The sequence below is a fragment of the Setaria italica genome, chromosome V (assembly GCF_000263155.2).
Source record: "Setaria italica strain Yugu1 chromosome V, Setaria_italica_v2.0, whole genome shotgun sequence".
NCBI lineage: Eukaryota > Viridiplantae > Streptophyta > Magnoliopsida > Poales > Poaceae > Setaria > Setaria italica.
Genome location: NC_028454.1, coordinates 40459896 through 40527699, shown reverse-complemented (window position 1 = coordinate 40527699; position 67804 = coordinate 40459896). Strand labels below are relative to the sequence as shown.

Sequence of the window (67804 nt, the reverse complement as noted above, 5' to 3'; positions counted from 1 at the left end):
ATGATCGCACTGTGATCCAACAAGCTATGCCAAAGAAGCCGTTTTCAACCATCAGGCCACTGCGCCTGATAGGGGAGCCTTCTCTCAAGCTGAGGAGGTCTTCGAAGTAAGTCTCGCTACTCTTTTGAGTACTGGTTGTAATTTGCAATGGACTGACAACTTGTCTTATGTAGAAAATCCTCTAACCTGTAACTTGGAGGCCGAGCTTGAAGCCCGTGACCGATGGCAGTAGCCACTCGGTCAAGGACATTGCCCCGGTGCCAATAAGTCTGCTGCCAGAAGAACAACCCACGTCGATAAGCAGCCCAGGGTGCCATATCTCTCGTAGTCATAGCAGCGTTAATGCAGGATGTAATATCTTTGTTGACTGATACTGTAGTGCCAGCCCCCGAGGAACCAGTACTCGAAGCTCCAGTGGCGACTACCTCTAGCACCGTGGCTACTCTCAAAGCCGCGGAAATACTGGAAGTCATGGCAGTCGTCCCATCTTCCGAGCCGGGTCTGTCGATAAGCCGTGCCATGGTTCCATTTAGCACGATAGATGTTGTTGCACGTGGGGAGCCTGTGGTTGCTGGAGAGATTAATCTTGAAGACATTCAGTTAATCGACAACCCGCTGCTTGACATGGAGATGGTGGTCGGAATGATGATGTATCGCCCCGTTGGGGTATATGCAAAGGTAAGTTTCATCCTGCTTCTTCTGTAGCTTGAAATCAGTACTCATACCCTGTCACGAGTACATATTTTTTGTGGTGCAAGATGTCATCAGGCACTCTCGACGGAAATCGCAAATGCTGCAAGGCTATGGGGACGCAGTACTCAGTGCTAAGGTTTTTGCTAAGGAGCTTGCCAAGGAGAGGGAGTACTCCTCCAGGCTGCTGATGAAGTACGACGGACAAGCTGTCGAGTTCCGGAATTGTGTTCAGCAGTTTGAGGCGGAAAATGACCGTGTCAGGGGGCGCAACAAGTCTTTGAAACAGCAAATGAGAGGTAAGTGATCTTCTCCCTTGGTCTTCGAGTAGTGATTTTACTTTGCAACCTTGAACTTCTTTTGTATTATTCCTGCAATGCTCGAGAAAATAAAAGAAGATCTCCAGGGTCAAGTTGTTCATTGGAAGAACTCCTACTACCTGGTGACGAACTAGCAATATAAGCTGACTGCGCTATATGAAAATCTGGACCATCACCAGAAGAAGGAGAAGAAGATGCGCGAGGATGGTTTAGTCGACCTGGTCAATGCCATGAAGACTCTCCAGGAGCGCGAGGCCGAGTTGGAAGCCGCTAGACTTGCTCTGAAGGAACTATCCAAAGCAGCTTAGCCAATTGCGGACATGGTGGAGCCCCGAGCTGAGGGTGTAGAGCCTCGCCCTCTGTCCGAGATACTCAAGGATGTACCAGCAAAGTTCACCGACTACGTCCAGAAGATTGCAAAGTCCGTCTCCAAGCAGCTACTAGGCTTCGTGAAATCCTTCTACTCGCAGGCTGATCTGGCTCCTGTTGCAGAGGGGATAGCGGAGGACTGCTCGGACAAATTCTTCCAGGAATACCTGCAAGAGATGGACCCTATCACAGAAGAAGTAGCAAATCATTTAGACCTTGAGTAGTCTTGTAAGGAAGCAAACATTAGTTCTTGTAAGATAGACATGACATGAATACTCTGAAATGTAAACAATTCTAAGTGTTGTTGCAAATTTTTGCTGCTTTCGACTTGTGTTTTTAGTGCCTCTTATGATCTCCCCTGATAGTTACTCGTGCGGTAGATGTAAGTGCTGCGCACAAGGCTACTTTTGATGAGCCTCTTTAGATACATGACGTAGAGTATTTTAGAATGCAACTCCTTTGTGCGAAGTACGAGTACTCAAGGCATCTAGATAGTTAGACCTCTTGGGCGAGTAGTCTCTTTATGGTATCTTCGACTAGAGCCTATCTTTACAACCTGTCTGGGTTGTATTGATGTTGTGTCCTTGAAAACCTGGAACTGCAAACTTGTTATTACAAGCTGCGACTAGACAGACTTGTCTAGTAGAAAATATCTCGAGTAGTTTAGGTAACCCCGGAGTAGCAAGCTGCTAAGGGACAGATTTGTCCAATGAGTTAACTAACTCATGAATTTAACTGCGAACTTGTCTTTGCAGGCCACTTGTAGGCAATTTTACCCCAAGAGCTGAATAGCTTTGTGCAGACTTGTTATTACAAACTGCGAGTTGGGAGATATTGCTCAAGGAGCTGAATAGCTCTGCAAACTTAGTTCTGCAAGTCATAATCAGGCAGAGATAAGTAGTCGTATTACGACAAAAAATAAGTCTGCTTTATTGAAATAAAATTATACAACTAAGGCTGGTGGCTGGTGTACGTGAATATGTAAACTAGGGGTAAAATAAACGAAGTTGCTTGTGTTCCACGAGTTATCGACGTCTTCACTAGAGAGATGTTGGATCCTGTACGACTCAGGTCCGATGACCTTGGAGACAATGAACAGTCCCTCCCATGTGAATTTAGCTTCTGCAGCCCCTTGGTGTCTTGGATATGCTTGAGGACCATATCACCTATATTGAACGAATGTTCTTTGACGTTGCGATCATGATAGCGGCGAATTCCCTCAAGGTACCTTGCTGAATGGACAAGTGCTGCACAACGAGCTTCTTCGAGGCTGTCTAAGTCTAGACGCCTTGTTTCTTCTGTTGTGCCTTCCTCATACTGCTCGACTACTGGAGATTGCCACATTATGTCGGTAGGGAATAGGACGATTGCCCTGTAGGCTTGCATGGCTGGATGCGAAGCCCCCAGAGGACATTGGGTAGTTCTTTAAACCACTTGCCCCCTTTCGTGTTTCCAATATCATGCATCTTTTCTTGAGAGCTTCCAGTACCATCCTGTTGGCACGCTCAACCTGACCGTTGGTTCGCGGATGAGCGACAGAGACATATCGTACGTCTAGACATACCGGCTTTTCAGAACTCAGGGTTCTTGAAGTTGGAGCCCAGATCTGTGATAATGTGAATGGGGAAACCGTAGCAGTGGATAATTTCGTCGAGGAAGTCAAGTACTCTGTCTGCCTTAGGGCAGGTTACTGGTTTCACCTCGATCCACTTGGTAAACTTGTCAATCGCCACCAGTACTCAGTTGAATCCTCCAGGTGCCGTAGGCAGTGGGCCAATCATGTCTAGCCACCAACATGCGAAGGGCCAAGAGGGTGGTATGGTGATCAGCTCGTAGGTAGGGACGTGTTGTTGTTTGGTAAAGAATTGACATTCTTGGCATCGGCGGAATAAATCCTCAAAATTAGTGAGAGTTGTAGGCTAATAGAACCCTGTTCTAAAGGCTTTACCCACGATCGTTCGTGAGGATGCGTGGTTGCCGCAAATACCTTTGTGAATTTCCTCCAGTATGTCCTTGCCATTTTGCCACGAGACACACATCATGAGTACTCCTGATGATGCGCCTCTTCTATAAACCTTGTCTCCAACTAGAACATAGTCCTTGTTGTGTTGTGCGACTTGTTCTGCTTCTGTTTTGTCGATGAAGGGAGTTATCTAGCTTGCGTACTTTCAGGCAGTACGCATCCATGTTCTCTTTGTGGCGGTCCTACTCGTCGTTGACTTGATTGATTACTACCAATGAGTCTCCGTAGACCAACAACCACTTAATTCCCAGCAAAACTGCCACGCTGAGCCCGTGCAGGAACGCTTCGTATTCATCTTCGTTGTTGAATACCTCCTACAAGATTTGCAAGACATAGTTGTTCGCCTTTGGGAGATATTAAGAGTACTCCTGCGCCGATGCCCTTGCGCTTGAGTAATCCATCAAAATACATAATCCAATGCTCTACTGACGTGGGTAGTTGATTTTCCTGCCATTCTACCATGAAATCAGCTAGTGCTTGGGACTTGATTGCAGTCCTCGACTTGAATTCTAGTGACAATGCTCCGAGGTCTACCACCCACTTGGATATTTTTCCTGTTGCATCTCGATTGTGGAGGATTTTTCTTGAGGGAAGTATTTGAGGACAGAGATGCTGCGCTCCTGGAAGTAGTGTCATAGTTTTCGCGAGGTGAGTAGTATTGCGTAAAGCAATTTCTATACTGACGGGTATCTGACTTTGGAATCTGACAACATCTCGCTGACGAAGTAGACTAACCTTTGTACTTTGTATAGATGGCCTGGTTCTGGTCTTTCAACCACGATCGTCGTATTGGCGACATTGGTAGTCGCGGCGATGTAAAGGAGCAAGTCTTTGTTGGGATCTGGCGCCGTGAGGACCGGAGGCTTTGATAAGAAGTCCTTTAGCTATTGCAGGGCTTGATCTGTCTCCTTGGTCCACTAAAATTTGTCCGGCTTTCGCTTGCGGTTGTGACCTCCTGAGTAGTTATTTCGGTTGTCATTGTTAGTACAATCGTTGCGGTTCTTGTCGTTGCGTTGGCCATTTTTCTGATTACTGTTGTTCTGGTCCTTGTTGCAATTAGACTCGAACCTCTCGATGTTCCTGTCTTCTTCATCTGCCCATGCCTGCACCATAATCTTGAGAGATTTCACATCACCGGGTTGTCTTCTGCCGAAGTCCTGGAATATCCGACGGTCGTAGAGGTCGTTCTAGAAGCAGTCTATGACGTCGCGCTCCGTGATGTCCACAATTGTGGATTTCTTGTTGAAGAAGCAATATAAGTAACTCCGTAGGGTCTCGCGTTTTTGTTGTTTAACTTGAGAAGGGTCAATCATGTTGCCAGGATGCTGCATTGCCCTTGCGTAGTTGTTGGTGAACGCTAACTATAGGTTCTTCCACATGTCGAGCCATGTGAGTGGCGCCACATCCATGCAGATGGGGAAGTAGATGACCTTGGTGTCGTCGTTTCCTCCAACTGCTTGCACTGATAGTGAGTAGCACCGGAGCCTTTGTACTAGGTCCTGCTTGCCATCGTAATTAGCGATACCCGGAGGTTTGAATTTCTCAGGTAGAATTATCCTCCTCACATGTCTGGAGAAGGTGGGGAATCCATTGGAAACATCTCCTGGGTGTTCGACTTCTTGCTCGCGCTCGCGGTGCCATTCGTTAATGATGGTACGGGCATCTCGACCAGCGTTGATCTTGTTTCAAAGATCTTCTGCTGGTCGTTCACGCTCTGGGTTAGACCTACGGTGACCACGATCTTCTGAGGGTCCCGCTCGACTACCCTCTGCTCCAGCTTGGCTTGATCTGGTGCCTCCAATTTAACTTGGTCTGGATGTAGGGCACCTATAGCTACTGCCATGTTGACTACGTTGGGATGGGGTGCATTGAACTGAATGTAATGATTTCTGCTGATGAAGTTGTTCGTACGCGCGCTCTACCAATTCAGCAAATTGTCTAGTGTACTGTGGTATTGCGCGGGTAATGAGATCAATGGACGTGATGGTGGCAAGAGGAGTACGATGCTGACGCGATTGAACTGCTTCAAACATGTTATCCAGGTTCATGATTGGTAAGTTTTCTTCCAAGGCGGCGGCAGCGCTATACTCTTGCGGCGTTTCTTGCTCGCCGTCCAGTTCTTTGAGCTTCGATCTCCTCTCCGACAACGTTGGCAGTGAGTTCATCTTGAGATACATCATCTGCGTGGCGTTCATGCTACGGATTTCTGTCCGGTTGCTATTCTTCTTCACCCTCTTGTGCGGCGACGAGAGCGAAGAGTTATCGTTTTGTGAGAGTAGCTTCCCGAGCTTGAAGTGATGACCTCCGTGGAGCCGCCTTCTTCGTAGATGGGTTACAAAGGAGCTCCCTCCTGGTACAGGAGATTATCGAGGTAAGCGATAAGACGTGAATCATCGTCCTTGGCGAGAGCAGGTGGCTTCATATTGGGCCAGTAGACGTATCTAACTTGGGGAGTTGATGTGATTACCAGGCCCTGTTGCGGACTTGATAAAGGGGTCTCCTCATCCGGGTTCGAGTAGTAGTCGAGGTCGTCGATCATATCCATGTCGGATTATGATTTGGACAGGGTAGCTTGGTAACAGCAGCCACATTGCAGAGTACGAACGGGAATCAACTCGAGTATTAGTCCAACTCGCATGATGGCTTATGCGCCAGCTCGTGCAGGTCAATCCGACTTGCGAGAGAAGTCGAGTTGCACTCGGACTCGTCCCCCCAGCCTCTCACTAAGCAAAAATTGAAAATTCACAAAAATTCTCAATGAGATCCTCCAGAGCTTTGCGTTGAAGCTTCATCGTTTGCTTCTTTTTCTTCAAGGTTGACGCAATGTGGCGGTGGAAGTTTCCAGGACTGTATGCAACGCAAACCCAGGAGCCGAAGATGAATGTCACGCCTGCTTTGAACGTGACGATTGGCTTGATGATGAGTTGGGCCATTGAGTTTGCTAGCGGATTCTCAGTGAAGTCCCCTACCAAGCGCGTCAGCTGTCGGTGTTTAGACCCGACAACCTATCGAGGAGGGTGCTTGAAGTAGTGTTTGGTTGGTAGGGCTCGTTGAGATTGGGAACTCGAAGGTGAACATAGACACACGATTTAGACAGGTTTAGGCTACTAGATTGCGTAATACCCTACACACGATCGGGAACATGTTGGTTGGATTGAATTGCTTTGGAGGGGGTCCCTACCTCTCCTTATATTGCCGAGGACAGGGTTACAGGTCGGTTGATTTACAAGAATACTAGTCGAATTCTGACTAGGCGAGTCCTATTCTAGTTGCTACGAGTAGTTTTTCTAATCCTCGACTAGTTCCTATCTTGCCATGTAGACTACGTCATCTTGCACCATAACCTCCATGTCAAATACGTCTCGATGTACAACCCTATATTTAGGACTGTCCAAACCTTCTGGTGGGTCCATAGATGTATATATGACATCAGCCCTGGTAAATACCCAGCTAGGCTTTCGCTAAAGGCCTCCAAAACCAACTCTGCATAGTACATCGTCGAGGCCTGCATGATAGCCAAAGCGATGGGATGACAGCGAGTAATCCACGACGACGATGATGAGGAACATCCGCAAGCACAGTAGCAAGTGGGCGCCATCACGACGACCAAAAAAACGACCATGAAGCAATCAAGGAGCGACCGAATGGGAAGCAGGCGGGCTCGCCAGAGGAGCATACGTCGGTGGGGAAAAAGCGAATTTGGATGGATCAGAGCGCGACCTATGTGTGGTGGGGCATGCGGCTGGGGTGACAGAAGGGGGAGGAGCACAACCTAGGGAGGAGAAGGCGAGGTGAAGGAACGGGAGGGGAAGAGGCCTGTAGGGGAGCGGTGGCGGATTGCACGAGTCGCCGCTGGGGATAACAAGATGCGACCAACGCCCAAGGCCCGCAGGCCTCGACGACCAGCGGTAGCGACCAACCCGACGAAAGTTGGGGACGAGCGGAGAGCAGGAAAGAGGAGGGCCGGTCCCGTCCGAGGAGCCCGCCGCCGCTCCCACGGGCGGCAGCTCGCCCGGTAGCCCGACCTGTTCGGCCTGCCGGGGAGCCCGCCACGAAGGCCACGCCGCCCGCAGGGGGCCGCCCATCGGGGAGCACCAGGCAGGCCGACTAGCGCCGCCGCAACAACGACCATCGGGTACAGCGGCCGCCCGCCGGGGAGCCCGAGACCGACCGTAGTGCCATCGCCCCTGGAGGCTAGCGTTGCGGTGGCAAACGAGGTGGGCGACGCCGCGGCAGAGGCCCCCATGGAGTACAATGGGCGCAGCAAGCGCAGGGCAGGCCGAGCGAGAGTAGCGCACCGGCTCGGAGTAGCTCGTCCGCGAAGGCCGCCGCTGACATGTCGCCGGTGCTCGAAGCGCCGCCACGCCGCGGCCCCTGGCCGCTGCCATGGCGAACTCGAACCCGCCGTTGTCGTGGACCGGCGGCACCAGCCCATGCCACTTGGGGAAGAAGGCAGGGGCTGATGGTTGGAGTGCCCAGACACCCGCGCCAGCCACCCTTCACTAGATTCGGGAGAGCTCGGCTACCAACAAGCAGATCCTGCGGCCTACCAGCCGGATCCGGCCGCCGACCATGCCCAGCCGTTGTCGGGGCACGCGAAGGGGCCAACCGCCGCCGAAGCACGTGAGGGGAGGAAGGGATGGAGAAGAGAACAGAGAAGGAGGAAGAGGGGGGAAGGGAACGCGGCAGCCACCGCTTGGAGCTGCAGTTGTTACCGCTGCTGGCCGGGATGGCGGTGGCAGCCGCTCTAGGCTCGGTGGACTAGGCGGCGGCGGCGGCGTGGTGCCCCGAGTCACCTCAGAGGAGACGACGCGAGGGAGGGTGTAGCAAAAATTACCGCTGCCGGCCTAGCTGCGGCCCATCATTCATCGCACAGATTTTTTTTTTTTACTTTTTGCTGTACACGAAATAAAATAGGTAAAAGATATAGAAAATCTATCCGGGGTATCAGAAGTCGAGAGCACAACGGGATCACACAATCAGATTCCATCTGTGTATGGCACAGTAAAATCTTGCTACGCGGCGTTAATTTGCCCTCTTCAGTTGGAGAAACGAAACAAGTAGCGTCTTTCCATGGCCGTTTCAGGATCGAGATCACGGCCAGCACCGATCCGAGATTACCAAGCGATTATGGTTCTGCTGTGGGCATGTACTTAGACCACGGACGCGTTAGTTTGGAAATTTCCGGTGCGGCTAAATTTCTACAAAGAAGTTTGCTATCAAAGTGAAAGTGGCACAGGTCTCGGACTAGTCGTTGGGATCTCGCTCTACTCCAGCCTACAGTACAAGTATACAGCACGGGATTTCCTTTTGAAAAAAGGGGGAAAAGCAGCCAAAAGAGGAAACAAAGATTGGGTTCAGGCTCCCAGGGTACAGGATTCTATTCTATTATTATAGAGTAGAGAATCAGAAATTTCCGGCCATGGAAAGCTAGTTCCAGACTTGCACAGGAGCAGAACGAGAAAACAGATCCTGCCCCTGCTGCAAGTTTGGCCGGCTCAATGTGGGCAACCGCAAAAAGAAGGATACCAATTCACATATCTCTGGCCCCTCTCGATAAAGTTGCCGTGAAAAACAGTAGCGAAGGCACGAACCACGGGAAAAAGCAAATTTACAGCAGAAACGGAACACCACCCCGACCGCAAGAACTCAGTTTCAGGAACCGCAATCGCCTACAGCTAGTTCGAAGAAACGGACAGACGGCACCTGAGAAACAACCAGTTCGAACTCGTCGCAGCAATGCAGCATGGAGATGAACTTGAAGGAGAGACTCGTTTACAGCTAGATTTGGGGGTTTTTATTAGCAAATCAGGGCCTTTATAGAGCGGCGGGCGGCGGCGGCGTAGGGAAGCCGTGATGCGGCGCGTGCGCTAGGTTAACTGATTCACGAATCGTGACGCCAATGCGGGTCGGGCGGGCTTACCACCATTGAGCCGCAGAGCTATTCTCAGCCCAGCCCATGCATACTGTGTTTTCTGTTTGTTATTAAGCGACTGGTTTTACGGTAATGATAAAGCCCATGTGGTGTGATCCGCTGGCGGGCGGCGGCTTTCGGGAAATCGTATACATCTTTCGGAAAGAAAGAAACTTATTTACCTTCCAATGTTCAAGATTCGTGCGTGCCCTCACAACCATTCGATCTGCTTCTTCTTTCTTCCCCTCCCTCCCAACCCTAGCGCGCTCCCTCTCCCGCGCCGCCACCGCACGACGCTCGTGCCACCGCCTGCCGCTGCTGGTTAGGATTTAAAAGTTGGGGGTCGAGCCATTCTGGTGATTACCGGTCTAGAGAAGAAGCTCGGGGCAGCCGGTTTTTCTGGCGGTGGTGGCGGGCGAGACGGCGGCGAGGGTCGGCGGGAGACAACCGGATGGACGGGGTTGGCGGCGGGGGCAGTGAGTTGCCTCGGTTAGTGGTGGGCCGAGTCGGAGCGGTGGCGGCGGTGGGTGGGTAGGGTGGTAAGGCGGCGAGAGCCGCAGGCCGCGGGTGGAGGAAGAGGAGGGGAGGGTGCGGTGGGGCAGCCGCGGCACCGGCCGAGGCGCCAGCGGCTGCGAGGGCAGGCGGCGCGATGGGGTGGTGCGGGGGCGGCGGTGGAGGGCCATGTCGGCCGCTGGAGGTGGAAGAGAAGAGAAGAGAAGCTGGGCCTTTGGTGGGCTGGAAGCTAACTTCCTCATCTGTCTTCCGTTCTATAGATAGGAGCCCCCGCGGCTTTCCTCCCTTCGCCTAATGTTTGTTACGGCCCACCATAAACTAATTACTGGGCTTCTTTGAACTGTTGTGAAACTTGACCTATCAACATATAAATATATTTACACTAGGATCGAGCCCGTGTATTGCTATAGGCAACAAAATATTTATATTACAATATACATTAGATTCAACTAGATTCAACGGGAGAATAATCATATGAAAATGAGTACAAATATGGAATGTGATGCGCTTAAGATAATGTTTTATTATGTCAGGAAGGCTTGTTCTCCAGGCATTCGCTTCGTGCGGACCTATGAAATTTTGAGTATCCTAGGATCATGGTGGTGCGTTTCTACGGGCAATTCACATTCTATCTTACCGGAAAGAAACAAATTCAGTATATAATTTTAATTACACTTCATTATGTTACTGATATATGGGTCCAAAACATATATATCACACACCAATCCATCTATCCTATTCTTTGCCTGTGATGCGCCAAAGAAAATGTTTTACAATGCCGAGTAGTCTTGTCCTCCAGGCGTTCGCTTCGTGCGCCAGAAGATCAATGAAGAAGTTGCGCCGCATTGTAATAGCATATTGTACATAAGATGAGTGTGTACTTCAAGTTAAGCTCTCGTGTGATGGGATTTATCGTATATTGTAAAATCATAAAGGAACATACAACAAAAGTATATTTACTCACTTTTTCGATGTGCACATTTCAAGGACTATCCCATCGTGCCATGTACTGTAGAATAAGCCATCCATCTTAAAATCTTAATACGATGAATCGTCAGCTATATAAATATACAAACTTATATATTAAGAAATAAATGATATTGACACTTCAAAATACCGATGTGTCAGAGTTGGTCTTACCATTCAGTGTCTTCCACAATCCCTTTTGCGCGTTCAAATTCCCATTTGTGAACATCCTCCCATGAATCAGATTTAAGCTACCATAAATTTTAGGTGAAACTCACGATCTGTATCGCAGAATGTACATGTTTTATGACTATATACTTCTAATCTGACTTACAATACGACTGAATCTACTGCTCCTCCAATTAAAAAGATGCTAGCTGCTACTGCCTACTCCTAGACGCTCCTCTCTCTTACCCTTATCCCATCGAAGCATAGGTGCTAATTGCAAGGAATTGATACTAACAATGGCTAATTATGGAACTAACAGTGGATAATTTTCACTGCCTAAAAAATAGTGGGTAATTTCAACTTAATTAGGATAGGATGATTAACCCGAAGCTATTAGGGCCCAACCTAGACTAATCTTGATTAATTAACATAACAGAAGCCATATCCGAGAACCTTCTTGGATATAATCATGTCTAATTAGGCCTATATGATCTAATCATAATGAACATGATTAATAGATTAATTAACATAACGGATGTCATATCCGATAAGTCGATAACCTCTTTGTATAATCATGTCTAATTAGACCTAATCATGATCTAATCTACGTGAACATGATAAACAGAGGGTAACGAGAACTCACGCTTGAGCTGCAACGTCGCCGCTCGCACGGCACCCTCCAACCTTCTGGTGCAGTTTGCGTTCAGCTTCACAACAGATCAGTGTCGGTCTAGTAGCGAGGTCAGGGAGTAGGCGATGAGAACGTTTCGGGAGAAGGATATAATAGATTGCATGCGTCCTTACCGATGGTCAAAAATTACCTAGCGAGGAGGTCAGCGGAGGTGTGGGGCAAGCGACAGGTTTGTCTCGGGCGTGTGCAACGGCGGCATCTAGAAAAAGGAAAGGAAGAAAATGGCCTTGTGCGACAGCGTCGGTGTTTGTTACGGGGAGTGTGCGACTCTGTCTCTTTACGTGCCAAATCAACGGGACAACGGATTGTATAATGCTCAGGCCTGTGGAGGACGGCCCAGCCCGGTAGTTGAGTTGCCTCCTGCAGTGCCTTCGGTGCTTCCTCGGCTCGATTGCTTGGGGGCCATGGAACAACTGGGGTGTGCTCTGCCATTCTCGACCCTATCCTGGGCTGATTGGTGCAATGCCACTCAGAATTGGCTCCATGTCTTTTACTCTATTTCAGCTACGGAGGATTTTTACTTACTTTCTATCCAATGCAGTGTGAACAATAATAGTGGACTCACTGTGGTCGTTTTAGCCTTTATGATAAAAGATGCATTTTAGGGCTGGAAGCATTCTTATTCAGATTTTAAAGACAACTTAATAATATTCCGCATCAGGCGTTGTGCCATTATGTGAAACAGTGAAATTGTGTTGCGTGTATTGTACATATTAGAGTTTATCTGTGTCTATTTTGCGTTGTTCGAATGACAATGAAGGACAGGATTGAATTGCGTTCAAAATGCCTGTATGTCATTTGGTTCATCAGATATTCACAACGTCATGTGTCATGCATGACTATGCATTTTCACAGAAGATTTAAAGTCTAATCCTCACATCGTTTGCTGCTGACAATTTTCAACATAGATTGCCAAATCATTGCTCATTTATATTAGATACAAATATACAAAGTGCATAAGTATCATCTGCTGCTGACATGAAGCTCTATATTGCCAAAAGATCAATCATTTATCGGATACAAATATGCAAAGGGCAAGAGGAGCCCTTTCCTCCATTTTCCTTGTACCTACTAAATACAGTTCCGCTACAGTCATTACAGCCTCCTATGATTTCTAATAAATTTTGTTGTTATCAAAGAAAGCATCGCATCACACGCATAAGACGCCGCGGCTAGCACGGCCGACACTGCCAGCAAGATAGCCTTCCACTGCCTGGTCGCCACCAGGATGGACGCGGCCACCGCCGCCGCAGCGAGGACGGCAAAGGCGTTCTTGAGCAAGGTGTACTTCTTGACGCTGGCCCTGCAGCCCTTGCAGTGCACAACGTGGCGTAAGTATCCTTAATTAACAGGTTGATAGAAGAATGGGGGTTTATAGCTCCACATCTAATTAGCTTTCCATTCATATGCAACTTTGAAGGGTTTATTTTCACCAATGCAGCAAGAGTTTCCAAAGCTGCTACAACTATCTCTGGGTCTGACGATGCCAGGAGAACAATTTATGTGTAATGCATCTTTTTTTAATTTGCAACGGTGGGTACAATTTGATATTTTAAACTGTACATAGGTACACCAAATGGTGCCATTTATGTGTATTGTTTTAAACAGAACATGTGAATGATTATTAGAAGGTAACACCCCTTGTGAAAATAAGCACCTAGATAGTGGTTAACCATTACTGGAACTGTACTTCTACATCTGCAAAATTGCTAACCGAGGGGGGATGTGCTCAATGCATCATTTTATTTTTGTAGATGGCTGTATAGCACTATGTTTTGTCAAACATGGCAGCAGCAAAAATTATGAGGCAAGAACAGCACAGATCAAGCAGCTAATAGGAAGCTAATATCCTGAGCCAGATCAATCATGGCAGCAGCAAAAATTATGTGGCAAGAAGAAAAATTGTGTGGAAAGATGAAGAAAAATTATGTGGGACAGATTAGCAAAAATTGGAGAGTAGGCTCCAGCAAAAATATGTGAACTGGATGTAATTACTACATGTTACCTTTCGCAAAACACTGCTTGCTGGAGCAGTAGGCTCAACCCGATGAACAAAAACACCCTTCAAGAGAAAAGCAAAATGGAATGTCAAAGGAAAGCACTGGATTAAGCTTAGAGCTTAGAATTTGAGGGTTGATTTTAGTAGCATAAGCTTGTTCGAGTGATTAATCTCAATACTGAAATTATGGTTCGGAGTTTAACCTACTCTATTCATCTTAACTTTAGCATCTGAATTCTAATTATCTATACGCTGCATTTGCTAAGCTATAGTGAGGGAGAGTACCAATCACGAGTTCACTCTGCCTACTGCTGAGGATCATTGTTCATGTTGAAAATTCCTCTGGAACTATACTGATTACTGATAGAAACCCAACCTCTTTTCATTAAAAAAAATTCAATATTTACCTTCAGATGAATGAGATTATTTTGGTTTGGCTAATCCTGCAACCTACACTGACTTATGGAGTCTAGACAGCAGTATTCAGAGAATGAATAACCGTGACACTCAAAATTCAGTTAGCAGACCTATGACTTACCAGCCACAGGGTACTATGGTCACACTTTATTTGAGGGGCTGAGATACTTGTGATTCTTAAATCGACACAATAAAGGAGCTACAACAGCTTGGTTGGATAGCACAACTGGGAGGTCAGATACACACGCAGTGGCGAAGGAATGGAATGACCTATGGAAGGTCAAGGTGCCATCAAAGATTCGCATGTTCTTGTGGAGGCTTACTCGCCATTCTATCCCAACAGGTGACGTGCGCCACCACAGGAACAGGGCTCCGAACAACTGTTGTGGTTTTTGTGGAGCCTTGGACTCATGGAGACATTCATTGCTAGAGTGCAACATGTCCAGGTGTGTCTAGGCACTGGAACACGATGACATTACAGAAGTTTTGGGTCAGGCTCAGAATCAAGACGCCCGAGGTTGGCTGAAGGAGGTGATGGAGGTACTGCCACATGATAAACTTATACGGGTGGTCGTGAGATTGTGGGCAGCGTGGCATGCACGGCGCAAGGCAATTCATGAGAATGTATTCCAAAGTCCGCTGTCGACACATTGTTTTGTGGAATGATTTATAACAGAATTGGAGATGTTGAAATCAAGTCCAAAGTCGCAACAACAACTAGGACAAATTTAGATTCCGAAGTGGATACCCCCTCCGCATGGTTTTGCTAAAATCAATGTTGATGCGACCATGTCCAAAACTCGAACACGGCAGCAGTGGCGCCAGTGGCGCGAAGTGCTGTTGGTGCTTTTGTTGGAGCATCAGCTACGGTACTAAGGGGGTCACAGACGCCGAGACAGCAGAAGCGTTGGCATGTAGGGAAGGCCTAGCACTAGCAAGAGACCTACTCATTCAAAAATTTAGGCTGGCGAGTGATTGTGCTAGTGTCGTCAAGAATCTCCAAGGGGCTGGCATGGGCAGCTATGGATAGATCATCCGGGAGATCAATGTAGGGAGAGGAAGATTCGAAGCTGTTGAGATTGTGCACGAAAGCAGAAGATCCAACATCGATGTAAATGCGCTCAGTTTATAGTCAGGTCGGTAGACATGTGTGGTTTCTAACACCACCGGATGGTGTTTGTAATTCGTACTCCCGTAACTTTGAATAAATAAAAGGGGGAGAGATTAAAAAACATATAAATATACTTGTCATTTAAAAAATAAATTAATTAAGTAGAATCTCATGTGCAAAGGAGTTGTTCAGTTAATTCCATCCAATTTGTTTTAATCCCCATTCTGACCGAGTTGCACTTCATTAAGGCCTTGATCACCGCGGATTAGCACCATGCTTCCTGTCCGCGGATCTGCTGAGGTACGAGCATTCACCATTCTCCATTCAGTAGTCAGTACTTTCTAGGGCGGTTGGCCGCCCCTGAAAGTACACTCTACGTTCCCTGATAGCCAGCTTCAGCAGCACATCTCGAGCTAAAAGTTTCAGCATCACGTACCGGTACCACAAACTGCTTTTATATCTCCATGCTTTTATATCTCCAAGAAAGATCATGCTGCTGCACTTCTCTCACACCTCAGTCTGCCACAGGTCCATCCGTGCAGCCGTGCAGGACAAATGGAGATACGGAAGCCTTGAAGCCCCAACGAACGCCAAAAGGCAGCACAGATCTTGTCCGAATCAACCTCATCAATGACTCGCGCTCTCGCGATGACATCATGACCACCTCCCTCAAGCTCAAGCTGGTGCCTGTTCATCGTTCTCTCGTCGTCCGCTAGCCTTTTTCAGGTGGAACATGGCGCTGTACATACAACGAGACGGCGACCTAAAAGATCCTCTCCAACTCCATCAATTTTCGATCTGCCCCCATGTAAAGAAGACAAGACAGACCACACAAACCCGCGCGCCGAGAGGCGCCCCCACGAGGGCGCGACTCTGCCGCCGGTGGACGCATGCGAGTGTCCGTTTCCGTGTAAACCATTCCTGTTCATCTCTTTCACTTCATCTTTTTTTTTTTGCCCCTGGAAATTTACAGCTCGATCGATCTGGGGTGATTAATCTCACAGCCCATTCTTCACAGTCTCTTTTCACTTAACCTAACATCCCTAAACAAATAAAGCCATCTTTCGACAGGTGAAAAAGGCCAGAGAGAATCCGAAGAAAAGGAGAAAAATTCTTTTCAGAACCGATGATTGCGTATAACCAGCCATTGCTTGCAGCCCAACCAGCCTATGAAGTATGAATCGAATTGGTGATCTGAAGGTTTGTCTTCACTCTCCTATCAGTTTTACCCGAACTGGATTGCTGGCCTGGAGAGTATCCGTGTGTAGAGCACGAGGTTCCAGATGTCGGGCACGCCGGGGAGGCACCAGTGGATGCAGTCGGCGTAGGTGCCGGGGTCGGCCTGCTCCTCCGGCCCCAGCACCTTCCCCTGCCGGATGGTGTGCACGGAGGTGTGCCCGTCCTTGCGCCGCTCCGACATGGTGGTGATGTCCACGAACGTGATGGGCACCCGGGGCGACGCCGCCCGGGAGACGTTTTTCGCCTCGTGGAACATGTCCCAGTCCATGCCCAGCCACAGCGGGCCGTGCCACTCCAGCAGCGGCATCGTCTCCTTGGCGCAACGGATCCCGTCCGGGTTGCCCCACACCTGCGGGCTGTTCCAAACACAAAACCAAAAGACATACAGTCAATTTGAGCTCGCCAAATTTGACTCCTTAGATAAACACGAATTTCTACTTATAGTATGTATAATGAGTAGCCAAATTTGTGTATTCTGCAGAATAGTACGTCAATTGTCATTTTCGCCGGAATTGCTAGTTGTTCTCTGGTTCGCCAAGCCTCAACTGTGTCTTTCGACGTGACATCCCTCCAACTACTCCAGGCTAGGAAAGAGGTCCGTCCATGGACGCAATCGCGATGGAAAACTGCCTACAATTTCGATGCAGCTCGGCAGGCCATATGGCTTGTGCTTGTTACTGAGCTTTCCACTTCGAGGACAAGCGGCTTTAGCTGCTAATCCCGGTAGCCGGCTAGTGACAACACGCGGTGACTTGTTTCATTCATCCACCAGATCTGAACCTTTTCTACAGTCCTCCTGGCTATCTACTCATTCTACTTTCTTGTATAAACAAATCACAAAAGGTAATGTAATTGCAATCATGGTGCAAAGGCTGTCGGGTGGCAGAGCTAATTCTTAGCTACATATTGCGGGTTCACAATCTAGGAGCCTTTGTATCTTAAAATTCTCTTTTTCTTCTTAATTGAAAGGCAGAGCTCCTGCCAATTAAAAAAAGTGACAGAGTCTCTTACTTAAAAAAAAGGTTACCCGTTTTCTTCCACTGACTTATTTTTAGCACCCGTCACATCGAATGTTTAGATACTAATTAGGAGTATTAAACGTAGACTATTTACAAAACCCATTACATAAGACGAATCTAAACGGCGAGACGAATCTTTTAAGCCTAATTAGTCCATGATTTGATAATGTGTTGCTACAGTAAACATTTGCTAATGATGGATTAATTAGGCGTAATTAGGCTTAATAGATTCGTCTTATATAATGGGTTTTGTAAATAGTCTACGTTTAATACTCCTAATTAGTATCTAAACATTCGATGTGACACGTGCTAAAAATAAGTTAGTGGAAGAAAACGCCCCCTAAGATTGTCGGCCAATTCAAAGTGGTTTGCTTCACGGAACCTAAACAATCAGTTTCCTGATAGGTCAGCCTCCATTTTTAACTCTTCCAGGAAGCTTTAGGTGAGCTTTCGTAAGGCGTCATCCCTGGGGCAGCTAAGCCAGATCATTGTCAATGCATTGTCAGTGGAGATAGGTAACCAACGCAACCTTCCGTTTGATCCTACTAGTAGCAGAGCCACGTTTGGTCATTCGGTTGTCAGTGTGATGTAGGCAATAATTTAGCGCGGAAAGTTCGTATGCATGCATACTCTAATATTAGTATAAACCAACTTAATAGTATTCAGAGATGCCCATCCGATATAATACTGGATATGAGTAATCAAGAACTTTAGAGCTGACTCTCGAGAGAAGATTGAGCTTTGAGCCTGAACTACGCAATTAGAAAAGGCAAAGCGTCAGATGCAAGTAGGATTTTCTCCAGATGAGGAGACTTCTTTTGAGACTGGAGATGAGGAGACTTTCATCCACCTCCCGTCTTCAGGCTCCAACTTGATCGCGGATTCGCAGACAGGCTAACTGGCCCAGCTTTAAAATTGTTCTCCGTAAAGATCCTAAAATTCCGGCAACGGGATAAACAAGAAAGCCACTTCTCAGGAAATTAAGAGCGATGCACCAACCGACGCCACTCGCCGTCGGAGTTTTCCCACCCCCATCACGCCCGAACTACGCTACGATACACATCGCTCGCCATCGCCGATCATTGGCGCGCGATTCATCAGGGATCGCAACTGCCGCCGGCGGCCAAGCGAGAGTCGCTTGACGATTGGAAGCTTCGGCGCCTTAGATTCGTGCGAATAATTCGATCGCCCATGTGATCAGACAGTGCATCCTCTCGCTCTCCTGCGACAGTGCTCGCACTAGTATAATTTTCTTCGGATTGCAACATGCCCGGACGGCGAGCTGAATACAATACCTTTTCCTGTAGTATTCGCTCGATAGGGAACACCCATTTGATTGGACTTTAGCGGACCAGCAGGTCAAGTTGTGTGACGCAAGTTTCTTGACCCCGCAAAGTGCATGGAGAGCTGCGAGGAGAGGAAGGTGCTAATCCAAGTAAAGCAGAGCAACTCCAAAAACTCCCTTATATTATCCTTATTTAGGGAGAAAAACACAAGAAATCAGGTTCCAACAGGTTCCCTATTCTTCCCGAAAAAATACAATGACGTTAAAAACTCCCCTGTCACCCTGCATATTTCCGTGTGGACGCTCCTCCCCCAATCGCATTTTTTCTCGCTATTCCCATTCCCGCATCGAGAGCGACGTAGCCCATGTGCTCCTCCGCTCAATATCAATGGCACCACCACGCCGCTGCCAAAACCCTACTCATCCCACCCGTTTGGTTTGCCAGGCAACGCCACCAGTAGCACCCGCACGTCGTCGAGAAGCTCCTCCGTCGGTTGTCGTCGCAGTTCTGCCGCCCGCTCACTCGTTTGCACGACAAGGGGCTGAGCTCGCATCCACCGCCCCCTTGATTGCGCGAGCTCGACGGCGGTTCCAGCACTGGCTCTACATCTCGCATATGAGGAGGAGCTCCATTGACGGCCCGTGCGCGCGTGAGCCCCCGAATCGCTGGCTGTGAGCTTGTTGTTGGACAGCTCGAGCGACTCCATGGCTGTGAGCCTGCCGATCCCTGGTGGCACGTGCCCGGTGAAGCTGTTGCTAGCGAGGCTAAGGGCCTACAACCTCGACGCCATGGCGAGCAACGTTGGGATCGGCCCACTAAGGTTGTTCCCGCCGAGGAAGAGGTACCGGAGGTCCGGCTAGCGCGCCGGCATCTGTGGGGAGCTGCCCGTGAAAATCTTTGTTGGCGATGGAGAATTCTTGCAACGACGGCATGTTGAAGAAGCCTGGTGGGATCTCGATGGTGAGGCAGTTCTAGTAGATGGTAAAAACCCGGAGGTCGGGGAGGCGCGAGAGGGCCTCGAGGATGCCGCCTTGGAGACGGTTCTGGTTGAGCTAGAGCTTCCGGACCGGGTGATGTTCGCGAGCGTCGGCGGGATGCGGCCGGAGAGCGCGTTGTGGCCGAGCCAGAGGATGGTGAGGTTGCGCGGCGAGTCAAGTTACCCCGGGGCGTTGCCGGTGAGGTGGTTATTGTTGAGGAATGCGACGGCGAGGGCGCTGCAGTTGCGGAGCGCGGCGAAGGGGAGCAGAAGCAGCAGCGAGCAGAGGCCGCCGCTGACCCTGACGCGGCGCAGACGGTGCATGGGCAGTGCGTTTTGGATTTTTTGGAAGGGGGAGGTGGAGAGGCGACGGAAAAAGCTGCACGACGTGTGTTCCGAGCCGCGTTCCAGGAAGCTGCTGGAGCCCAGCAGAGGGTCAACGTGCTGACGTGGCAAGTTTTGAAGTATTGGGAGGTTTATTATTGGGGATCTGCCGTGGGATATGATTTTAGAAAATAAATTTTTAGTAGAAGCTCTAATAATTTTGGAGGAGATTTTCTTAGACTCTTGGAGTTGCTATGAAAAGTCTCGTTCACCTCTCTAAATTGTGTAGAAAAAAGGTTGTACCGGTGAAGTCTACATGTGACAACAGACATCTAGTGCTACTGTGCTCCTCCTTGGGATCGGTTAATACAGTACTAAACTACTCCGAAGCTCGATGATTAAGCTATACAAATTATCTGTTTTTCTCCTGATTTGGTATTATATCATGTAGAATATTACACACTTGCTGAAATGTCAAACCACTGATATAAACTACATATAGTTAACAAAACAACTACTACTATTATACGCTGCGTCAGGACCACACACCCGATCGGTTCCACTCCTGATGCCTCGCGATCAATCATCAATGGTTCCGCTACCGATGGAGTCGCATCAGGCGCACTGTTCGCGAGCTACGTTCCTAATGCCGAGCCCGGGGCAGAACAGCGATGAGCCGTTGCACAGAAATGGCCGAACAGCCTCGCGCGGCCGTCATCGCTGCACGAGCACCTGTTACAAGGCTACGACTACTCCCTCCGTTCCAATTAGTCATTCCAACTTCCTTGAGGAGTGAAACCATTTTACGTTTGATTAAAATTATAAAGAGGATCGCAAATATTTATAGTAATAAATAGATATGCTATAAAAAATATTTAATAAAGAAATTAATGTTACTTATTTGGTATTATGAATATTAGTACGTTATTATATAAATTTAGTTAAATTTGAGATGCTTTGACTATCAAAATTATAGAGAAGCTCACAAATATTTATAGTACAGAATAGATATACTATAAAAATATTTAATAAAAAAATTAATTGTACTTATTTGGTATTATTATTTGGTATTATGAATATTAGTATTTTATTGTATAAATTTGGTTAAGCTTAAGATATTTTATCTCTCTTATAATTTGGAATCGAGGGAGCACAGCCGTGCCCACGGCCTACGCACGCGCCCAGGCCCCATGCCCTCGGGTCGTGACATTTCAAACTCCCAGGATAACGACCGCCTCGGCCGGACGCGACGCGCACTTTCCCTCGATTTGGACTCGTCAGACGATCCCCCCGCGCAGGCGCGCGTTGGCCGTTTCGCTTTCGCCCACGGGAACCGACCGCGCCAGTCGGCCCGCGCGCCACCCAGCCATCGAACCGTGTAGGATCTGAGGCAGTCAGGCTCGACTCGATCGGCGTTTCCGGCGGGCAGGATGACCGAGCCGCCGGGTGTACCATACCGCCACCGGGCGCGCAGGCATGTTACCTTTTGCCCCCCGCACGCGTCGCGACGTTAAGAGCTAGTGCAGCGAGCTAGTGGTACGTTTCTGCACTGCTGGCCAGTTGTGCTTGCACTGTGTACGTGCCTTGATTGGGCATACTTCGTCTTCGTTCGAGCTTAAACTAGGTTGGACAATTGGGCTGAGCGTGGGGAGCTATTGTACTATGGAATGGGATGCGATTGAATAATGCCTGAGAGAGTAGTAAAGGATGCAGCGAAGGAACGAGCAAGCTAAGGGTGGGCAGCACGGGCGGTACCTGATGTGGAGCGGGGACATGCTCATGAAGAAGACGGACGTGCGCGCCGGGTCGACGTTCTCGTTCACCCAGTTGGCCCACGTCGTGAGCACCTTGCGGTACGCCTCCATCCGCACCACCTCGTCGTGCTCCTCCCAGCTCTGCGCGCCCGGTCTCCTGCGAGAGCGATCGCACGTACGTCAGCGTCGCGGACTCGATCCAGCGGATCGGTGGTGCACCGCACGTACTACGGTAGCCAGCTGCAGGGCACGTACGTGACTTTCATGTTGAGCGTGTTCATCCACCAGATGTAGGTGTTGAAGACGAGGTAGTCGACGCCGCGCCAGTTCTCCGCGTGCGCCGCGATCGTGTCCGCCTTGATGATCCGGTGCTGGATGCTGTGGATCTTGGGGTCGTCCGAGTTCGACTCCACCAGGAACGGCGCCCAGTAGAACTCCACCGTCGCGTTGAACTCCTGCACGCACACCAAAACGTTCAGTTCGATACATTCGGGTCGGTTAGTTTTTCTTTTTTTCCCTCTACTATGGACTAGGAGGAATAATTCTGGTTGGTTTGTTAGTTTCGTGCAAAAACAAGACCTGCTGCCGGGTCAGAAACGGCCCGCGTCCACGGAAGACGCGAGGTTGGTGCACCTAGCCGTCACCAACAGGCACGCGTCACGGTTGAAAAAACGGGTGCGTGGAGACTGGAACGCATGGTATTATAAGGGCAGCCGTGGGACCCGGCTAGCTGGCGACGGTTGCCCTCGGCGGCACGAATCCTAAAGGCGGAACTGAAAAGAGGAGGGCGACGGGGACGGCGGCGTACGCACCCAGGCGTGGAAGACGACGCGCTGGCCCTCCCAGCTGACGTACTTCTTCCCCGGCGAGACCGCCGACTGCACCAGGCACACCATCGACTCCCACTGGTTCCGGTTCAGCGAGTCCCCCACGAACATGAACCGCTTGCCCCGGAGCCTCTCCATGAACAGCTTCGCGTCGAACCTGCGATGGAATTAATGATAGCCTTGCCGTTAAATGCATGCACACCCGCCGCTACCCAGAGCTCAGCCGTCTCTGTCCGGCGGCACTCCGTCCCGAACTGAATTTTGGCTGCACCTCACGCGCGCGCGCGTACCTGGGCATGGAGCAGTCGTTGGGTTGCCACCGCCACTTCTGGTAGGTGTCGTCGCGGCGGCCGTTCTTCATGCACGTCACCTGCGACGTCAGGAACTCGCACTCCTCCTCTCGGTACAGCGGGTAGCTCGTGTTGTCGAACACCCACCGGCCCTTGGACAGGTCGCACGTCTCCGGCACGCCCAGCGCCGGCGGCACCACCGTCTTCTTCGCCGCGCGCTGCCGCCTCGCCTTCTTCTTGCCCGCGGGCTTCTTCTTCTTGCTCTTGGTGGCGACCTTCTTCTGCGGCGCCTCGACCGCCGGCGCGGGCTCCGTAGTCACCGCGCGCTGCGGCTTCGGCTCCGTCGTCGTCGTCACCGCGTGCTGCTGCTTCGGCTTCTCCTGGTCGCTGTGATGCAGCACGGCGGCGGGCTTCTCCGAGGAGGAGATGTCCCGTCGCGGCACGACGACCCTCCGGCCGGCGCCGCCCGAGGCCACCCCCGGCACCACCGTCGGCGCGGGCACGCGCGTTGTGAGCGGCTCGAACGTGAGCGACCGGATGTCCTCGCCGTACATGACGATGACGCAGAGGAAGAAGAAGATGCTCGCCACGTACACCGGCAGCCGCCCGCCCTTGCGCAGCGACGCCGCCGCGGCGTGCTTCCCGCCACCGAACGCGTCGGCCCCGGCGCCCGCGCCCGCGCCCGCGCCCGAGAGCGACGACTTCCGCCGCCCCGCGAAGTTCATGGCGCCCGCCCCGCCCGCAGCTCGATCGCTACCCAGCAATAGCCCCTTCTCCCCTCTCCCCGGTCTCCCCGCAGCACGCCGCTCCGCGCCTGGCGAGCTCAGCTCGCGCGCTTGGACTTGGCCCGATCGAAGCGTGCCGCGGCCGCCGCGAGCAGAAAGCAGAGGAGAGAGGGGATCGAGCTGGCGTAAGGAAGCCGCGCGCGGGGTCTTTAAGGATTGGCGAGCCCGGGCGAGGGAGTCAGCACCGGGGGCTGCGGATTTGGTGAGGGGACGCCATCTCCTGCTACCCTGATGCTTCTCTGAATCCCCCCTTCTCTTCCTCCTCCCCACGGTCAGGCGTTGAACGGGCACGCAAGCGGGGTTAATTGGAGGGATGATGCAACGGCCAGGAAAGGATTCGTTTTTATTCCTTGACAAATTCGTAGTCGCCGCGACCTGGCCAGCCAGACGCGAGGCGTGGCCAGGCATGGACAAACGTGGTACAGCACGTCACTGGCATATTTGGACTTGTTTAATTCCAATCACCGTGTACTTCGTATATACAGCAAAAGTATTAAAGTAGGAATTTGTATTTATACGTATACTTCTAAACATTATTGGGGGAGAATCTGGTAAGATCAGTGGCATACCAAACCGTTTTTTTTTAGGACGAACTGATTTGTGTTAATTTTGTTGATGAGCTAGTGGCAGATAATGCCCGTATGATTCACCCGATTTATCTAACCTCATGAGGTCAACGGGTAACTAGCTAGATGGTATGGACACGCTGGTTTTTGAATTATAATGATGTGGTGAGAACAACATGCACACGCATCTCATTCCCGAGAAAGAAAAACATGCACACGCGCCACATGTAAACATTGGGGGTGTTCGAGAGAATCGCAGCCGGGATTTATTTTGATTCCTCCCATTGTCTTCGACTCCTCGTTTGGTAGAATAATGCGTGCCACTCTAGCTAACGTTCTGTACTTGTGTGCTAGCGGCACGTCGAGCTAACGACCGGTTTGAGACTTCTGGAAGTGGAGAAGTTGCATCGATGTGACCCTGATTTATCTACAGTGTGATGATGGAGGCTTGGCGGCGGCGGATCTGGATGACTGCTCTTGATTCGTCTATCAATGGATTGACAGTTAAGGAAAAGATTGTTTTCAGAGTAAACATTTCCCACGTGTACGATCTGGATTAGCAGAGCTTAGTCTAGTACAGTGTACACACTTGTTTTTTGTGAAGAAATATCAAATTGTTCTATTACATTTTTGTACGGAAGTACAGAAGGCATAAGTCATTCTGTCACCACGGAGGATTTCGAAAATCGTCAAATTGTTACTGTTCTTTTGGAGCATTTTTACGGTCCATCAGGGGGTATCACTAGCACTAACTGTAACAGGGATGTACCAAGTTTAGCACTTATTCATCGACCATAAAAAAGGTCTTATTCTTTTACTATATGCTAGCTACATTAGCTAGACACCTGCCGTAACTTTACCATATGCAAAAAAGATGGTGCGATTTATCCTATTATACCTCACCATCATTTTTTACCCCGTGATCATGTATCTTCTATGATTCTATGTAGTTCACTTCGGTTGACATGTCCACGGAAGCACTCCATCAGAAGAAGAAAGGTTGCACTAGTTTGTATTTCAGTTGCTTTAACTTTTATATGTGCTACTCTGCTCGTCCTAAAATAAATGTTTTTCTGAGATTTTTTAGAAAAACAATAGACATGATAAATAACCTAAGCAACCTAATAAGTTATTATTTAACCAATCCAAGGCGGACCCAACACAGTGTCTAGGGGGAGCCCCCTAGACTATGGATCCCATGGAGCCTCCACAAATTTCAGCCATAAATGAAGAGGGGGAGATAAGAAGGGAAAGAGAAGGAAGGAAGAAGAAGGGGAAGGGGAAGATAGTCCCCTAATCTGTGATCTTGGATCCGCCCTGAACCAATCTACCATATCCACCTTAATGAATCAAACCTTTCATAGGAAAAAATCATACAATTAAATGCGCATACACTTAAAAAAAAACATTAAACAATTAAATGTACACGCTCCTTGAAAAGACAAAAAAAAGATAGTTAAATGCACATGCAATTAAATTTAGCATGTCCAAAAGCTAGCTAACTGCATTATTTGTGTGATAAATTTTAAAGGCTAGAAATATACTTATTTTAGAAGTGAAGGAGTATCGTGCTTCACTCCACGACATTTTTGCAACGAAGGTATTGCTCATATGTCATGAGCGACAACGGAATCACAGAATGGCTAGTGATTCCCCTCTGCGCTGTCGCTTCTATTGTGAGCCATCTGCTACCACTTAGTGCCAATTAAGCCTGAATCAGGGGTTCCTGTCCAAATTATGCAACGGTACAATAGTATATGCTTCGAGCAGTAGTGCTCCCTATGTGCCAATAATCCCCATTTGACCCCGTTCTCCTCAGGAAACGTGTTCGCTCGTTAGGCCTGAAACCCGGAGGCATGCCTCAGCAAGACACCACGCCCAGAGGCCAGAGCACCACGCCACCGCCTGCCATTGGCTCGTTGCGCGACCAGCTCGCTATTACTTCGCGACGGAGGCTTGCGATGCAGAAAAGGCAGCAAACCATAAGAAAAGGCCATTCGCATTCGCGAGGAAACAGCAAAGCAGCAAGCGACGTACATTCATTCACGAATAATCATGCGACATGAGCTGAAATCGAACTGCGCGGGTACGGCATCCCTTTCGACAGCAAGGCATCACCATCACCGCCCGCTACCCCCATGGCCATTGGCGGCGTCGCTTTGGCTGTAGTGCCGGAGAAAAGGATGCCCGCGGCGTTGCCGTCCGGCGGCAGTCCCCCCCGATGGTGTTCTACTGTTCTTCTGTGGTTTCTGGTACAATGTTGGTGTCCATCGTTCTCTCCTTGTTCAGATCAGCACAGCTTAGCTGATGGAACACTCTGAACCGACCAGAAACCATGCTCACTGTTGGGAGTTCCACGCCTGCGTTTCCTTGGACCGCAACGCCTCGAGGATCTAGCGCCATGATTGGCACCTAAACTCCCGTCAAATCTCGTTGGCTGCCCTCAGCCCCTCACAGTACAACCCCAATGACAAGCCTGTTGCGTTGCAGGCCACTCAGTCGCCACGCTCGCAAATGTCATTTTGTGCTGCATCACCTTCTGTTCCTGGTCTCCTGTCCAAAATTCCATTATTTTTTTGTCGGTTTACGGAAGCTGTTCGGCCACCTACCAGATAATTAGCTGCATCGGCCAAAATCTCCTCTTGCGATAACAGCGACGTTCCTGCAATGGCAGTGTCTCTTTACTTGGTTTTAGTGGATCGAGCGTGCCCTTGCCTTGGTTTGGAAGCCCGGCCTGCCTGCAGGCGTGCAGATGGTTTGGTTTCGGCTGTTGATTTTGGGGTCCGCCCGTGGACGCGACCTGCAGAGTTGGTTGGCTCGGCTTCAAATCGGAGAGCGACCGCTGCAGCAAACGCTCAAGTGGAATCGTGAGGAATCTGCGTTCCTTCCCTAGTTCCCTTGGTTCCTCCCGTCTCGTATTTTTCTCTGGCGGAGTTCTAACCTGAATGTCATGTTGATGACTCGATGTTCTGAGAGCAGCTTGCGATTGTTTATGGACCAAGGAGCGGTAGTGGACTACCATATCAAAGAGCACACGTACGTACGTGCAGGCTTGTCTTGTCTATGCTCCAATCGAGCGTGAGGACAAATTGTTCAATTTGGAAGATTCTGAACAACACACTAGGGCTTGGCATTCTTCCTTTTACGCCGAACAAGTTGCGATCTTGTTTGAGTTTAGAATGCGCCATGTTGCCATCACGTCACAAAAGCAGAAGCTAAAGCCGGCAGAGCACGGGCCCGCGACGATATGACCGATTGGACGGACGCAGCCGGAGCTGCGCGGCTGCCGCCTGTTGCTATCCCTTCCCGGGTGAAGCCTGATCGTGGACAAAAGCTCGCGGTGGTTCGGGTTTCCAGCTTCCTGCTTCGGCAGGCGACGCGGCCGCGCCCCGTCGCCATGCGAGCGGAGCGCAGCCGTGGGCCACGAAGCATCGCTATGATTAGGCTTCAACCAACTGCCCCGCCCGAGCACGAACATGCGCGACGAGTAGACGAGTTTGCCCGCCTCCGTTTCAGCACCAGGGAGGGTCGTGGTCGACGTCGACTTCCCTGTTCCTTGCGCCGCTTTCGACAGACACTGCGGCCGCGTAGGTTTGCGGGTGGCAGCAGGCTCGCGATTGGCCCCGGTCCCGTTGGTGCGCAGTGGGTGCTGGGCTGCTGGCTTCGTGCGTGGTTTGGTGCTTGGGTTGCCCGTGAAGTTCTGGTCTGTGGTCGCGATCGCGCCCATGCGTGCCTGGATCACCAAAAATCAAAGTCACCAAGCGTTTCGCAGGCTGCTACTACTAGCTAGGAAGGGAAGGGTGGATACCGATACGGAAGTGTTCGCCGCTTTGGGCTGTGCGAAGCTGGGGACAACAACCGTGCGTGCCAGCCATTTGCCTGCCCTTCACTGCTTATCGATGCATCAGCTTTACCGTTTTTAGCATTGCCTTTTCCTGTGAGCCCCGCGTACGAGCATGAACTCCACGCCTCCACTACTCCAGGTTGCAAAGACGTGCAAAAAAACATCCCAAAAAATAATGTTTCGAAAAAAAAAAACCAAAACAGAGTTCCATAGGTGTTGCTTGATGACATCAATGCACAACCAGTCAGCCAGCACAGCCGCCAGCCAGCCTGCTGAGTGCCTGACTCGGACCATGGGCCGTATAAGCCTTGGTCATGGGCCACCATGGAGAACTCACGTGTGTGTTTGGACCCCAATACATTACTTGGGCCTTTGTGGTACTAAGTACTAACTGGTATATTTCTTCTTGGGCCTCCGTCCTTCCCCCATCGTGTAGTAGTAAGTTACCCTCCCTGATGCCCAGGCCACGTTCGCAACGCCACATGGCTTGGGGATCTCGCCTTGTTGTGTTGCCACGCCATGTCGCCATGGCATGGGATATCTCACGAGCACTTTGGCAGATAATTGGACCGTATTACTTGCCATGGCCCATCAAATATACTCCATAGACTAGAGACATTCTGTGGACGTGCAGGCACATCGCAGAGTCTCATTTTTACTGGCGACGATGGAGTACGTAACTACTTATACTGAGTTAATGACACAATAAAACAGGACTAGATGTATCCCTCGCCTTTTGCATGACAACTCCTGGCGGGTACAAAATATTAAGATAGGTGCAGCCGTGCAGGCCGTCGACTCCGACCTTACACACACGGACACAATTATTTTTGACAAACTGGAGTTCCACATCACTAGAGACAAGCTTGTTTCCTGGAGGATGTTTCAGGTGCTGGAACCGGTTTTCTTGTTTTTTTCTCAACCATTCCTTTCGATAAGAAGCTGGCAAATCCCTCACGATCGCGACCGGCTACGCGATTCTGAAAAAAATCGCTCATCTAATCACGTAACGGGCCCTCACAATTCGCAAACTTTCTCTCTTTTTTTTGCCGTCCTCTTTATGCGTCGAATTAAGCGATCGGTACACATGGACGCCCGATGATAAAGTGATCGACATCACTGAACACGATTCTGACAAGGCACTAAGTTGACATTGCCGACGCACACGTTTCCATATTCTAAGCATCCTGCATGCTCACAAAATGCAAAGGAACACGAAAGGCGCAGCCCCCGGCCCCTATGATTGAATCTTGGGTTGCATGTTCAGATGCCTGATCTGCTTTCTCTGCATCTTTGTGTCATGATCTTCGGCGTCTGCGAGACTGCGAGCGCCATGTCCCTGTCCCAAGTCCCAACCCCCATCGGAGAGTAAAGCCTTCACCCCTAACTCCCAACTTTAGCACTATGCAAAAAGAAGATTCCCCATCACATCAAACTTGCGGTACATGCATGGAGTACTAAATGTAGATGAAATTAAAAACTAATTGCACAGTTTTGTTGTACTTTGCGAGACGAATCTTTTGAGCCTAATTAGTCAATATTTGGACAATAATTCATAAATACAAACGAAACGCTACAGTGTGCTACAATGTTGTAACAGTAATTTGGCACCTCCAAACTTTGACAACTAAACAAGACCTAAGAGAAAGAGAAGCTTGCCGTGGCAAGATTGCACGTACGGCACGATATACGAGTACCACCGGATCAGCAAGGCAGCAATTTGCCTCGTGCGCTCTCCGTTCAACGGAAGCACCAAGCGTGGCGACCCAGAGCTGGTTGAATGTTGATGGGTGGAGCAATGATACAGACACCGATGGTTTTCTTAAAAACGATGGTTTTAGCAAGCTAATCCTCTTATTTTGCGCCATTACTGTGAGCTAGGTAGTGCGACTAGATCATTCCCGGCGTAGCACGGCGGCTTGAGCCTGAAGTAATCACTGAGGTCAAGTCTTGACGTCTCAGACTCACGCATGTATTCAGATATTTTACACACCTAAACTAATGCAAAAGGAATTCCAATGCAAAATGAAGCGAAGCAAAGCAAAGGAATTCAGTGATTTGAGGGGAGTTGTTGAGGAGGCCTGTCACTCTGTCAGCCGTACTCCGGCCCACTCGCCAGCTTCCCGGTCCAGGTCGCCGCAATTCGGGAAAAGTGGCCCACCACTGGGCCAGCAGCTGGGCCCACGCAACCAGACCAACACGACTCAGATAAAAGAGGCCGCCGCCTCCTTCCCACGCAGCAAACGGCGCCCAACCACCAGCACACGCGTTTCCCGATTCCCACCAAAAGCACCCCTCTGCTTCGCTGATTCCCTGCGCCGCGATCCCGCCGCTCCGGCCGTCTCCATGGCCGCCTCGTCTTCCTCCACCGCCGCCGCCACCACCACATCCAGGACCACCGCCGGAGGGAGCGCGCTTCCAGGCCCTCCGCCGCCAACGCCGTCGAACCACCACGCGGGCCCGTCGTCCTCCGCGGCCGCTGGGGGCACGGACGCCGCGCTCTCGGCTTTCCTGCACCGCCTGCTCCTCTCCTCCCCGGCCCCGCAGCTCCGGTCGCCGCTCGCCGCTCGGTCGCAGGCGTCGCCCTCGTTTCCGCCTCTCGTCTCGCTCGAGGACCCCGACCAGCGCGCCCTCCGCGACGCCGCCGACGCGGGCTACTTCCACCTTGCCGGCCACGGCCTCCCTTCCGAGCTACCGTCCTCCGCGCTCGCCGAGCTGTCTCAAATCGACGCATCCTCGCGCCGCGATTCGAATCTTCGCACGCTCGGATTCTCCGAGGAGGAGGATGAGGAGGAGGGGGACGATCAGGATGCGGACGGCGGCGCCGATGACCCCGCCGTGGTGTTCGACGCCTGCGAGGGGGACATGGACGCGCTCCCGGCTGCGGCGGAGTACGCGCGGCGGATGAGGGACGTGGGCATGCGGGTGGTGGCGCTGCTCTCCGGGTGCCCTGACGCTGGCATCCGGGAGGAGCCGTTCGCGGAGGGGAGGAGGAAGGCGAGGTGCCTCGTGTGGGCTTCCAAGGTCTCCGCCGGCGATACTGCTCCTCCGGCCGCAGGGAAGGCGAAGGCGTACCCGTACGTCGTGGGCCTTCAATGCCAGTGGGAGGCTTCCGGGCAGGAAGCGGCACCGGCGAGCTGGGTGATGAACGAGGGCGGCGAGTGGACGGCAGTGGGCGCCCGCGACGGCGCGCTTCTTGTCACCATCGGCGACATTGCGCAGGTACTTGCGTGCAAATCTTTCAGTTTGACTAACGCGAAAATCATAGGATATCCAATGAACATTACAACAGAAAATTGCAACGGCATCTTAAAAAGACAAACAGTAGCAGAGATTACATAAGCACTGTTGCTATTCTTCTTGATTTGGTCAAAATTTAGTGCTCTAGTACACGATAGGGGTGGTAGTGCCACTGCAACAGAACGTACAAGAACCAGAGGCAGAGATGGAGAGCATCCATTTTTGTTTATGCAACGGCATCAATTTCTAAAGTAGGTCGCGCATCAGCAATTCAGGGTCACCACTCAATTTTGATTTTTGACCCGTTAGGCGATCAGGCCCCATGTCTCCATCAGCTGGTGTATCACTCACTGATCAGTGATCACCACTCAGTTTGGAGCACTTAGACACAAAAATTAGTCAAACATCTTCGCTTTTCAGACGCAAAAGTGACCATCATGTATCATATGAGCTGTTCTTCAAATCTTCACTCTTCAGGCTGCAGCAGCACTCATCTTTTTGTTGCCATGATTCCTTTTGGCTCGCGTGCCAGGTGTGGAGCAACGGCAAGTTGAGGAAAGTGAGAGGGATGGCTCGCCCCACCTCCGCACCCTTGGGCACGCAGCACGGCGAGACTGACCGCTTGTCGCTGACGGTCCTCGTCACCCTGTCCCTGGACAACATCATCTCGCCCTTGGTCCCGCTCTCCTCCGATGCCGCCGGTGAAGGCGATGAGGACCGCGACGAAGAGGCAGATGGCGCCGGAGCAGACGGGGATGGATGGAGGTTCCACTCTTTCCTACTGGAGGACTATGCGTGGAGGGTGTATCACCAGCGGCTTCAGTTCAAGGATCCACTGGTCCGGTACCGGATATGAAATTGCCACGATGATCTATAGCTTTGTTTTTTCGTTGGTGTCATGGTGCGCCGTGTACACTCATGTGTGACTTGTGTGTTGTGATTTATGCTATTTGGCTTTGGAGTGGTTTGAGCATGAGTACACGGCATGAGCAAGCAACTGCCTGACTTCATGATTTTAACGGAGAGAAACTCATCTTCGCATTACTTTCTTTTTCCTCACACCTTATCTGTTACATAATGCTATTAGTGGCTTCGATTTCTCTCCAACAATCCAACTATGGCCCTCTTTGGATAGCAAAAGTGCTAAAGTTTAGCACCCTCAAATGTAATTCTAAAGTTTAGCACTTGGGACTGTTTGGATTCTGTGCTAAAATTTAGCACTTTTGGTGGGAAATGACTACATTGCCCCTCATTTATTACTTCTCTTCAATCCTATTCAAGGCTGGCACGTTTTGCGGTGGAGTGAGAGGGGGGCAACTAGAAAAAAATGTGGAGTTGGAGACCACTTTTAGCACTATTAGCAGGTTTTAGCATCCCTTTAGTACCCCTTGGGTGTGCTAATGAAAATAGGTGTGCTAAACTTTAGCACTCATCTTTTAGCACAGCTGTTTGGGAGCACAAGTACTAAAATGGTGCTAAAAGAGGAGTGCTAAAACAGGACCTATGCCTATTTACCTTGGAGAAATGAAAAATATACCAATGCTGAATTTAATGGCATATAACCTGTGGCCCGAGATTCCAAACTAAAAATGCACAGATACAGTGCACTGTCATTTTCATACTAGAAACTATCAATATCGAACCACTTTTCAGGGAAGTGAACAAGGCAAATGTACGTCATCCATGTGTTCTTGTTTTCCAGAGGATTACGCGACAGAAAACTTTGCACTTGATTATACTTGAAGATGTGGTAATTAAGATCTGTTTGCATCCCAGGACTAAATTTTAAGGATAAAATACTAGAAACTTTTCCAAATAGAAGGACCAAATATTGGCTAATTGTACTGATAATGGCTAATTGGTGGTTTGGGGCCAATTAACCCTGATTAGCCCATTAGCACACCTGGGTTAAATACTTAGAAAGCTACATGGTACACATGCTAATGAACTTTTTTTTATAAAGGATGCTAATGAACTTAGGAAGAAGTATGACTGTGATTTGCCAATCGAAACCCATTTAAAGTTGAGCGCAGCATCCCCCAATAGACGATCCGGCCCATCTGTCGCTCGTACAGGCCGAACCTCATTGTCACCACCAACTGGCCCATGTAAAAACCAAGTGCGCCACAGCCCACACGCCGAGTTGGGATTTTCCAGTGCGTGACGGTGTGAGCGAGAGCACTGGCTACTTTGATACCCCGCCGCCGGTCGAGCCCAGTCAACACACTACAGCGGCGGCCGTCACCATCCCTTCTCCGCCGCGGCAGCCACCTCACCTGCGGCACGGTGGTGCTGGTCGCCGCTTCCCCTGGGGTACAAGCTCTTGCGGAGTTTGGTCAGGAGATGGGAGGCGGGAGCTGCAGCGTCTGCAAGGAGGCGCCGTCAAAGTACAAGTGCCCCTCGTGCCGCACGCCCTAGTGAGTACACCCACACGCCTTCTCTGCCGTTGTGCGGGGCTATATGTTGCCGAGCGACAAGCGTATCATTGAGGCTTGCTGTTTCAGTAGAAGCGTAGCTGGACTATCTCGGTTGGATTAATCGGTGTTGATTTGGGATCATGGATTAGGCTTCTGCTGTTGGGAAAAAAGGGTGCGGGTTGGCTAGGGTTCATGGAATAAAGTGATTGGGCATGTTCGGAATACGAACACATGAAATTTTCTGTTGGCTTCTGACTTCAAATTCTAGCTATATGTCCACTTCAAATTCTAGCTTGTACTGTCCATACATACAATCAGTTAAGAAATAATATCGCTACAACTCCAGCATTAAGATAACAGTTCTGGTTTGATGCTTACCTCATGCTTGGTGTGAGTCTGGAGCAGATTAGTATGACGAACTAACTGAGAAAGGCTGTATTAATCGAAGAAGCAAATGCCTGCAACTTTTCCTGAATGGAAGTAGTGCGGACATGTATCTGCAACAAATATAAAGTTGACCCTCTGTGTCTTGTACCACAAATTTGGATTTAGGTAATTTTATTTAACATATCGATAGCTTCTATTTAGAAGGACAACTTAAGGATATCACTAAATGTTTCAGCCTTCAGGAGTTCAGGTTGTGTAATCGGTCTTTCTTAACTCGTCTGGTCACACACTCTTTCACTCAATCATGCTGGGCCATTTAAAATTATGTCCAAAAATCTACATGAATGTTCATATTTTTTTTACTGGATATATGCTACAGATTAACTGAAAGCATTGCCTGTTAGCTTTTTTTCTTTTACTAGTTGAACCTAATATACGTATCATTATCCCTTGCAGTTGCTCTGTCACATGCTTTAAAAAGCACAAAGGTACTTCTGTGCTATCCTTACCTTTCTGTCAATCTTAAATTTCTCAGCGATTTAATATTTTCTTACAAGACTAAAGAGTAGCGTGCAGTTTGCCAACCTTAAATTTCTAACGAGTTAATATATTCTTACAAGACTAAAGAGTAGCTTCGAATGCTTTTATACTCCCTTCGATCACCAACTTAGATCATTTTTCTTGTTCTGAGAGCCATAGAGTATAGTATAGGATCAAGTGTATATGATCCAGCTGCTAGCTGTGTGCTAAATGTTGCTTTTTATTAGCAGAGGAATCTTGCCAAAAGATATTGCTTCAGGAAGATGTTAGCAAGTCACCACTGCAGGAGGAAGTTAGTGAGTGCTCTAGCTTTTGTGGATAAAATTGTTAGAATGTTACTGCTTTCTTAACATACTGGGGAGCAGGGACTCATTCCAGTTACAACAGGGGTATGAGGTGTAATCCTGACTGTTATTTGCATGCTCTTGTCCCTAGTTACTATTTACTTTGACAACTTCCTTGAGTGTAGATATCAACTTTTGTTAGTTCATAAAACAACAGGTACAGATGTTCTATTGGGGAGTTAATGTTTTGTTGACAACTATAGTGTTAGTGTCTCACTTCAAAGATAATTTATTTTGTTAGAGGAAGGAAAAAAACTTGCTTACTAAGTTACTATTAATGTCCAAAATGTCTGCAGCATTTGTTGGCCTAAATAAAAGGGCTTAAACCAGTATGCTCTGCATATCAGTCCATGCTGTACTTGAAATTTAGACGAACATATCTTCTATTGTTTGCAGCACGGAGCTCTGGGTTGGTGGGAGATGGAACAAAGTGCCCTAATGACAAGGATCAACATCCCTCTTTATGTAAATACTCATACAACGTACTGTACTCAGTTTTTGTTTCTCTTTTTGGTCCATAATTGCATTTGGTATTTGTCAACAAAAGTTGGTTAAGTTCAGACTTAATATATTACAATCGTATACCCACTTTGAACATTTGAGTCATCACCTACAACCACCTCCAACTTTATACAATGGAGCTATACTCTATCTTCAATCAAATCAATTTAAAATGGTTATCTAAAGTACAATACATAATGCTGTTGTTGCTTCATTATGTGTTTACAATAATTATAGCTCCCTGTTTTTCTGCAGCACCGAACACCACATGCCCTGCAAAATCTCCAAATACAGTATGCCCTACAAAAGCTCTTGAAGTTGAGGACCCAAGCTGGCTTGTTGACAACAATAGACTAAGGTCTTTAGGTATGGCCTACCATACCACCAAGGCACCAAGTTTGACTATGTATTTACATTTGTAGCTACTTCATGTTGTGTTAACAGTGTTGTCATGTTGATTAGTTACTAAATAACTAAAATAGAGGATACTAGCATCATACTGGAGTTAGAATGCCCCGTCGACATCTCTTACATTTACTCCAATTTCCTTAATGAACATCCATTCTTGAACCAATGTATACATCTCCGCTTGTGGTTTATTGACCTATATGGAAACTATCCATGAATATGACTTAATGCGGCTAATCTCAGGAAAATTATACGGGGATATCATAGTCTTTCCATGATTAAATAAGTTCTGATCCTTCATGCATCATGTGTAAAGTCATTTATAAATTATAATTATTTGCTTTGTCTCCTAAAATGGTACTTTATTCACCCTTTAAGATGTTTAGTAGATTACTGTCCTCACTTGGACCGCTGGAAGTATGTTAGTACTGAATTCATGAACGCCAAAGTTATGAAAGGCTGAGTGCAGCTTTCTTTATGTGTGTTATTACATGAACTTTGTATCTTTCACAGCGGAACTGAAAGAGATCAAAGATGCTCTGAGAGATCCTGAGCTGCAGAAAATGATACTTAAAATCGATGGGTCTTCAGAACCAGAAAAGGTAAGTCTTCATAGTTCATTCACTTGTAAAAATTGCTAAGTTTGAAATGTGTTGGCTGCCCAAATAGCACTTGACATACCTATCATAGTGCATCTGATTCAAAACAAAACACTCAGGATGAATATGGGTGTAGGATTCTTTCCTTTTTTCCATCAGAACAGTATACATCAGCTCTATTTCTCATTCTTCACCATGACTTTGATATCTATATGAATGGTTGAGAAAATCCAAATAGGGCCATGCTACTCACATATATTTCTTGATTTTTGCAGTTTTCTTTCGTTCATTATGTCTACCCTCTCATTAATTTGTCTGTAGGAATTGGAGAAAGTGATGGAAGGTCAAGCTTTTCGCCAGTTCACCGATAAGGTCTTTAGCCATCCCAGTTTGCCTCGCCTTTTGATGCTTCATTTCCATGGAAGAATTCTACACATAATATATCAAACTTTTATAAACCATATTACTTCTGCATTGCAGATTCTTGACATTGTCAGTCCACAAGAATGATCACCTATCCTGTTTGGTGGAACTCTGATGCAGGAGAAAATAGAGGCATCCGGGCAAACAAGGAAAAGCAGAGCAGCTCATCTCTGTTTTTCAGTTCCAGGATGGGGTTACCTGGTGTCTGGTGAAAGGAATTTATGGTTACTGCAAAAAATCTCAGTTACCAAAGATATTTCCTAGTTGGTAGCATCCTGCATTTCGGTTCAGCGGCTTATCCGAGATAGTGTCGTATGGACAACAACTCCATACTGATTGTCTGACTCTGTGGAAAGGATGCTGGGAAAAAAATATAGGTGGATGATGCTTCCGTTGACCGATTTAGGCGACCGTATTTCTCATGCGTGCTCTTGACAGATGTGAGCTAAGTGGAACGATCAATGCGTGAGAAAGATCTTGCGTAATCTTTGTTTTCGATCTTATGTTTTCTGAAAAATCTTGTTTTCACCCTGGCATCGTTTCATGGAGGAGTCACTGCTCTCGGAATTTTGGATTTGGATCTCAGTTCCCGTTCCTAATAACGCGCAGTTAGATTAAGGAAAAACTACTACGACCCTTTCCAGAAAGCATATTGCTAAAGGCTAAATCTTGTACTACAACATAGGCTTTACTCTTTTGTGCGACACCGTTTCTTTGCTGTACCTCATCTCTCGCTTTTCGTCGGGCCGCCGTTTCTTTGCTCGTTCCGTTGGGCCGTTGAGTAAAAATGGGTAAAACAGCGGGTGAAAAGACAAGCGGTTAACCATTCTTCTGGCCTTCATTACGATTTTAACTGTCGTGGTCGTGGAAATGGAACACCCTTTTCCACCGCGACAGCACACAGCAGGTATAAACACGCCCTGACGCCCTCCCCATTTCGGACCTCTAGGCCGCGCGTCTCCCACCCCATTCACCGCCGCCGCCGCTCCCCCTCGTCGTCGGCGGCAGCGCCCCGCCGCTCGCTAATCCTTCGCGACAGCGGCAGCGAGGGGGTGCCAGGTATCCTCCGCCCATGACCCGGGCCCCCGCGCCGCCTCCGCGCGTGAAGATAGGGTTTGCTTCTTGCAGACCGCGGCATCGGTGAGGCGGGGAGTCAAAGGCGGCGGCCTGGTCGGGAAGCGGGGGAGGGTAGGGCTCTGGGGCGCGGCTCGCCGTCGGATGGACGCCGATGAGGCCGCGGGGAGCAGCAGGAGGATGGATCTGAACCTTTACCTCGGTCTCCCCCGCGCCCCGCGCCCGCGCCGCTCTGACCTCGGCTCCGACCTCGCCCTCAGCACCCCGATGCCCTCCTCTCCGTCGTCCTCCGCCGCGTCCGTCGACGCGCCGCCGCCGCCGCCGGAGGCCCTGCACCCGCCATACTCCCCCTCGCGCGCTGACCTCTCCCCTCCGCCGCCGGAGGTGTACTCCCCCTACAACCCCGAGGACTCGCCTGTTCCGGACCCGCATCTGTACATGCCGCCTCCGGAACCGCTCGTCCCCGGGCTTCAAAGCATGCCGCCTCCGGAGCCGCTCATCTCCGGGCTCCGAGACGAACTTGGGTACGCTTTCCAGCCGCCGCCGCCGCCGCCGCCGCCGCCGCTGGTACGGGCCAGCGAACTGCTGGGATGGGAGGACCGGCCTTCTTCGTCAACGGCCTCCTCATCTTTCTTCCCGGACACTGCCGTCCGGTACAGGCGGCTGCTCGAGCAAACTGGAAGCCGGTGGCTTCGCCCCAGGCGGTTCAGGTCTGACCTTCCACCCCTCAGCTCCGAGGCTCGCCCCTCTGGGATGGACGCCGCCATGCAGGTGCCCCAGCATGAGCCTGCAGCTGATACTGCTGCAGTAAATAAGGTAGCTGCCAATGGCTCAGAATTAGGTGCTTCAGAAGAATCCACTGAGGAGCGCGGCAAGACTGCTGCCACATTCGAGTGTAACATATGCTTTGAGATGGCAAGTGAGCCTGTAGTCACTTCCTGTGGTCATCTCTTCTGCTGGCCGTGCTTGTATCAGTGGCTGAATGTTTATTCCAACCACAAGGAATGCCCAGTCTGCAAAGGCGAGGTTACAGAGTCAAATATTACTCCTATATATGGTAGAGGGAATTCAGATGGAGAGAAGGCTGTTGATGATGGAAAGCCACAAGGTCCTACAATCCCGCCGAGGCCACATGGAAATCGCCTTGAAAGCTTCAGGCAACAATTCCACCATATGCGGCCAATCTCAAGAAGGCTTGGTGAGGCGCATGGGATACTGTCATCGTGGAGGCGCCTTCTGGATCAGCAGATTATGAATAGCGTGAGTAGGTTTGAAGGGCCATCTGAATCAGCTGCGCAGGAAATAAATGACAGTGCTCAACGTGCTACTCGCCTGAGCAGAATTGCACTGGCCACAAGGATGAGAGCAATGCAGATGCAGAGAGAAGCTGAGAGCCGCCCTGATGGTTCTTCCACTGCCTCTGATACTGGTTTGATGGAAAACAATGTATCAGAATCATCGAGACGTGGCTCAACACCACGTGTATCAGACAGATTTGAGTTGCTGGAGCACCTTGCCTATATTGGCATTGCAAACACAGAAAGACTGGCCAGTGCCATGAGTGACCTTAGAAGAATGGCTTCACCAAGCCAATATGGAGGATCTGCTTCTTCATCAAATCCTAGAAATAATGAGCCAGCAGTTGATGGAATTAATGTTGCTGGAGCACCTTCTGCAGACCAAGCATCTAATTCGAGCACTGTTGCAGTGATACATGGGGATGCTGGTATCTCAGAGAGTGCAGGAGAGCCTAGCAATGCGGGCTCTTCGAGATCCCTGCAGAGAAGGGGGAGGAGCAATGCATTAGGGTCATTGGATGTGGATGGTGGGGGCTCCCAACGGAACAAGAGGCGCAGAATGAACTGAGCCCTCTTGATATTGGTGTTGTTTCAAACCTCACTTGGCATCCTTTGCTGATTTCAGTTGTATCTCATAACTTTGGGTGATATCTGCTGCTTCTTTTTACCTGTTTACTAGGTATCAATGAAACAGCTCCTTGTTCAGTTTGCTTTGTAGCCCATCCCCTTCAATTTCAGAATTGAGTTGTTTTTGCCATCTATGAGGAAGTTTAACTGTGTTTGAAAGAATTTTTGTGTTCCTAAATTGAATGCTCGACTGCATTCTTTGCAATACCATTTTGCCAACTGAGGTATTAAAATAGAGACGTTATTTGTTCACTGATTCTAAGCCAAAGGGGATCTATTAAACATGTATATATCTAATGTGTGAAAGCTAGGAAATGACTGCCTTTGTCGTTTGAGAAAGGTCCAGGGTGAAATTTTTACGTTATTTTCCCATTTACGAATTTACTTCCATTGTGAGCAGTTCGGTTCTTACAGCGATACACGACTTGGATACGCAAGTATCACATACTGGTACAGCTGGGTTAGTGAAGTATTGGTGATACATAGGTTCGGATTGCTTTAACTTGTGATCTATGCAATATTTTCAAACTACAACCTTCAGTAAGATTAGATATTTTCTGAACAGATCATTGACGAGTTGATCAATGACAAATCTACAACAGAGAGAGACTAGGTATGGAGTGCAAAGTTCAACCACTTTGAAGCGCTGTGCATTGGACTTGAAATACTGTTTTTTCTCCTCCTGGTTCAACAGCTTATTTATTGCCATGAAAACCATCCATTTGCCCAGTGAATCTTCCTCGAAATTGTTTTCTTTGACACCGGAAGAAACCATAGCTACACAAGTATTATACATTCATGGGACACGTAACTGTGGTCTCCTCACATTTATTCATAATTAACCTGTGAATTGTGCTTCTGGAGCTTACAAGATAAAAATTGTCAAGGAGAGAAAAAAAAAAGTAACCGTGACCTATAGCACTGCATCGAACTTGTACTGTTCACTCTTTAGACATCGCCGAACAGGCACTCTTAGATACGGCTTATGTCCCGGCCAAACAATAACGTGGTCAGCCAATTGATAGCCACATAGAACCTATTCCTCCAACTAACAACACGAGTTAAGTAGGCGGAGCGCCAGATAAAAAAGCTCACAAATCCTGCAAGAGATATCCCTCTCGACTCCTGCCGATGCAGAAAGAAATTTGTTTCAGTAAACCCATGAGCAGCCAGTAATCTGTTAAAAAGCTTGCAAATAGAGAACATCACCCGACCTTGCTTTGCCTCAGATCGACTAGAGCTTTGTATCTTCCAACAGTTGCCATGCTGCCTAGATGCTTGTACACAAAGGGTGGCCCAGGATCGGCTTCGACCTCAGAGTTTGCATGCCCTCCTCCAGCTTTCATGACATGGTTGAGCAGGTTGGCAAGGTACTTACCTTGTCGTTCTGCAACCTGCTCAAGTGTACAAGCGGAATGGAATAGAATCGTTTTAACAACAATTCTTCTGAAATAGAAACTGAATCATAGAAACACGCAAGACGAACAGAAATATCTGCCAGTTAAATTTTGATGCAAATCCGTTTGTTCATCTTCTTTTCATTTTCCACCCTGTTTTACCTAGTGCTATAGAAAACAATGCTCTGTGCCCAAAGTAGTTTGGGCATGCTTTTGTAACTAGCTTAGCTTGCAGCAAGATGGTTCGTGAAACTACCTGGGCTAGAGCTGGGAGAACATCCTTGCCAGTGCTTTCATGAAATCCACTGCAGTCACCAATAGCATACACATCCCGAACAGAAGGAACTCGTAACCACTCATCTACACCAATCCTGCAAACATAGAAAAAACTGTTAAAAGGTCCTATGACAGAACATGAATATGTTATTAGCATATGCCTAAAGCCCTAAACTGCATGCTCGCCACGCTCAAAACTACGGAAGATGTGAGCGTCTGCTGACAATGGAACCCATTCACCATATGATGAAGTATAGACACAACATATGATCATACCAATTTATTATACCTTCCACCAGGTGACTTAGGAAATGGCAACGACTTAACAAATGGTGAAGCACCAACTCCGGTAGACCATACTAACAAACCATAAGGAACCTCCTCTCCATTGTCAAGGATTAATTTGTTAGGTTGTACATCCTTAACAATTCCTTGCACAAGCCTAACACCTGACTGGTGGGTGAACAACGCAAACAAGTTATTTATCAAAATCCAAATAATATGAGAAAAACAACATGCAATCTATTAGCAGGTTTATCACGGCCATATATAGCTATTCGATTCTCAGCATGCTATCTTTGGAAATAGAATTCTCTTAAATAGTAGCCTGTTGAAGCCTTAAAGCCAAAAATGATATAAAAATAAATGTGACGAAGAGATTACTAACCTTAATTAATTGGTTTGTAGCATATTGCCTGAGGCGAACATCAAATGATGACAATATTTCATTTGCCTGAGATGAAATGACGAATTAGCTGATATGCGAGTTCCCAGTTAAAAATTTAAAAGTAAACATAGAAAAACAACAGCACAAACCTCAATCAGGGTCACATGGATATAATCCTTCACGTGTGAATAACGTTGTTTAACATCTCGCATGATGAAATCACTAAGTTCACCACTAAATTCCACCCCTGTCGGACCACCTCCAACAACAACACAGTGCAATAGTCTGCGCTTTTCTTCCTCGGAAAGTCCTGTTTGTCCATATAGCATTGGTCTATCAGCAATGATGAAGTGGATAACATTAGGTCTGAGCAGGCAAGTTAACTTTTGCTTTTCTATAGCCAACTATTTCAGCTCAAAGATAGTTTTACCATCAACCTACTTGATTAGCACATATAAGACGTCAAATGAAAAAGGCAGTCATACCAGGTACATCAGACAACATCAGATTAAGAAGGAGCCTTCTGCGAATCTCTTGAGCATGGTGAACTTCCCGAAGAAAGATAGCATGCTCGGTGACACCCTTTATCCCAAAAGTTGATGCCTCAGCTCCACTTGCAAAAACCAGCTTGTCATAAGCAACCTTAAATTTCCATGGTTCCAAGGTATCTTTCTCACCGTCTGTAACTGTCTCGCAATCAATCTAAATGCAAAAGGAGACAATAAATAGACAGAACTGGGGCATAGAGAAAAAAAAAATCAATGTCAGCAGGAAAGGTTCATGCAATATCCCTCCAACTAGCCAAGCTGCCAAGTAAAGCTAATGCAAATTTAATAGAGTCTAGAACTCTCCCTGTATAGAGTAGAGTGTGTAAATATTCATAAAACACCATGTTTTTTCCCGTGTGTGCATGTCTACTTGGCTCTAATCAGTCTGAGATACCTAGCCATGAAGTATCAGCAGGGACTGTATAGGTTACACATCCGATCTTTGATGGCATTGACTCTTTGATCCTAAGATTGTGAAGTGAATTACTATGCACATATTGACCAATGGAACTAGTTAAATGATGTACTATGTATGAGCTGCATAATGTGGATCGGTATGATCAGATGCATGTCGGATGAATATATGCACATACACTGTTGATTTCCCATACTCAAACACGGGCAATAACGGCGATCTTGAATTTTGCACTTAAAAGCTAAAAACGAAAGGCAGGCAGGCAGCACTGCAGCCACACATTCGCTACAGAGTGCTAAGCTGCAGGGAATGGTAGGTCTGGATCATGGTGTTCATGAGTAATAAAGCTATAAGATTCCTCCTTTTCCTCTGCCCAACTAACCCCGGACATCTCAGTCACACATCTCCTGAAAAGGTCAAAAGCAATTATGCACAGGACGCATAAATGCACTTTGAGAATTATTTCTCCGAGAATCTGGGAACACACGAATGTGCGAAAGCAACACCAATTGGTACTTGGTAGGATCGACATTCGACACACACCTAGCCAAAACCGGGGGGATCTCACCGTGTGGGCGTCGGGGTCGACGCCGGTGCAGCGGGCGAGGAAGAAGTAGGAGCCCGGCGACTTGGACACGGCGGGCTGGATGCGCGCGAGCGGCTCGGCGACGGAGCGGAACTCGAGCGTGCCGACGCAGGTGGAGGCCAGCAGCGGCGTGAACACCATGTGGTTGCGCGGGGCGACGCAGACGACGTCGTAGCCGCTGGTGTCGAGGTCCTTCATGAGCCGCGACCCCGCCCACCCGGTCCCCAGCACCACCACCCGCGCCTTCTCCCCCTTCGCCGTCGGCCCCAGCCCAGGGAACCCCTTCCTCGCCTCATCCCGCGCGCCCGCCGCCGCCGCAGTGGTGGTGGAGAAGGGCGACCAAGGCAGGTGGCGGTAAGCGGAAGCGCCGCGCGCGTGCCGGGTGAGCGAGCGGAGCAGGGAGGAGGCGGCCATGGCTGGCGCGAGAGGTGTGGAGCGTGATAGCCACAGCGAGAAGTGAGACGACTTTAACGAGCGCATTTGGTTGGGCGGGTGGGCCGGCGGCCGGGCGTCCCGATCGATCCGCTCTCCGCAGGCCCGAGAGATCGGGAGGGCCGGGGCTGCTCGGACCGCTGGATCACCTCTTGACGGCCCTGATCCGTCCGCCGCTGGAGGCCGGGGGCGGCCGTTCCAGTCTTCTAAATCAAGCCGGGCCGAAGCCGAAGCCGAGGGCGATTTCGCCGCCGCGTTTGCGGTGGGAAGAAATGGGCCCCGAAATCCCGGCGAATTTCTTCTCCGGATGCAGCCAGCCACGCGTCACGAACCACATCCAGTCAGTGCCGTGCCCCTGCCTCTCGGCCGCCACACGACCCCTCCCCCACCCGCGTAGCCCTGCCCGGACCGCGCCCACCAACGCCGGCCTCCCACGCGCCCCGTCCACGCGTGCGCGCACCGTGAGCCCGTTCCACGGCTCCACCCACGCAACAACCCCCCGGTTCCCCCGGTCCCCCCCACGGTCTCTCTCTCCCCATCCCCAATTCGCTTCCGCCTCGCCCCCGCCCCGGCCGCCGCACCATGGCCGCCTCCGCCTCCACCTCCCTCTTCTCGCCGTGCGCCCTCACCGCCAAGCTCGGGTTGGGACGCGCATCGTACGGCCCGGGGCGCCGCGCCAGCGTGCGCCGGCGCGGCCGCCTCTCGGTGGTGGCCGTGCAGACGGGCCCGCAGAAGCCGTCCCCGTCGTCGTCCCGGGCCGCCGCGGCGGAGGACGAGGCGGACGCGCTGCAGAAGCTGCTGAAGCGGGAGTACAAGTACGGGTTCGTCTCCGACTTCGAGTCCTTCTCCATCCCCAAGGGCCTCTCGGAGGCCACCGTCCGCCGCATCTCCGAGCTCAAGGCGGAGCCCGCGTGGATGCTCGACTTCCGCCTCGCCGCCTACCGCCGATTCCTCACCATGGTCGAGCCCACCTGGAGCGACAACGAGTACGCGCCCGTCGACCTGCAATCCCTCTGCTACTACTCCGCGCCCAAGACCAAGCCCAAGCTCAACAGCCTCGACGAGGTCGACCCGGAGCTGCTCAAGACCTTCGACCGCCTCGGCATCCCGCTCACCGAGCAGAAGCGCCTCACCAACGTCGCCGTCGACGCCGTCATCGACTCCACCTCCATCGCTACCACCCACCGCGAGGCGCTCATGGCCAAGGGCGTCATCTTCTGCTCCATCTCAGAGGCCATCCGCGAGTACCCCGACCTGGTTAAACGCTACCTCGGCAGCATCGTTCCCCCCGGCGACAACTACTATGCCGCCCTCAATTCTGCGGTGTTCAGCGACGGGTCCTTCTGCTACGTGCCCAAGGACACGGTCTGCCCCATGGAAATCTCGACCTACTTCAGGATCAACGACAAGGAGACCGGGCAGTTTGAGAGGACTCTGATCGTAGCCGATGAGAGGAGCACAGTTAGCTATTTGGAAGGCTGTACTGCACCGGCATATGACTCAAATCAGCTCCATGCTGCAGTTGTGGAGCTTGTGTGTGAGGAGGGGGCAGAGATTAAGTACTCCACGGTGCAGAATTGGTACTCTGGTGATGAGGAGGGGAAAGGAGGCATTTATAATTTTGTGACGAAGAGGGGACGGTGCAAGGGGCGGGGTTCGAAGATCTCATGGACACAGGTTGAGACGGGTTCCGCTATCACATGGAAGTACCCAAGTGTGGAGCTTGTTGGGGATGACACTGTTGGCGAGTTCTACTCTGTTGCGCTTACAAAGGATTGCCAACAAGCAGACACAGGGACGAAAATGATCCATAAGGGTAAGAATTCACGCAGCCGGATTATATCCAAGGGCATCTCTGCAGGGAAATCAAGAAATTGCTACCGTGGCCTGGTCCAGATGAACGCTGGTGCAGAGAATGCTTATAATTCTTCACAGTGTGATTCATTGCTGATTGGTGATAATGCTGCTGCAAATACCTATCCCACCATTCAGGTAACGGGCTCTTCCTTTCTGCTTAGTTTGGCATATAAGGTTCAATTGCTGTGTCAGATACTGATATGACAAGGTTTTAATGCTCCATTCTTCAACATGTTTACAGTATAATCCTTGCATAAGTCAGGGAGCACATAGACCCAGTGCAAAATTGTCATTTTAAACATGAAGGAAAAACTGATAATTTGATTAAACTGAGGGTATTGTGTGAATCTCCTTAGGTTGGACTAACTTGATGATTCAATAATATTGCAATGACTATTGAAATACATGGAGCATGTTAAATGTTGTCCTGCTTCTGAGATGATCCTTTACGGCTTTACCTTGTACGGACTGTTGATCTAGTCCGATTGATCAAACCTTATAAATTCTTGCAGTAAAAACGAAAGAAAGAAAGAAAATAGAAAATATTGCATTCATTTATGGATAGACATAAAAGTTGCTTTGATATAACAGCTGTAAGATCAAATGGTTATTGGAAAGTTGATATGATATTATAATGTAGATAACATGCTCTCTTCTCACTTCCAAATTCTTAATTTCTTAAGGGACACATAGCGCAAAATTTCCATGTGAGTCTAGAAAAGTAGGGATTGTATGTGCTGCAGTAGTATGGTTTGTGCTTTGGCAAGTAATACTACTGGATTGTTCAAGATCAGGTCTTTTTTATGTGGAAATAGCATGGAAAGTTGAGTTGTCCTTTATGCTTTGACTTCCTAGCTATCAGTACAGTACCAAACATTTGTTGTGGTCATGATCATGAAGTTTGCACTTAGCTAGCCAGTGAAATGCATGAGTTCATAGTTAGTATATACAAAAATATATGCATTTCAAGATTTGATATGCATCTCTCCATTCAGTAGATTTGTAGTGTCAATTTTAATTATAGTAGTTTCTTAGCACTGTCACTTTAAATGTGGCTTTCAGAAAATGCAATCTAGGTAAGTTGAACCTTTGTGGAAAGAAAGCAAATGCATGTGCCCTCCTTCATAATCTTGTGAATTTGTGATGCATGGGGAACATATTGAATTCAACTTGATTACGAATGCATAGTTATCCGGACATATTGAACTGGATGCTCATAACATGACATTTCTCCACTACCTGAATTTCTTCCTAGCACACATTTCAAGTTTTCATGCTGAACATAACCTCATATGTTTTTCGCCCATCTACCAATGGATTGACAAAACCTTGCTTGTAACAGGTTGGTTGCACTAGTGGCCGTGTTGAGCATGAGGCAAGCACTTCCAAAATCGGAGAGGACCAGCTGTTTTATTTCCAGCAAAGAGGGGTAGATCACGAAAAGGCTGTTGCTGCCATGATTGGTGGATTCTGCCGAGCTGTTTTTGAGCATCTTCCCTACGAGTTCGCGCAGGAGGTGGACGCACTCATGAACCTGAAACTCGAGGGATCGGTTGGCTAATTTGTCGGCTCAGCGTGACTCTGTGTGTAATACCGCATCATAACCAAGTTACCTAGAAAAATCCGTGTGTACAGCAGTACGAGAAGAATAAATTGCATGATAAACCGACATCTCCTAGCTTGTTGTAATACTGAATCAGAATGTTGGCGGTGCCCACGGCAGCGAAGATAGCAGTTATGCCTGCTTCTCTTCTGTCTGCCCATTTTTGCTGCTGTAAACGAGCTCTTGTTGGCTGGCCTATACAAGAAATGGAAATTTTCGTGTTCGCGTAATGCAAAATATCTTCTGTTCGTCCACACCTGAGTCTTGACATGCATCATTTCTGATCCAATTCTTCTTACTGAGGGGAGGTCATCTGTACCAACGGAAACAATGTTTGCATACCTTGTTTCGTGTCAAAGAGTATCGATGTGACCCTTGGCCATATAATTTGGTTATAGTGAGAAAATGTAACCAGAGCAGTTGCGATACCACTGATCTCATTGTAATCTTTTTTAGTAGCTCATTTCAAATCTTTAGGTAACATATACAACCGCGATGTTCTTTTCATTTTTCTAGCAGATGCCAAAAGCAGATACTGACACAGCGCGCTGCGCGATTGCCATTTCGTTGATCAACTCTTCCACAGCACTTGGCAGCGAGATTAACATTCCATTTCCTCTCTGGCACACCACATTATAGCTCGTTAATAATAGTAAGTTCATAAGCCAAAAGCACGCGACAGATCTGCCTCTCTTTCGTCCAATCGTCCCCCCTTCTCCCTCACCGCGGGAGCGGCACGGCCGTCGAACCTGCATGCATTGGCCGCCACCCGCACACACCGACGATCCGGGAGCGGGAGCAGGAGGATGGAGTCGATCGGCGACCCGCGGGAGGGCCCATCCACGGAGCGCGCGTTCGAGACGAAGCCCATCCCGCCGTGGCCGGAGCAGGTGACGGCGCGCGCCGTGGCGGCGAGCCTGGCGCTGGGCGTGGCGCTCAGCGGCATCATGATGAACCTGGTGTTCACGTCGGGGATCATCCCGTCGCTCAACATCTCGGCGGCGCTGCTGGGGTTCTTCCTCCTCAAGGCGTGGACGGGCCTGCTTGGTCAGCTCGGCGTGCCGCACCGCCCCTTCACCCGCCAGGAGAACGCCGTCGTCCAGACCTGCGTCGTCGCCTGCGCCAGCATGACATACAGCGGTAAGCGATCCGGCATTCTCTGCGCTCGTATTCTTGTGAACTTGTCATCGCCGTTGAACGGCCGCCGGCGACGCGTGTGATCAGGCGGGTTCGGGTCGTATCTGCTCGCGATGGACCGGAAGACGGCGGAGAAGACCAGCACCGCGACCATCCCTGATGCCAACATCAGCGAGCCGACGCTCGGCCGGACGATGGCCTTCTTCTTCCTCATCAGCTTCGTCGGCCTCCTCGCCATCGTCCCCATGAGGAAGGTACGAACGCCTCTGATCAACCATCACCAATTTGGTGAACAGACCATGATCATCCCTGACGTCCCGCCGGCGAACAGACCATGATCATCCGCCACCGGCTGACGTTCCCGAGCGGCTCGGCCACGGCGCACCTCATCAACAGCTTCCACTGCCCCCATGGCGTCATGCAGGCAAAGTGAGTGGTACATGAATTGGTAGCTTGGTGGTAGGCTTCTCGGATCCGAGCTGATGGATGTGCCTGCTGCCTTCACGCGCTTCCCATCACAGGAAGCAGGTGTCGCTCGTCGTCAGGTCGTGCCTGGGCAGCTTGCTCTGGTCCATCTTCCAGTGGTTCTACACCGGAGGACCCAACTGCGGCTTCACCGCCTTCCCCATGTTCGGGCTCCCCGCCTACAACCGCGGGTAATTAAGGATTGGGGAATTGCATTACAAGAATGTCTCGATGTTGACCGGAGTTCCCATTTGAGATGACATTATTGTTTTCTGGTGCCTGCAGATTCTACATCAACATGAACGGAACTTACGTCGGCGTGGGGATGATCAGCCCCTACCTGATAAACATCTCGATGCTCGTCGGGTCCATCATCTCCTGGGGGATCATGTGGCCATACCTCCAAAGCAAAAAGGGCATCTGGTACGACGCCAATCTCCAGGAGACCAGCCTGAAGGGCCTCAACGGCTACAAGGTAGTAACAATTTGCTACTCGATGACGACGATCGATGCACATCATATCAGCGACCTGTATATCCTGTCTTCAATCTTGTAATCGCGCAGGTGTTTGGCGCCATAGCCATGATCCTCGGCGACGGCATCTTGCAGCTCGTCGTGATCTCCCTGCGGACCATACACACCATGCGCCGCCACCAGGCAGCGGCGGCGGAGACGATGAGGTCCTTCTCCGACGTGGACTCCATGCCGCGGCCGGTCCTGAGCTTCGACGACCGCCGCCGGACGCAGGTGTTTCTCAGGGAGCACATCCCCAGCACCTTCGCCATCGGCGGGTACGTGGTGCTGGCGGCGCTCTCGTCCCTCGCCGTCCCGCTCATCTTCAGGCAGGTGCGGTTCTACCACGTGGCCGCGGCGTACGCGTTCGCGCCGCTCCTGGCCTTCTGCAACGCCTACGGCACGGGCGTCGCCGAGACCAACTTCTCGGCGCAGTACAACAAGCTGGTGATCCTGCTGTTCGCGTCGTGGATCGGCGCCAGGGGCGGCGGGGTCGTGGGGAGCCTCGTCATCTGCGGCGTGGTGTCGACCGTCGTGTCCACGGCCTCCGACTTCATGTCCGACTTCAAGACGGGGTACCTCACGCTCACCTCGCCCCGGGCCACGCTCGTGAGCCAGGTGATCGGCACCGCGCTGGGCTGCGTCGTCAACCCCGTTGTCTTCAACGTGTTCCACCACTTCTACGAATCCAACCCCGACAAGGGGTACCAGGCGCCGCTGGCCAAGGTGTACCGCGCCATCGCCGTGCTGGGCACCGGCGACCACGAGCTGCCCCAGAACTGCCTTGGCATCGGCGTCGCCTTCTTCGTGCTGGCGCTGACCGTGAGCGCGGCACGGGAGCTGGCCGTGCACAACAAGTGGCCCGCGCAGCACTACATCCCCAGCGTCACCGGCATGGCCGTCTCGTTCCTGCTGGTCCCGGCCGTGTCCATCGACATGTGCGTGGGGAGCTTGATCCTGTACGCGTGGAACAGCATGGACAAGGAGGCCGCGCAGGTGTTCGCGCCGGTGCTCGCGTCCGGGCTCATCTGCGGGGACGGGCTCTTCTCCATACCATACGCGCTGCTCTCCAGGTACGACGTCACGCCGCCCATCTGCATCAAGTTCATCGGCAGGGTGCAGAACCAGATGCTGGACGAGTACATGCAGAAGGCAGCAGCCCGATGAACGGCCTTTCCACATGCTTTGGCCTATTCTTTACTGCTGTCAGGTTTTAGTGATGCCCTGTGAGTGCGAGGTAAAGATTTTGCAACAACAGATCGTTTTATGTAGGGTGACAAGAGTTTCTTGTTATATTTTTAACAGTTAAAGGTAATCTTGTACTATACTACATTGGGAAGGAATCAGCAACAACGGTTTTGTATTAAATCTGATAGTTAAAGTGAGGCCACCTGTTAAGTTTGTGGTCCAACTTGGACGATAGATACCGATACAGGCGATCAAACACAAACAAGAAATGAATCGTATGACAGATCCCATGGTGCAAGGGCAGCAACCTACCCACCAACATGTCCGCATTGTTCTATCGAGCATGGGACAATAATACCCGTTAGCCGTGTTACCTCTTCTTGTTCTAATTCTCAAGAACGAGCATGATACAAGTGTGTCACCTCTTCTGGTTTTTAATGCTCAAGGACTAGCATAGAGATCAAATCACCTGATGGACTCCTACTTGTTAAAGAGTTTCAGAGAAAAACAGAACGTGAAAATGGCTCAGCGCAACCAGGCAGGACATTCTTCATAGACAGGGAGAAGCAGCTGTAGAAATGCATTTGTACCATAAACATCTACATTGGCGATGAGAAGCTGAACCGGATCCCAGTCTTTCCACGATCGTGCTCAAATTGCTTCAAGATATAACAGTAGTTTATCTGGACACAGGAAGATCAACAGAATGGATCAGTTGCCACACAAAATATGCATCCATGATCATTTATATATGAAATTTCAATAAGACCTCAAAACATACGCACCTCCACCCGGAAAAGCTTAGTGGGTATGATAATGCCAACACCAGCTGAGCTCCTAAATGTGCGCCTGAACTCAGCAAATGAGAAATTTCTGTACTCACTCTCGGATAACTTGGCGAGATTCCCAGCAGTTAGGAATGCATGGCCATGTATACCAGCATCCCGGAATAACTTTAAGGGCAAGTCAAATGATAGATCAGCAAATGCAGAGACTGCAAAATCGCCTCCCAAATAATCCCGTCCTGGAGAGGCTGCAGAATCATCCATAGCAGATTCACTTGGAACAAATCTCCGTAGTTCTGTAGGGCCAATTCCTCTTGTTTTGAAACCCAATAGAGAATTTAAACCACCAAGGCTGCATACTGGAGAAGAATTCCCTCCCAGGAAAAATCTATCAGGTACAGATGAAGGTGATCCCCAAAACCCCCTGCCCAATGGTAAAACCACCCCTGCTGATATGCCAGCATTCAGCGCAGCATTGTAAAAGCTGAATGGAACAGCCCCGCGAAAATCAAACTCCTGGGTAATTGAAAATAAAAAGGATTTCAGGTGACAATGTTTAACAGTGCACAGCACAAACTGACCAATAATTAGAAGTAGCACATATACCATCTTAAATGACAATAACCATTCAAGATTTAGGTCCCTATATCTTGTTGGGAAAATTTTAACCTTTATTCTATTTGCATATATATAATTGACATGGGAATGTACCTTTTCCATCGAAAAACCTTTAACCACATCATAGCATACATGATTCATCAAAAACGAAATAATAAATTAAGTGAATAAAAACAATAATACAAGATACAACTTATTACAAGAACACTTAAAGCAGTTCATGGGGACTGCTGAGAATTGGATCAATTGTCGAGAAACAAAACTGAACCACAAACATACTAGGATCAGTAACTAACTGCTAAGAGAATGCTCTGTTGGGATATGGGCAGGGGGGCATATGTTTAAGGATATGCACTCTAACCTTCACACAAAAGGCTCACTTCAGAATAAAGGACTATTGGGTAATATAGCTAATTAAAATTCTGCATTGCCGGTACTGACTGAAACCCATTAAATCTTAGATCTCTGGCTCTTCTGCAAATCACTTTCCATACACTTTTACAGACTAAATACTAACCCACAGAGATAAGAGTCTGCATAAAAACTTGGATACTTTGATCTAGTAATGCAGTCTGACCAAACTGTAATACTGGTATGCAAAATCCATCCCTTGAATTCAAGGCTCCATGCTTTATTTTCAGGCAACTCACTAACAGCAGTACAGAAAATAAACTGGACCAATTTTATAATTCATCAAACTAAAAGCAAAGACGCAACAAGGGAAGATTAGACAAACTTTGCATAGATAATTAAATAGAAGAAGCTGGTTGGGGAAGAACCTGGCGGAAGAATCTCAATCCTTTGCTGCCCCATATACCACCAACTTGAGATGTTGAGACAAATGCGTATCCTTTGGTTGGCCTGAGATGAGAATCCCTATGATCTATTGTATATGTATACTTCATTGCAGAAAGAAGGTTATGTCCTAACTGCTTTCTTATGGATTTTGATGCCATTTGTGAAGGATCAGTTAAGGTACGACAAATCAGATTATAAGATAAGTCATGGTGCATGGTGGAAAGCAAACCAAAGGATAGGCCAAGCAGACGCTCCTTGTATGATGAGAATTTCAGCCAATCATGAGACAACAATGATGCCCGAGCTGTCAAGGGAGTTGGTATTGATCTAAATCTTGGCAAGGACACTCCAATGCCTATCTCTGATGACTGGTCCCACCCATATGCTCCCGAAGCATCCCAGATGTCACCATAACCAAATATGTTCTTCAGTCTGAGAGAGCCTTCAACTGACCACGACTTTGCCTAAACAAATTAAGCCATTCAAGCAATCCTTCATCAGCTTAGGTTGCCAATGGTACGAGTCCAAAATGCTCAACTTTAGCATGGCATGCAAAAGGGCTCAACCAAACTTAAAGAAAAGAGGGTAACTTGTCGAACAAAATGCCAGCCATATCGTTATGTACAGTAGTTCAGGAGGGAATTATGCTTATCAGGTTATTTGATTGTCCTCTAGTAAAGTGCCTACAATATAAACTGTCAGGTTTATATTCTGTGAAGACTAAAGTACAAAGAGTAATATATAGTAAGCAACTTAACTGCAAGATTCTATTGCTAAAGGATGGGACAGATATAAAATCCTACTTTTGTTAGAGAAAGGAATCTTTGGCAAATGAATCCTGAATATACAGAAACAGCTCAAATCCATCAAGTCATCAACTCAGATCGCTTTTATGAAAACCTATTTAGAATCACGAATTCACGATTGAGTCATTAAATCTGTAACTTCCATGTCATGGGCATACATCATAAACTTGAACTCCACACAAACTAAAGTGTTTGTATATTTTTTTTTCTTTCTTGACACTACAATGTAATTATCTATCAACAAATCAAGCACAGCAAAAACATCCACTTTTCGAGAGTGTAATGTTTTCCACATATATTAAATCATATTATCACAATGACTTCGATGCTCTAATCAAACGCAACAAAATTCTTCCAAAACTTTACTGCTAAACTAAAGCGCATATACCTTCGATAAGAACATTTACATAAATAACTGCGGACTGTGGTAGAGTGGTGGTCCATGATCAAGCAACTTAGTGGAGTAGTGGGCCCATGGACCTATTGCTAGTGCTAGTCAACAGATAAGCTGCCAGGCAGGACAGCAGAGCCACGGATCTGACACTGTCATGTAAAACTTGGATGACAAATTATCCAGCTCAAGCAAATACCACATAGTAAATTAGTAATCATGGAAAGATTTACACCAACACCACCAATGACTGAAGCATGCACAAATAGTACAAAATTCAAAGCATGGCATACATGGGACTAAAAATTTTTATATCTTTCCAGAATTTATGAGTCCAATACATCACCAACTGAAGAATGGAGCTAAGCAGACAATTTGCATATTTCAAGAACAGTATGCCCTGCGAATCTCACAATGTTTGCCTAAACGTCTATTTAGGCTGACTGCACAGCGCATAATCACTACATGACAGCCAGCCGTGCTTGCCTAAAGCCATAAATGGCCATTTAATCCGACTAATGGGCCATTTTGTCCAGCTAATTGGCTAAACATGAGTGAGTGACTGTTGCCATTAGCGTTAGGTGAAAAACACTCGAATCTCCACAATCACATCTATAGGTAAACAACATAATACCAACATATTCTCTAAACATAGTGCAATGCTCTTCATTTCATTCAATTCTCAGTGTCTACCCTGTGCAGTGAACAATCATTTTAACAATTCCGAGTGCTCAGTGCTCACTGACCTCCGGCTTGGATAAGCAGCCGACGCTTCCATCGATGGGGTTAGCCGCCTCGACCACTTCGATGAGGATGTTAGTGGTGCCGGGCAGCTCGGGAGGGCCAGCATCCAGGGTGATGTGGACGGAATCGAACACTTCGAGGCGCCTGAGCCGCGCGTTGGCGATGCTGGCGGCGCGCACCAGGTCCTGCACGGTGGCGGCGGAGCGGATGAGGTCCACAGCTTCCGCCTCGATGAGCGCGTCGCGGGTCTTGGTGTTGCCCTGGATGATGACGTCGTGCACGTGGATTCCAACAGGGGCGTCCGACAGCCGCCGGAACACTGCATCAATCTTCTCCCTCTCCGCCGCTTCCGCCTCCGGCCCGTCCAGCTCCTCCTCCTCCTCCTCATACTCCTCGTCAGCAGCTTCCGCATTGGGTTCCCCGCGGTCAGGGTGCGCGGGTGCCTTGACGGCTTCGCCCGCGGCCTCGCCGGGTGCAGGATTTGGGGCTTGATCGGCGGTAGAATCCGCCGCGATCGCCATGGCTGGGGTTTGAGGGAAGGGGAGCAGTGCTATTGTGCAAAGGGAATCCCTCGCCAGTTGGATGGAATTGAGAGGTTTAGGTCCTTTTTGCTTTATTCGGCCCACGTACATTTGTTTATGGGCCTCAGCTATTGGAAAACTGCAGCCCAAGCGTGGCCCAACTTTTCGATCAGGCCTGTGATATGCCCGGTCAGAGTACAACAAAATTAACGGTGAAACTTCCTCTAAAAGTTTTTGAGTTTTCAATTTCGAAGGTTAATTGAGGAGTCCGAGTGAAAGTACGACACTTTGAATCTTTGTCCATAGTTTTGTGTTTTTCAATTTGGAAAGTTAATTGAGGAGTCCTGGTGAAAGTTCAAAAGTTGGAATTCAAAGTTACCATAAATTTCAATGTGAAAGTCGAACACCACGAATCGTTGGAAGTTAAAATGTCACCCGTAAAAAATCAGTTTAAACAATTGAAAGGGGACAGCATTTTGTACGAATGTCTTGCGTGCTTGAGCAGTCGAGTTTACTTTAGTTAGTTTGAACCTTTGCTATTGTTTGCACTTTGGTTTGGTCACAATCTCTATGCTGAGAGCCTCAGAATAATAATAAATCGTTCAGTGCATATATGTCACTCATATGCAGATATTGAAATAAAATTGTATCTGCAAAACTCTGGTTAAAGGAATGGAATAGAACGATCTGTCAGAGCACCTCAATCACAAGCAAATGGTTAATGTAATATAGCGAGGAACGATGTGATCCCATCAGCCTCCATGGAACGATCTCCTGATCAACTGTCCTATATTCATATCCTAGTATGTATCGTCGGAGGCCGTGTATTCGGAACATCGCTGAACAGGGCGGTCTTGCCCTTGCCACCGAGCACATGATCACTCCCACACTTTACTACCCGCAAGTTGCACACAAACGAGAAACCCTCCCTCTGGGATCCTCTCGTTTTTCTTTTGAGCACGATCGTCTCCTTCCTTTCGGCAACCTCCGCCATTAAGGAGCTCTCGAGCACACTCACGGGAGCGAGCAAAGAAGCTCCGACACGCCACCATACACGACGCTACAGCCCAACCGCCGCTACTGCAACTTTTCGCGGAAAAGCACGCGTCGGCAGCGCAGGCTCAACGGCTTCGCTGCAGCCTTCGCGTGCACTCTTAAACGATCCCCTTCCCCGGCCCGGCCCCCACGTAGTATATGCCGGTGATGCATGCTTGCAGACAGTAGCTACAGTTCTGCTCTGCCTCTGGCTCGCGTCGTGCTCCAGCCTCCATGGATCCTATCATCACCAAGCGCGCCACGGAGAGGGAGCGCAATGCCGACGGGCAGCCGCCGCCGCCGCTGCTCGACTCGCCGCTCCCCACGCCGCGGAGGTCGTGGGCCTCGGTTGACGCGTCCCGTCCGCGCTGCCGCCGCGACTCGTCACCGTCGCCGCTACGGACGCACGTGCCGTTCTCCTGGGAGAGCTCCCCTGGCGTTCCCAAGAACAGCGCGTGCGGCAGGGACGTGCACAAGAAGGCGCTGGCGGCGACGATGCCGCCGCCACCGAGGCCGCCGCCCGGGCGCCCGCAGCCGCCGTGCCTCGCTCTGAACAGCTACTACGGCAACACGAGCGAGGCTAGCACCGACGACGACGACGACGACAGGTCCTTCTCCGAGGCGCTGGACAGGATCTCCTCGCCCGAGCGGACCGGCTCGTTCGACCGGGTCACGTCCAAGCGCTTCGAGGATATCTTCGTCGGCCGCGCGACGAGCTTCTCCAAGGACAGGTCCCGCCACCCCGCCGCGGAAGCCACCGAGTTCTCGGCCTCGGGCAGGCATCCAAGACGGGTTAGCACTCGCAGCAGCCACGACGAGGACCGCCGGTGGACGCCTAGGCTGCTCAACGACAGCGTCCCCATGCAGCTGATGCAGCGGATCAGGATGGACGCAGAGGCCGAAGAGATGACGCCAAGAGCCTGTGGGCTCATGGTGTTCTTCCCCTGGAGCGCGAAGCCGGCAGTCTGCGGGTTCAGGGGATGCCCGACGCCGGTGCCGGCGCCTGCAGCGCAGCACGCGACGCCTCGCCCCGGAGCCGACGCGCCTTCACCCCGTTCCCGTTCCCGTTCCCACAGCCGCAGGATCACCACCACCACGCTACGCGACGTCATCAAAGAAGACAACGAAAAAGCCATCAGCGGCGACTCGTCGCTGCCGCGTGGAGAGAAGAAGAGGATCCGTGAGGACTTGCAGAGCCGTCGATGGGGCGTGTCGTCGCTGCTCGACACGAGCAAGAAGTACTGCACCGATGCCCGGAAGGCCCTGAGCAAGCTCTCCATCGGGCTAGGAGCGGACAGCGGCAGCCCGAGGGTTAGCGGCGAGAGGAGGAGCGGCAAGCTGCACGACGGTTTCTCATCAACGCCGGCGACGCCCGCGAAGCTGACGCAGCTGAAGGCTAACAGGAACTGATCGAGGTGGCTTGACAGCAGGAAATCTCTCCACATATATGCATGCACAATCGATGCCCTGAACTCCTGTTCCTGACAGCTTAGAATAAATGCCTAATGCCATGTTATTTATACTCCCCATTCGATCTTGTGGTATATATTTCGTGATTAGTAGGTACTCGTCTTGCTGTCTGTGGTAATCTTGTGCAGGAACCGTCATTGTGATTAGATTGAACTAGATAATGTTTTCTGAAACTAGTATCAGCGTATGTCAATCTATAAGCACACTCAGCGCATCCCTAGCTTTTTGCTCCATGAATTCTTAGAGCTAGCAAATGTCCAGCTCTAAAATTTATTGGAGCTAGAGCTATGCCAAACAAATGTGGCAGCTTGGAATGAAAACAAATTGAACATGACACATGTTCGCTAGCTACTATTTGGGCCTATGGAGACCATGCATATATGTCAACTCTACACGAAGGAGCCCAGCAATATGAAGGCTAGGCATTAGCCGCACGAATTTTCTCTCATTTCTCATTTTTAATACATCCTTCGATGGAATTTTCTCTGGTGTCAGACTTGTGCCATTGTGCCTAGTGTTATTTAGACTGTGAGGGGCGGTTTACCCGCTTGACCTCCGATTTCTTTCAGCGCCTATATTCCCTCTGGGCCTCACGACCTCTGCATTTATATGGAGCGCTACTATCTACAGTCCACGCCAACAAAACAGAACCGGGCATCGTTGCCATTGCCAGGCTCCCCTTCGAATTCGTCCACGCAACCTCGTTTGTTTCCGCCATGGAGGCTTGGAGGAAGGCCGCCCTGTGCCGCGCCATTCTGGTGCTGCTCGTCGTCGCCTCCAGTGAGCCTCTTTTCTGCCATCGTTACGCTTCAGGTGACGAGACGAGCTCGGCGTTTTCATGTGATCTCGTTTTTTCTCTCCTCGCAGGCGCGGCGGTGTCGACTGCCCAGGACGAGAGCTGCTGGAGGGACGACGACCACCACCCGATCTGCGTGACCGAGGACTGCATGATGACCTGCAAGGATCACGGCCACGCGGACGGCCGCTGCAACTGGGCGTGGGGGCGCCTCATCCCCCACTGCCAGTGCCTGATGGCCAACTGCTAGACGGGGCTAGCCGCATTCCACGTACGGCTGCCTGGTTGCCTCGTCGCCTCGTCGGCCGCCGACCGATCAACGCTGCGGCCTCAGCGACGAGCTGCCTGGAGCGATCGATCTGTGCGTCGACGCGTCGAGCACGCGCTTCTGTAGTCCTGTTACCCCTGTGCCACGCTACTGTCATGACATCACGGTATTCATGATTCTTTCTTGTTCAGCTATTGGTGCTACTATTCACATAAGGGGGTATTTGGTTACTTGAGCTAAAGTTTAGTCCGTGTTACATCGAAGGCTAATTAGGAGGACTAAATATGAGTTAATTATAAAACTAATTGCGCAGATGGAGGCTAAACGGTGAGACAAATCTATTAAGCCTAATTAGTTCATGATTTGACAATGCCCATGATTAGTCCATGGACATTATCAAATCATGGACTAATTAGGCTTTAATAGATTCGTCTTGCCGTTTAGTCTCCATTTGTGCAATGGGTTTTGTAAATAGTTTATACTCCCTCTGTTTCAAATTGTAGCTCGTTTTGACTTTTCTAGGTTCATAGATATTATTATGCATCTAAATATAGTGTATGTTTAGATGCATAGTAATATTTATGAATCTAAAAGAGCTAAAACGACTTACAATTTGGAACGAAGAGAGTATTTAATACTTCTAATTAGTATCTAAACATTCAATGTGACAGGTGCTAAAATTCAGGAGTGGGAACCAAACACCCTCTAATCACGATTTTGCAATTGATGCGGCTCAAATAACATAGATTTCGATTCAAAGTTAGCACTGCTAGTTTTGCTCGTGTCATAGGCCCCGGCAAAAGGACAGTATTTATGCTGTCAGACTTAAACTCGGCTCGAAGATGTGATGCACGTAATTATAGGCACTATTAATACCACTGGTTATGCCATCCTTCTGCGCAACAGAGCCTGCTGAGCCATTTCACCGATTCAGCGACTTCAACAAACGTTTTACCGTGCACGGATCAGCAGGCGCCAGGAGGGGAAAAGGGGAAGTGGCTCGGTGAGAAAGCAGCAGAAGCAGCACTGGTGCACCACTGCTCCGGCGCGCGACAACTTTGATCCAGTGATGCAGCCGGGAGCCGCAGCAAAGGCTGCCAAGCCGCGGGCCCCCGTCCACAGCTCGTAGCACGTTGCGTGGTGCGCGACTGGGACGGGATCGCAGACTAGAGGAGGAGAGGGATCGCGAGAGATCGCCGAGCGCCCGAGCCCCACCACGTGGGTCTTGCGCCCGAGCCGCGCAAGCTCGTCGCGGCTCGTGTGCCCAAGCCAAAACGCAAGGCTCCACCCGCAACCGGCGGCGCCTCTGCTCGCTACCGGCCGCTGGCTGATGGCGGGTGGCGACGGCGACGGCGACCCCGGTGTCGCGGCGCCGCTTGGCCTGCTCCCGTCGCGCGCACGTACAGCGTTACAGGTGTAGCGCCTGGCGACTCCAAGTGGCAGGGTGCCGTGAGCGCTAGCCGCTAGTAGCATGACTGGCCCATCCTGCTACCTTCTCGCCATTGTCGCACACGCACGGAATAGGAGCCGGTGCAGATGACGCAAAGGGCACCCGCAATGGGTACACAGAGCAGCTCTCTATAACTCTGTCCACGTCAACTGTAGAGAGCGTTATAGATGATCCATCTAACAGGTTAGCTATAACACTTATTCCAAAATATATAATGGGATCCACATGTCATGCCCCGTTGGGTACCTGTCTCCCGAAGCTCTCATCTCTCCGTCCTTCCCTCACGCTGCTCTGCCTTGCCCGCGCCCCTCCTCGACCTCTGTCTTTATGCGTCGATGGCCCTGCCGCGCCCCAACCTATCATGACCGCGCCATGAAAAACATCGGCGGCTGCGGCGCTCACCTCCCTCCACCGCTCCGACCGCCATGCACCTCCTCACCGTTGACCCTTGCCGGCCGCTGCCAGCCGCCACGCTCGGGCCTCCACGCCCTGTTCTCCCGAGCGGCGGGGCGCTAAACTATGCGACCGGGGGCAGTTGCGACTGAGGCAGCGACACAGTGGGACCACCCGGTGGCCGTGCCCTGCGCCGAAGTGCGCGACGGTGGCCGCATCTCCATGACGCGCCCCGCCTCGCACTTGCCGCCCTGCTCCTCGTCCCCGCCCGTGGCTCACAGCCCCGAGCTCCTCCACCTACACGCCGGCCCGTTCCGCTCGCCGCCGTCGCTCGGCGTGAAGAGCAGGCGGCCGTCGCCGTTTGGGCGTCGCGCTTGCTCCTCAAGGAGGCTGCCGACCTCGTTGCTGCGGCGCGCCTTTCCTGCCCCACCCGCGCCGGCGATGCCAAGGCCAAGCTCCGCCCCGACGGAGGTTGTCGGGCCGCCCACGGCGGCAGCCCCGCGTGGTTGGGTGGTGGGGCCCACTCGATGTGGAATCGCGTGCTAGCGGCACTCGCTACATCAAGCAATGATTTCTCTCTCCTGTCATTATTTTATCCTCAAATGCTGATGTGGCTCTCTTATGGAGAGTGAGAGTAGAGAGTGAGAGAGAAAGCACTGCCATTCCGGTTAGGCGGATAAGATTACGATTTACCAGCAAGGATCCGACAAAGAGAACGGTCACTGTCATTTTGAGTAGTCAGAACATGGAAGCGTAGAGCAGGGATAACAGTAGAAGAATCGCACTAGAGTACAAGCATCGCCCCAATCCCCCGGCTTGGAGCTTTCCGGGACCCAACCAAACCTGAAAGGTGCCGCTTGGAAAAAGAAGGCGCCGTTTATATTCGTGATTGCAAAGCCTCATTTTTCTTCTCCGAGAAGGGTACGGTGCACTAATGCACACACAGCCCCAACGGCAACTTTGCCCACCGTATCGAATTCAAACGCCGCACGAACGCCCGTTCGAAAAGAAAGGAACAAGAGGGTTCCCTTCTTTCTTCGCCTGGGCGCAGCAAAATGCTGTGCTACCGTTGCGCGCGATGGGGTATGGTGGGCAGCAGCTTTCAAGAAACTTTGGCAGCACTCCTTAACCAAGGAACGGCAGGTCACCAACCATTCAAACTCGCTGGCAGCCGCGGCGAAGCGTTTTGAAAAAAGAGAATGGCATAAATTGCAGGCATGTAGGAGTACAATCCCAACAGTCAATTTGACACAACTACCTTGTTTCAAATTTCACGCAACTACTAGACAGATACACTTCAATTATATCTCAACCGGTACTACTAACTAGTCGCATTTATCTATCTTTCACTCAAAGTTATTTAAGAGTAATCCGTATCAAATCAAACCCCAGATCTGCCTCCAGCATAGCTTAGCGCAAAGGAAAAGAGAAGCCAGAGAGAAGCAAGGAAACAAACAGCTGTTCTACTGCAAATCCTACTGCAAGTCTGCAACAGCCAGCATTAGAGGCGTTGGATAGCAGGAAAAAAATGCTAGAAAAAAAGAACTGCTAATGGCCACATTTAGCAACCAATCAACACTAGGCTAACGAGTAAGATTAACAGCTACTACACAGACACAGGACCCATTTCTTGTCTCAAGTTTGAAACTAGGAAGAAGAAAGCATTCAGTAAGTTATCGGATCGTGACCTCTCGGATCTGAGCCGTCAGACGTCCGGCGGCGAGCAGTCGGGGCACCGGACGAGGCCGTTCTCGTTGCAGCCGGCGCAGGTGCGGAAGCCGCCGCCGCCCTTGACGCTGTACCGCTTGTGGCTGCCGTTGCAGCTGCTGCAGAGCACGTACCGCTCGCCGCCGCACCGGCCGCAGGCGGCGAGGGAGGCCGTGACGGCGCCGGCCACGACGCGGCGGAGCTCGCCGGCCTCGTGGAGGCGGCGAACCTCGTCGGCGCCTCCGAGGTGGCGGCCACCGACGAAGACCTGCGGGAGCGCCACGCGCCGCGGGGGCGCGTGGCGCGGGAGCAGCGCGGCGAGCTCCTGGAGGTAGCGCGGGTCCATGGCGAGGTCGCGCTCGTCGACGGCGACGCGGAGCCCGCGCAGGATGGCGCGCACGGCGCGGCAGTCCTCGTAGGTGCCGCGGACGACGTGGAGCGAGGTGAAGTAGAGCACGACGCGGAGGTCGGCGGCGGCGGCGCCGGCGGACGGCGGCGCCTGGAGGGTGCGGAGCGCGCGGAGGGCCGAGGCCGCGACGCGGACGCGGTGGAAGACGCGGACTGTGTTGGACGACGGGGAGCAGGGCGCGGCGGGCGGCGGGGAGGGCGTGGCGGCGTCGGAGAGGAGCAGCGCCTGGAGGTCCTTCAGGGAAGGGGAGGAAAAGGACAGGCGCGGGGAGGCGGCGGCGACGAGCGATGTGGAGGACGAGGAGGTGGAGGTTGCGGAGGAGGGGGAGGGGGAGGAAGGGCGCGTCTTCACCCAGGGCATCCACATGGGGGGAGATGGGCGGGCGGAGGCCGGAGATGGGGACGAGGAGGCGGGGATTCGTTCGGTTTTTCAGGTTGGGGGCGGCCGGGGTTGCTGTTGTGGCCCTCGAGTTTTTTTGGCATGCTCCGGTTTTGCGCTCGGATTTCAGGTGTTAGTTTGGGATTTGAAGGGGAGTGCGGTTTTCCTTTTTAGCCCTTGAAACTTGCAAGTTTCCCTTTCACAGGAGCCTTTTCCCTTTTCCCCCTCGTAGCATTTCGACATGTAGGAAAGAGAGTAGAAATATTTCTGCCTCTGCCACGTGCAAGAACTTTTACAGGGGATTATTCTTGACTTGAACCTACACCTACGCATGGGGTACGCTCTAATCGTGTTGACTTCACTTAAGCTCGTTTAATTGCTTGGTCTAGAATCCTTGATACATCGATTGTTGTATAAAGAAACATTTTTCTCCTTGTGTTTGGCAAGTGTAGAGTACCCGGGTAAGGACATCAAGGACAGGACCAGTCCTTATAAAAAAAGGACAGGACCAACCCAATGCTGACATAGCTTGAAGCAACAAAGTCAACTTGGAGCCTAACCTGATAAATTAACTGCGGTAAAAGCTGCAGCCTATTTGCCTTTCCCCAACTTCTGGTACTCGTTCTTCTTGTAGGCCTTCACATTTCATTGGGAAAAATGTTTTGTTTGGATTAGCTAAAGCTTACAAAAATTTGTAGCTATTAAAAAGCTAGGAGTTGTTTGGGTTGTTGATTGTGCCTGTGCTAGGTTTTTTACCTGAAAATAAATGTAAACCGTTTGCTTGATTCTCATCCAAATCAAAATTCTCACAGCAGACAACCTCACACTTAGGGGATGGCCACACCAAACCTCTTGCACCTTATGCAACGGGTCAATGGAATCCGCGCAACACCTCAACCTAGGCCTTGTTTGTATACGCTTTTCTGAAACTCGCTTATCTGGCAAGCAAGCTTATCTGATAAGCCTGCTGTCTGGAGAATCTGCTGTCTGAATAAGCAGGGTGTTTAGCAATCTTGATTATTTTGTATCGATTGTTTGTCCTGGTTGGTAAATTGACCTGAATGCCCCTAAGGCTGATAATAGCTCATTGGTAAAGTTGATAGCTTGGCATTCAAACAATCCAACACTATCAAGTTCTGTAATCTTCCTATTGCTTCGGGTAGATATCAATACTAGTATTTCGAAGGCCCAGGACGTGCACTAGTAATCAACACTATCAACTTGACAGTAGGTATTCAATACTAGTCTTTTCTTACCCTCCCTTAACACTTTAGGCGGCAGGAGCGGCCGGCGGCGGGGGCCAAGCGCAGGCGGCCGGCGGCAGGGGCGGCTGGCGACAGGCGGCGGGGGCCGAGCGCAGGCGGCGCGGGCGGAGGGCGGGCGGGGGCCGAGCCTGTCCGGCGGCGCGGACGGAGGTGGGGGCCGAGCCCAGGCGGCGCGGCCGGAGGGCGGGCGGCGGATGGGAGCCGGCAACCGGCAGCGGTCCGGGAGGCGCATGGGCAAAGCAATAGAGGGCGCGGCATCCAGGGGCGGCCGGCAGTGGGGGCCAAGCCCGGCGGAGGTAGGGAGGTGGGCCGGCCGACCCGAGCGGCGGCGGCGGGATCTGGAGCGGTCGGGAGCGGCGGCGGTTGCGGGAGGCGCGGGGGCGGACGCTGGAGGCGTCGGTGGCCGAGGGTACCTGCGGAAAAATGGTCCGCTTACCCCAGAAGCGTCTCCAGACACGCGTACGAGATAAGCACCCCGCTAGTTCTATTCCAGATTTTCAACTAAGCGGCTTACGTGACAAGCGGGAAATAAGCAAGGCGTTTGGGTGGGTTTATCGCTTATTTCCACCAATAAGCGGGAAATAAGCGGATACAAACAGGGCCCTACTCTACCCCTGTGCTCAAACGGTCTGGACCCATGTTTCTGTATATATGGGAGCAATTTGTGCTTCCCAGCACGCACACCCCTCAAATTTCGATGACATCAGAGATTGGTGGGAGGCAGCGGAAAAGTTTGTTCACAAAAATCAGCAACGAGATTTCAACGGAATGGTCATCTACATTATGTGGAATCTGTGGAAAGAGTGTAACCGGCAAATTTTTGAAAACAAGCTCCTAACGGTCCATTAGATGGCAGAGCGAACAAAGGAATGCGTAGAGCAATATAATGGTCGTTTCGGTCCTTAACTTAGATTACATAATTTTTTTTATAACGCTCCAGGCACGTGTCGGGGCACTCTTGCACGGCTGCAGCGGCATGAGTGATGTTTGCTTATGTTCTTTAAATTCTTTCCTTATTAATTGAAAGGCAGAGAAAGGCAGAGCTCCTGCCATTTACGTTAAAAAAAATATTAGCTGAAAAAAGTTGGGTGAGGTTGTAGAAAACTAGGTTAAGCTTGCATCAAGCATGGAACGTGAACAACCTATCATCAAGTATTATTAAAAAAGAGGTGACTATACAGAGAGGCCTCTCCTTTTAGCGCTAGCTGGAGAGCCCCCCATATTTAGCATCCATTCGATTTATGGAAAGAACCCCACGTGCACACGGGACCACGCGCTATTTATCTATCAAACAGCGGGGGTCCCGCCAGCTGCGCGTGGGTGGAAAAAATAGGCAACAGAGAGGACCACGCCGACGGGTGGAAAAATTGGTGCGAGATTGCTAGGCAGGCGCGGAGCGTTTGATTGGGAAGGTTTTAGCTTGTTTGGAACAATAGATGCAATCCATTTTAGTGTATGTCACTGAGTTCACCATTGCCGAGAAAAACTAGCGCGAAAAAAAAGACAAGGGTCAGCCCATAAGAAGTAACAACAAAAAAAAGACCAGACAAAAGATAATATGGCCCAGGTAACTAGCAAAACCCTAGATGCCCATTGTATTTGTTGCAGTGCTGAAGCAGCGAACGTTGTTCCTGTCGGCTATACATCTATGGGCTCACCGGGAGGCTTGGACAGTCCTACATACGAGGCTGTACTCCAACACGTGTCAGACATGGAGACTACGGTGCAGGATGGCATGGTCTACGTGGATGATAAGGACTAGTCAAGGATTAGGAAACTAATCATAGCAATTAGAGTAGGACTCTGTGGTCGAATTCGACTAGTACTCTTGTACAACAACCGATTTGTAACCCTACCCCCGGCAATATAAGGAGAGGCAAGGACCTCCTCCAAACAATCATCAATCAATACAATCCAACCAACGCACAGGACGTAGGGTATTACACAACATAAGCGGTCCGAACCTATCTAAATCGTGTGTTCGAGTTCACCTTCGAGTTCCTGATTTTCGGCGAGCCCCACACACAAAACACTACCTTAGGTACCCCCTCGGTAGGTTGCCGGGTCTAAACATCGACAGCTGGTGCGTCAAGTAGAGGCTCTCGCTAAATATCCACTAGCGAACTCGATGGCTCCAGACATCATCAAGCCCACCGTCACGTTCGAAGAAGGCGCAACGTTCATCTTCGGCTCCTGGGTCTGCATCAAGGACGGCGCTAGAAACTTTCACCGCCACATTGTGCCGGTCCCGGAGAAGAAGCACTATGATATCAACCTCCATCGCCAAGCTTTGGAGGATTTCATTGAAAAAATCAATGAAATTTTCGACCTCTAAGAACCAAGGGATGAGTCTGAATACAACTCGACTTCTCCCACCAGTCATATTAGTTCTCACGAGCTGGCGCTTGAGCCATCGTGCGAATCAGCCCATGATACAAGTCGGTTCCCGTCTGGATTCCGAAACGCTTGCACCGTCTACCAAGCTTCCCTGTCCAGATCCCAATCCAATTCGGATTCGATCGAGAACTTCGACTACTACTCGAATCCGGACAAGGAGACTCCTTTATCAAATCTGCAACAGGGACTGGTGATCACATCTACCTCACAAGGCAGATTCATCTCCCGGCTCGGCATGAAACCATCTGCTCTCGTTAGGGATGACGATTCACACCTTTGTTGCATACCTGGATACTCTCCCATACCAGGAGGGTACCCCTTAGTCTCCTATCTACGAAGACAATGGTCCCACAAAGATCATTATGTCAAGCTCGAGTAGTTTTTTTCCAGAAAAGCGGGAACTACTCGCCATTGTCACTCTTCATGGGGCCAACAGCGACGGAGCAAAACAACCAGACAGACATCCACGATACGAACATCATCCAGATGACGTGTCAGTGGATAAGCTCTCTGCCAACATACAAGGAGAAGAGACGGAAA

General features: G+C 50.0%; 10 protein-coding genes across 13 annotated transcripts; 6 read left to right on the top strand and 4 right to left on the bottom strand.

Annotated features, from left to right (window-relative positions):
* Positions 1 to 16084: 16084 nt before the first annotated feature.
* On the bottom strand, positions 16085 to 23994 carry LOC101759220 (protein trichome birefringence-like 28). The gene is made up of 5 exons (XM_004970390.2): positions 22897 to 23994; positions 22592 to 22763; positions 22035 to 22234; positions 21781 to 21936; positions 16085 to 16776 (listed from the first exon to the last, which is right to left on the bottom strand). Exons 1-5 carry the CDS (start codon positions 23619 to 23621, stop codon positions 16407 to 16409), a joined length of 1623 nt encoding a protein of 540 aa, XP_004970447.1. The 5' UTR covers positions 23622 to 23994; the 3' UTR covers positions 16085 to 16406.
* Positions 23995 to 30337: 6343 nt separating this feature from the next.
* LOC101758812 lies at positions 30338 to 32390 on the top strand. Its single transcript, XM_004970389.4, has 2 exons — positions 30338 to 31313; positions 31864 to 32390. The coding sequence occupies exons 1-2, from the start codon at positions 30438 to 30440 to the stop codon at positions 32185 to 32187; spliced, it is 1200 nt and encodes a 399-aa protein (XP_004970446.1). The 5' UTR covers positions 30338 to 30437; the 3' UTR covers positions 32188 to 32390.
* Positions 32391 to 33485: 1095 nt separating this feature from the next.
* Positions 33486 to 37446, top strand: LOC101758400 (zinc finger HIT domain-containing protein 3). Of its 4 annotated transcripts, none has more exons than XM_022826888.1 (8): positions 33486 to 33748; positions 34592 to 34623; positions 34903 to 34971; positions 35416 to 35484; positions 35776 to 35886; positions 36442 to 36530; positions 36849 to 36899; positions 37071 to 37446. In XM_022826888.1, the coding sequence occupies exons 1-8, from the start codon at positions 33675 to 33677 to the stop codon at positions 37212 to 37214; spliced, it is 639 nt and encodes a 212-aa protein (XP_022682623.1). In that variant the 5' UTR covers positions 33486 to 33674; the 3' UTR covers positions 37215 to 37446. The 4 variants fall into 4 exon arrangements, with proteins under 4 accessions (XP_022682623.1, XP_012701581.1, XP_022682624.1 ...); XM_012846127.3 differs by having other exon boundaries at positions 33489 to 33748; positions 34906 to 34971; XM_022826889.1 differs by having other exon boundaries at positions 33492 to 33748; positions 37008 to 37446.
* Positions 37447 to 37827: 381 nt separating this feature from the next.
* Positions 37828 to 40111, top strand: LOC101757988. The gene has a single exon (XM_004970387.3). It carries the CDS (start codon positions 38169 to 38171, stop codon positions 39888 to 39890), a length of 1722 nt encoding a protein of 573 aa, XP_004970444.1. The 5' UTR covers positions 37828 to 38168; the 3' UTR covers positions 39891 to 40111.
* Positions 40112 to 40740: 629 nt separating this feature from the next.
* On the bottom strand, positions 40741 to 44321 carry LOC101757591 (internal alternative NAD(P)H-ubiquinone oxidoreductase A1, mitochondrial). Its single transcript, XM_004970386.4, has 8 exons — positions 43821 to 44321; positions 42775 to 42991; positions 42439 to 42599; positions 42290 to 42355; positions 41912 to 42075; positions 41603 to 41717; positions 41164 to 41343; positions 40741 to 41074 (listed from the first exon to the last, which is right to left on the bottom strand). The coding sequence occupies exons 1-8, from the start codon at positions 44316 to 44318 to the stop codon at positions 40922 to 40924; spliced, it is 1554 nt and encodes a 517-aa protein (XP_004970443.3). The 5' UTR covers positions 44319 to 44321; the 3' UTR covers positions 40741 to 40921.
* A 481-nt stretch (positions 44322 to 44802) lies between these two features.
* LOC101757200 (UPF0051 protein slr0074) lies at positions 44803 to 47984 on the top strand. Its single transcript, XM_004970385.3, has 2 exons — positions 44803 to 46262; positions 47470 to 47984. The coding sequence occupies exons 1-2, from the start codon at positions 44853 to 44855 to the stop codon at positions 47686 to 47688; spliced, it is 1629 nt and encodes a 542-aa protein (XP_004970442.1). The 5' UTR covers positions 44803 to 44852; the 3' UTR covers positions 47689 to 47984.
* A 552-nt stretch (positions 47985 to 48536) lies between these two features.
* Positions 48537 to 51088, top strand: LOC101771661 (probable metal-nicotianamine transporter YSL18). Its single transcript, XM_004972182.2, has 6 exons — positions 48537 to 48870; positions 48955 to 49121; positions 49199 to 49296; positions 49389 to 49523; positions 49618 to 49807; positions 49897 to 51088. The coding sequence occupies exons 1-6, from the start codon at positions 48537 to 48539 to the stop codon at positions 51010 to 51012; spliced, it is 2040 nt and encodes a 679-aa protein (XP_004972239.1). The 3' UTR covers positions 51013 to 51088.
* A 235-nt stretch (positions 51089 to 51323) lies between these two features.
* Positions 51324 to 55743, bottom strand: LOC101756374 (sorting and assembly machinery component 50 homolog B). Its single transcript, XM_004970383.2, has 4 exons — positions 55178 to 55743; positions 53216 to 53698; positions 51819 to 52334; positions 51324 to 51716 (listed from the first exon to the last, which is right to left on the bottom strand). Exons 1-4 carry the CDS (start codon positions 55694 to 55696, stop codon positions 51633 to 51635), a joined length of 1602 nt encoding a protein of 533 aa, XP_004970440.1. The 5' UTR covers positions 55697 to 55743; the 3' UTR covers positions 51324 to 51632.
* A 1065-nt stretch (positions 55744 to 56808) lies between these two features.
* LOC101756785 lies at positions 56809 to 58377 on the top strand. The gene has a single exon (XM_004970384.3). It carries the CDS (start codon positions 56966 to 56968, stop codon positions 58139 to 58141), a length of 1176 nt encoding a protein of 391 aa, XP_004970441.1. The 5' UTR covers positions 56809 to 56965; the 3' UTR covers positions 58142 to 58377.
* Positions 58378 to 62467: 4090 nt separating this feature from the next.
* On the bottom strand, positions 62468 to 63712 carry LOC101755569 (uncharacterized protein At5g39865). Its single transcript, XM_004970382.3, has one exon. It carries the CDS (start codon positions 63588 to 63590, stop codon positions 62814 to 62816), a length of 777 nt encoding a protein of 258 aa, XP_004970439.1. The 5' UTR covers positions 63591 to 63712; the 3' UTR covers positions 62468 to 62813.
* Between the last annotated feature and the right edge of the window lie 4092 nt (positions 63713 to 67804).

Coding starts and splice junctions, on each gene's coding strand:
- LOC101759220 (XM_004970390.2), bottom strand. CDS start 23,621: ATGAACTTCGCGGGGCGGCGGAAGTCGTCGCTCTCGGGCGCGGGCGCG. Junction 22,235..22,591: donor GCGTCGTCTTCCACGCCTGG/GTGCGTACGCCG, acceptor GTGTGCGTGCAG/GAGTTCAACGCGACGGTGGA. Junction 21,937..22,034: donor ACGCTCAACATGAAAGTCAC/GTACGTGCCCTG, acceptor TCGCTCTCGCAG/GAGACCGGGCGCGCAGAGCT.
- LOC101758812 (XM_004970389.4), top strand. CDS start 30,438: ATGGCCGCCTCGTCTTCCTCCACCGCCGCCGCCACCACCACATCCAGG. Junction 31,314..31,863: donor CCATCGGCGACATTGCGCAG/GTACTTGCGTGC, acceptor CTCGCGTGCCAG/GTGTGGAGCAACGGCAAGTT.
- LOC101758400 (XM_022826888.1), top strand. CDS start 33,675: ATGGGAGGCGGGAGCTGCAGCGTCTGCAAGGAGGCGCCGTCAAAGTAC. Junction 33,749..34,591: donor CCCTCGTGCCGCACGCCCTA/GTGAGTACACCC, acceptor TATCCCTTGCAG/TTGCTCTGTCACATGCTTTA. Junction 36,900..37,070: donor TTCGCCAGTTCACCGATAAG/GTCTTTAGCCAT, acceptor ACTCTGATGCAG/GAGAAAATAGAGGCATCCGG.
- LOC101757988 (XM_004970387.3), top strand. CDS start 38,169: ATGGACGCCGATGAGGCCGCGGGGAGCAGCAGGAGGATGGATCTGAAC.
- LOC101757591 (XM_004970386.4), bottom strand. CDS start 44,318: ATGCGCTCGTTAAAGTCGTCTCACTTCTCGCTGTGGCTATCACGCTCC. Junction 42,992..43,820: donor TCGACCCCGACGCCCACACG/GTGAGATCCCCC, acceptor TTTTGCATTTAG/ATTGATTGCGAGACAGTTAC. Junction 41,718..41,911: donor CCTAAGTCACCTGGTGGAAG/GTATAATAAATT, acceptor CTATGTTTGCAG/GATTGGTGTAGATGAGTGGT.
- LOC101757200 (XM_004970385.3), top strand. CDS start 44,853: ATGGCCGCCTCCGCCTCCACCTCCCTCTTCTCGCCGTGCGCCCTCACC. Junction 46,263..47,469: donor ATACCTATCCCACCATTCAG/GTAACGGGCTCT, acceptor TGCTTGTAACAG/GTTGGTTGCACTAGTGGCCG.
- LOC101771661 (XM_004972182.2), top strand. CDS start 48,537: ATGGAGTCGATCGGCGACCCGCGGGAGGGCCCATCCACGGAGCGCGCG. Junction 49,122..49,198: donor CCATCGTCCCCATGAGGAAG/GTACGAACGCCT, acceptor GCCGGCGAACAG/ACCATGATCATCCGCCACCG. Junction 49,297..49,388: donor CATGGCGTCATGCAGGCAAA/GTGAGTGGTACA, acceptor TTCCCATCACAG/GAAGCAGGTGTCGCTCGTCG.
- LOC101756374 (XM_004970383.2), bottom strand. CDS start 55,696: ATGGCGATCGCGGCGGATTCTACCGCCGATCAAGCCCCAAATCCTGCA. Junction 52,335..53,215: donor GATTGAGATTCTTCCGCCAG/GTTCTTCCCCAA, acceptor TCAATTACCCAG/GAGTTTGATTTTCGCGGGGC. Junction 51,717..51,818: donor CTAAGCTTTTCCGGGTGGAG/GTGCGTATGTTT, acceptor TCCTGTGTCCAG/ATAAACTACTGTTATATCTT.
- LOC101756785 (XM_004970384.3), top strand. CDS start 56,966: ATGGATCCTATCATCACCAAGCGCGCCACGGAGAGGGAGCGCAATGCC.
- LOC101755569 (XM_004970382.3), bottom strand. CDS start 63,590: ATGTGGATGCCCTGGGTGAAGACGCGCCCTTCCTCCCCCTCCCCCTCC.